General features: G+C 46.9%; 2 protein-coding genes across 2 annotated transcripts; one reads left to right on the top strand and one right to left on the bottom strand.

Annotated features, from left to right (window-relative positions):
• Positions 1 to 18,139: 18,139 nt before the first annotated feature.
• RLIM (ring finger protein, LIM domain interacting) lies at positions 18,140 to 31,571 on the top strand. Its single transcript, XM_048960021.1, has 4 exons — positions 18,140 to 18,334; positions 27,439 to 27,627; positions 28,469 to 28,552; positions 29,390 to 31,571. Exons 2-4 carry the CDS (start codon positions 27,459 to 27,461, stop codon positions 30,916 to 30,918), a joined length of 1,782 nt encoding a protein of 593 aa, XP_048815978.1. The 5' UTR covers positions 18,140 to 18,334; positions 27,439 to 27,458; the 3' UTR covers positions 30,919 to 31,571.
• Positions 31,572 to 39,141: 7,570 nt separating this feature from the next.
• On the bottom strand, positions 39,142 to 63,574 carry SLC16A2 (solute carrier family 16 member 2). The gene is made up of 6 exons (XM_048960023.1): positions 63,247 to 63,574; positions 48,546 to 48,690; positions 45,150 to 45,612; positions 44,666 to 44,809; positions 44,106 to 44,334; positions 39,142 to 43,627 (listed from the first exon to the last, which is right to left on the bottom strand). The coding sequence occupies exons 1-6, from the start codon at positions 63,572 to 63,574 to the stop codon at positions 43,407 to 43,409; spliced, it is 1,530 nt and encodes a 509-aa protein (XP_048815980.1). The 3' UTR covers positions 39,142 to 43,406.
• Positions 63,575 to 66,621: the final 3,047 nt, after the last annotated feature.

The following is a 66,621-nucleotide window of genomic DNA, read 5'->3' as shown; positions in this document are numbered from 1 at the left end:
TGGAAGGGACCTTGAAAAATCATCTAGTCCAGTTCCCCTGCTGGAGCAGGAACACCTAGATCAGGTCACACAGAAACACATCCAAGAGGGTTTTAGATGTCTCCAGATACGGAGACCCCACAATCTCTCTGGACAGCCTGTTCCAGTGTTCTGTCACCCTCAACAAGAGAGCACAACGATCACATTACATTCTATTTAATGAAAAAACAGGTGGTGCAGGCAGGAGTAAGTGTTGATCCTACCCTGCCTCTGGAGTTTGGAAGGTGCTTGGAATCTTGGAGACAAGCACTGTGCAAGGGCTCCAGCCCTGGGTGTTTGGCTTACTTGTGCCGCAGTGCTTTCTCCTGCATCCCCCTGTAGCTGTCTTTTCTATCCATACAGTCATTCTGGATCCAAGCCCTCAACGTGTTCGTCCTGCGCACTGAAGGACCCCTGGCTCCATTCTTTGGTGTATTGCAGCCACTGCTCCCGTGGAGACAGATCAGGCTTGCAGTGAGGCTGTGGCATCTCCCTTCTTTTTGATCCAGAACCATGCTTTGAGAGCACTGGCCACTGGCCCACACTGTGTTCTTCATGATGAACGTTTAAGCTGTGTGATCCATAACAAAGTAAGTTGTACTGGAACAGGCAGCAGTATTTATTGCATTTGAGAAATGTGCAGTAGGGCACGAATATGAATCATAAGACATATCAGGTATTTTATTGTATATCATAGAATAGCTTTGGTTGGAAGGAACCTCAGAGCCCATCGTACAGCCCCCTGCCATGGGCTGGCTGCCCTCCACCAGCTCAGGCTGCCCAGGGCCCCATCCCACCTGGCCTTGAGTACCTCCAGGGATGGGGCACCCACAGCTCTCTTGGTAGCAGTGCCAGGGCCTAACCAAGCTCCAAGTGAAGAATTTCCTTCTCATGTGTAATTTAAATTTCCCCTCTTTTAGTTTAAAACCATTCCCCTTTGTAAAAAGTGTGTAAAAAGTTGGTCTCCTTCCTGATTATAAGCTCTGTTTAAGTACTGGAAGGCCACAATGAGGTCTCTCCAGAGGTTTCTCTTCTCCAAGGTGAACAAGCCCATCTGCCTCAGCATTTATTCTTAAGAGAGGTGCTCCAAAATATGGAAAACCAAGGAATAACACAGCTGCCAGACGTTTCAGGACAGTGTTAGTTACAAATGCCTGCTGCCTTCCTTGCTGCTCTCCCTTCACTCCTTTTTTTCTCTGCCATCTTTGGTTGTACCCCTGTCGACGTGCTCCAAAATTACCAAATCTGGGCAATTGCCACGAGCCAAACATTTGTCCTTCTCCCTTTTGGTTTTGATCTCCACCTGCCTATCACTACCTCAGGATTTTAATCACTCCCACCTTTGCCTCATTCCTTGTCACAGAATTTCAGTTTTTCCCTTTGCCTTTGTCAGGATTGTTCAATTTTCCTTTCTCCATGTGCTGCTTGCAGCCATGGGATATTTGTCCCATCTTTCCTCCACCCTCTTTCCACACACCCCTCAGGCTCATTCACTTTGGCTTTCCCATCCAAAACTTGTTTCTTGGCTGACCCCCATGCACTTCCAGCCATCTTTGGTCAGGCTCCTGGCTGTTCAGGGTGATTAGTTCAAGCTACACAAAGATGTTTATTCTGCATCATCCCTTAGGATGTCTGTTCTACTTGATCTTGTTCGACCCCTGCTTTAGAGGCATCGTGTGAAGGGACCCTGATGTGTAGTGCTTTGCTCTTGAACGGTGCCGTGCTGGACCACGGCAGCTGGGCAAACTGTAGTCAGCAGCAAAATTAGAAAGAAAGTGGCTGCTTACAAAAAATGACTGTAAAAGTGGGTTGAGACCAAGCGGGGCAGTTTAACACGATCCTCAATAGAGCGTGTCTCCCGCAGGGCAGAGAAAGCAGCCATTCTCCTTTGGGGAATACGTAGCAAGGACAATGTCCTTCCACGAGAAACCCTACAGCAAGCTGAGAGCAGCCAGCTCACCCTTGATAGCCACAGTTTTGCTGGAGGTACTTGCATATAGAGGTTTTGTAAATATAAAAATATCAACAATGGGGATTCAAGTAATCATTAAAAAAACAACAACAAAAAACCAACAGGTTTACATCTCGCTTTTTGTTTTTAATTTCGAAGCATAAGAGGTTTTCTTGAAAAACGGAGAGTTGTGAATTACAGACCAGGTTTAGCAAGGTATCTGATGGAGGGAGGTGAGCCATGCCGCACGGTTCTGTCCTGCTGAGCCCAGCCCCGCATGGAGAGCAAAGCCAAGTTCAGTCACTTGTGCAGCAGATGCCGTGCAGCTGGTTTTTTAAAAAAATCAAGATCACTGTTATGTTTTTGGCATTACAGCTCAAATGAGCCAGGAACCAAAATCAAGACATTCTAAGAGTTTTAATCCCATGCCTGTTGGACCACGTTATTCCTTCTGTGAGGTCCCAGTCTAGCAAAGTACTTGGGCGAGAAGCACCTGCAGCGAATGGCCACTGCTCACCTGAGTGCTTTCCTGGGCCGCAGTCTGCTCTGGCGTGAGCCAAGAGAAAACTCCACTGAAGTCAGCGTAAGTGAGAAAAGGATCAGGTGTATGGACTTCAGTCGGTGCAGGATCAGGCCCTTGGTCTTACTTTCTCAACTGAGCGTGTTGGAGTTTGCCTGTGCAGCTCCCACAGTCCGGTGGCAGCTGCATGGTTCAAGGCGCTGACATCTATTTGAGAATGTGCCTCTTTATCTCTTCAGCGTGTAAAATAATGCAAAAAAGAATATATAGAGTAAACAAAGTACAATGTCTGTGGTAGAAGCAAGGCTTTTCAAATCTGTTTCTCAGGTAAACAAGTGACACTAATGACAGTGGAGTAAGAGCCATCTAAGGGAATTCAGATCTAGAAAAGGAGGATGTCCTCCTTCCCACAGGACACTTGGGTTGCCAGACACGTTTACTGAGCCTTTGAACACTGCGTGCAAAAGGAAACAAGAAATAAAATTTGTATTCACCGTTACCCTTCGATAGATAGAAAAAAAAGAAAAAGAAAAAAAAAAAAGTACGTTTCAAAAGCACAAAGGGAAGACTTTAAAATAAAATAGAAAAAGGAAAAAAAAAAAAAAAGGATTCTGGTTAAACTCCTTTTGTCTTTTACTCCCCGTGGGAAGCAGGGTAGGAATTGAAGGAGATGCTCTGTTTCACATCCCACAGCGCCGGCTGCGGCTGTTCTGACTGCTGCCTACAGAGATTTGAATGTACTGCTCCTTGAGTTAACTTCCATAGAACTAGAGGCACCTCGCGAGTAAGTTGCTACTGTTTTATGGTGCTAAAGAAAACTTTTATCCCCCTCGAGCATTTAAGAAATATGAAATGGCCCTTTTTATGAATGTAACATATCCATTTCTGTTTAACATTTTACACTGCAATTTTAACATGTTTGGAAATTATTTGCCTTTTTTCTTTTAGAATAAGCTTTATAAATATTCTGTAGAGTCAATTGAAGTATAATTCTTAAGGATCACTCTAAGACGCCTACAAAATCTTGTATATTTTTAAGTGTGCCAATTTGTAAAATATTTTGTAAGTGTATATTTTTCTTAGAAAAGTGCTGTGAAGTGTTTGTATGTGTGAGGTTTCCCTTTTTTTGCACCTTCGGGTGTTAATAAAAGGATGTATACTTAAAAGTTTCTGGTTTTAAAAACCAAAATACAAAGAAAAAATTAAACTTTTGTTGGAAATTTTGTAATAAAAAGAAATGTTGTGAAAGAGTGTAGTGATATTGTGTAAAGGAAACTGGAAAATTTGTGAGCGCTTTGCTGTTTTATAGATCCTCTTGTAAATTATTCTTGTAATATTTTTGGTTTTGTTGTTCTTGTTGCAAAGGTTTTAAATATTTGTGACTGACTCTGTATGGTGAAAATGTCATATTGTTAACTTGCTGAGTTTTGTTATATTGTTTATGGAATAAATAAAAAAAATTAAAATCTCATTTTAAGATCATGTATGAAGAAGAAATTAAAACTGCCGTTTATTGAATATTAGAAATTGTTTCTTTAAACAAACTGCTGCCCTCAGCAATAAATCAATAACTGCCCTACTGCCGCTCGCACACGCACTCGTGGTTTCGGCCCTTTGGTTTAATTGGGCTCACATTAATTACTGTAAATCAGTTGGAAACAGGGGTGCAACAGAGGACTGGAAGAAATGGGAAAAATTGCTCGGATGGCTTTTGCTTCTCCACCTGAGGCTTTCTGCACTGAAAATGGAACCTTGGGCAGGAGCTGGAAGCAGTAGGGATCTGCCTCCTGGGGCAGCTCTGCCCAGGGCACAGTGGTTCCCTGCAGCACAGGCTGCCTGGGCTTCTTTGTCTCTTGGAAAACACTTTTTTAAATTGCCATTCCTTTCATTAGCCCTTCACATTGATGGGAAAGATGAGGTGAGCTGTCTCTTTCTGCCGGAAGAAAGCTGGGTACAGTGCTGTGGGCAGGGAGCACTCACCGGGTTCTCGGGTCTGTCGACATGGGAATGAGAAGCAACCAGTCAGACCTGGCACCTCCACGAGCAGACAGCTGCCTGCATTCATGGACAGCCGCAGACAAGCACTGCCTCTGAAGCGCAGCCCAAAGTGATGGCACAAGATCTTGATGTTTCCCACGTTGTGTGGTGCCAATGCTGGGATGCCAGATGCAGAGTGGTGAGTCAGAACTGTTGGCTGGTCTCTGCTCTCTGATAAGTGCAAGATGGTGGGGCTACTGGCCTGAGCGGGACAAGCACTACCACTCTGGAGATAGTTCCAGCTCGAGTGCAAGTCCTGCACAGAAAACAGACATTGTGCATGCAGCAATGTGCCTGTCAGTGTTAATGGCATCAAGGTGCAAGAGAGAGAATGCAAATGCTTTCCAAATCCTGAGCAGCATCAGGCCAAGGCGACTGAGAGTTTTAGATTTGCTGTGATTCATGGCCAACAGCGCCAGTGTGGCTGCTGGACTTGGGCTCTCACTGTGGGCATGGAGGGGCCACTCCACAAGGGGAAGTCACAGGATGGGATGTGCTGAGGTGCTGCCAAGCACAACACCCACGAAATGCTGCACAGCCAAATCAAACTGCTCACTGGAATTAAAAGCGTTGCTCTGACTTCCCTACTGCTTCCTCCAGCCCCAGTCCTAAAGTTCTTTCAGTTTCTGACCCCTAAATCCCAATGGAATTGTATTTGTTAGGAAACATCCAATTTCGTGGCCTTTCCTCCAGATGCAGTTCCTCCTGCATACATAAGGCAGCACCTGTGGGAACCTCACTGCCTCCCATCGATGTTTGAAGCTGAACCTGACAATGTTTAGGCTGCTCCTCAAAGTCAGTATGTTGTTTTAGTAGTTCCTTTGCTATGCTTTCATGGACTGTATTATAGAGATTGGAGGGGGGGGTTCTACCAAAGTAGTTGCATGTAAACAGAACGAATGATGTTGTAAGCCCATTGAACAGCTGAGGGGTAAAGCACATTTTTAAAGGCCAGTTTCGCACACAGTTGTACCCAAACAGACTTTTGCAGCTTGTTTCCAGCAGTCCCGCCTCCAAAACCTAATGCTTATACCATGAACACATGATAAAAAAAACCAACCAATTCATGTGTTTACCAGCATGCTGCATTGGTAAAGTGGGAAGTGGGAATATGCTCCTCTTTGCACACACAGCAGCACGGGGATCTGACAGAGAAATCACATATGCTGTAGCAATTACAGGAGATAAGACTTGCTTCATGTCAGCCTCCTGGAGGCAAGGAGGGATGCTGGCAGCCATGCCGAGACAGGTTCCAGCTCTGCAGGGACCACCTGCCAGACCCCAAACTCCTTCCAACCCAGCCACAGCCACATAGGCTTTTCAGGTCCCAAACTGCAGGTGGGAACAGCAGCACAGGCCGTTTGGAGTTGGTGTTGATAAGGGCACGCAGGCTTTCACAGACAGGTTGCAGGTGTTTCAGTGGGGGTTACACCTATAGCAGTATTACTTCACAACCATCTTTGTGTTGCACTGGTTCAGTAAAACACTTAAACATGCACTTTATCTTAAGCATGTTAGAGATTATATCGCTCTTTAGCAGAGCATTTAAGTATGTGCTTAATTTAGGGATTTAATTAAGGATTTTAATTGTAGACTTCAGTATGTGCTTACCTGTTTGGCTGAATATGTGTGAGATTACTCCATGCTGAAGATTTCTACATACAGAAAGTGACTAATTCCTCTGGAATGAAAATGCTACATTATTCTTGCACAATGCAGTTAAAATGTAAATAGGAAAATGCAAGAGACAGTTAACTCGATTCCTCCAGCTGAAAGCATTATCCATGACCAAATCTGAGTTGATTAAAATCTAATATAATTAGTTTTCACCTCTAAAGTGGCATTACAGATCAATAGAACAAGGCACTTTAAAAATGAGTCTCCAGCTCATAAGCTTTAATTACGAGAAAGGAAAGATTCACACATGCTCTCTCACTGGAGATAGAGACCTTGAAATGTAAATGGCCACCAAATAATGGGCTGTGAAGCAGTTTCTCCAGTCATTAGTGTTTTAAGCTGATTTCCTAAGGAAGGAGAGCTTCAGCAATTTGCATCATCAGCCTGCCTTTGGGTCACTTCCATAGCTTTTGAATTCCCTGATAAATTTCTCTTAATTGGGGAAAAAGGAGATTCCAGAGACACAGAGCTCCAACAGGTTTGACACCAGCAAGCAGCTGGTCTTCTGCTTCTGCAGGAGCATTGGTGCCATAGAGCAGTTTGCTCCCACCAGCACTGGGACCACCATGCTGTGGGGCTGAAATTTCACTTCTGCTTTCCTGCACTGCTGATGGTTTGGGATGCTCTAAAGCCCTGAATACACATAGGTCTGAGTTATCTGCTGTGACATTTATTTTATTGCATGCCTGGAAAGTGCGTGTAATTTAAATGCACAACAGTGATACCGGTCTGAACTACAGGAGTCACTGATTTACTGCCAAATGCAGTGAAACGTCTGTGTTGCTTCTTTGCCTTTCTGCTTCTTTGGGTTTTTGTCATTTTACTGTTCCTTGCTGAAGTTACATAGTAAATGATGCGAGGGAAGATGTGGTAACTGTCTACAAGGTTTTGGAAGACATAAACTCTTACAGATGTGAGAGAAATGAGACTCAGAATGTTTGGAAGAAATTGAAAAAAGGGAAAATGTCTAAATCCTCACAATGCAAGGAAAGTATTCTAGCAGTGTTTGGTGGCATTCTGCACCATGTCTCCCGGACCATAAGAGTCATTATGTCCCTGTTGCCTGTGTCCTGGGTGTGAGGAAGTACCTGAGGAGGCCAGCTTATTCCTCTTCTCTTTTGGTTTCATTATCTGCCAAGCTGCAAAATCCATATTTTTTCTCATTTCATTGAATACCCCCTCAATTTTTATCTCTTACCACCTAAAAAACTAGATCTCAAACACTCCCCTCCTTCTGTGCTTCTGTCTCTGCACAGCATCTTTCTGGTTCCTTCCAAAAGAAAGGAACATCTGTGCTCTTCCTCCTCCCCTGCATGCCTTCCCACAGCCTCTGTTCCGCATTATCAAGGCAAACATTTCTTGTCTGCCACCCTCTGCTGTCCTTTCATTTTGCACTCCCTATGCTACTCCTGAACAACCTCAATCCCTTCTTCCCAACTTTCTCCATGAGCGCTGGTCAGGAATCATCATCCCAAGTCCTGGGACAGCAGCTGAAAATTGGGGTCTCCTTGAACCCACTGCTTTCTGCCACACATTGATGTTTTATCCCTCCAGCTCTGCTCAAGAGTGTCTCTATCCCTACATTTAAGGACACAGACAGGTTTCATGCCATTTGGAATCCTCCTATAGCAATTCCTCTGTCGTTTTGCTGGCAGAAGTCAAACAAGTTGAGATGTATGTTACCCACAGCTTCTGCCTGTGGAGGAATGAAAGGGTAGGTCTGCTCTGGGAAGGTAGTCGAGATGGAGATCAAAGGTGCCACAGCATTCAATACAGCCTCACAGAAACAATCTCGGGATGGTCTTGGCTCCGTAGCTGGGTTAGGATAGCAGAGCTGTATGGTCAGCATAGGAACTGTCACTAGCTGCAGAGGTGTTCGGTGTTGAGGCTAACATGGCCCCTGGGAATGGCTCAAGAACAGGAGATTGGACTCTGGATAATAACTTATTTCACACATACTGGCAGGAAAGAGGATCATTTCCTGCTCCTCTGGGCTGTAGGGATGATCTTGAAGGGAAGTGCAGGTTTTCATGAGAAAACTGAATCCAGGTCTTACATTGTCCTTTGCTTTACTGTTGCTTTACTATTGTTACTTGTTTTACTGCAGTGTGCATGAATGCAACTCGGAGGAAGAAATGGTGTGCTAAAATCAAAGTCTTTCTGTCTCTGGTACCATGAGATACCATAAGCTGTGTTGACTGGATTTTCCTTTTCAAGTTCATATATTGAGCTGTCTTAACATGGATAAAGAGAAGCAATTTGACACCTGGAGAGGGAAGGGCCACCAGAGCCAGAAGGGCTCAGGAGCCTTTCCTGGGGTGAGCCATCCCAAGGCTCCCCCAGCAGCCAAAGGACAGCATGGTCTGATCCTGGGCATGGCCTCTGTGCTACAGAGACAAGTGTAGGTGAGTTTCTGCTCCATTATGCATCACGGGGTTTTTCTACTATTTTTTTTTTTCCCCACATGAAGTATAAGAGCTATTTCTAATCCCTTTATATACCTGCACTGTTTTTTCCCTTTACCATTAAAATTCACTTAGAGATCTTCTAGACTGCATGATTATGCAAGATTAGGCTTCTAGCCTTTCAGTGGAAATAACAATTGGAATGGGTGACTATAAATGCAGCTGCAGACAACAGTGAAAATTATCTGAGGAACATGTTCTCTGGAGCACAAGAATTGTTATAGCTAGGTTGTGTGGCAGAATTGGCTTGGGAACGCTGACTGTAGGCTGGCAAAGTGGGGACTGGAATTGAGGAAAAGAGGAAACTGAGCTTGACTGAGCACTGTCTGTCCTGCTGTCTGAAATTGCAGTACAAGTTGTTGCAGCGGCAAACAGCAATTGTCTGTGGGAGTTGGTTTTGTCTATCAAAGCATCCCCACTTCAGAGAGTCACTCAGCATTGCTGAATGCTCCTTCAGATGATGATCTAGAGCAAATAACCTGAGTAATGCCTGGCTTACCAACCTGTCTATCACGTGCCATGTATTTCTTATCTGCTCGCACATTGCACATCTCCTGTCTTCTCTGTGAAGACGGAAAGAGAAGCCCATGGCATTTAGAAAGTTGGAGATAGAAAAGACACCTTCAGATGTTTTACCAAAGATGACCAGGATCTCTCATGCCTTACATCATGCAGTGTAGTGTGATCATAAAGCCTTTACCATGCAGTACGCAGGGCTGTGATTGACATGCTCTTATTTCAGTGCACTGATGGTACAGAGGAAAATATCTGCCAATTTTGAGCAGTGAAAGGTGCAAAACCAACAGATGAGTCAATCTAATTTAAATCTGCAGTGCACCTGTATGATAATAGCATGTTATTATACCCTTTACATTATTATCTCTATGTAATATATTTAGTCTTCATAGCCTTTGGTACATCATGTTATTTGGAGTAACTTGCTAGCAAGATGCAGCCCTATTTATCCTTTTAGGGACAACAATACCAGGAATAAATGTTAAACTAAAGGAAGCAATTGAAAAAATAAAAAACAAAAAAAAAAATTAAAAAAGCAGCTCTATTTCTGCTATGCTGAAATGCATTTCTTGGCAGCCCTAGAGATTCAACAGTCTGGTATTTATCATGATGAAACCCAGAAATGTCTGATGATTACATGAGGACAATAAAGAGAAAGAGCACAAACTGCAGGCTGAGAGATAAGGGGTACGTTTTGATGGTAAGCAACTGCTACAGCAGTGGTATGTTGAGCCGGCTGCCGGGGGCAAGGATCAGCAGTGGTGATCAGCAGCTGTTGGAGGCCACAGTGCAGACACAGCTTCTGGGATTTCTCCCCCCTGAGGAGACAAAAGGTCAGTTGCAGCTGCTAATGGAAAATCTCCCTGTGAGCTGGACCTCCATTTGTCCTAAGGAGCTGCACTATAATTTGTAAGCCCGCAGAGAGAAGCCTCAACCTTGCCCAGATGTGTGTGCTCGTGCATAAAGAATTTGCACATGAAGTTGTGACACTCAGTGCCTGGGCAATAGCTATGAACAGTGTCCTCAGAAGTCCAGGCTGAGATGATGGTGATTCATTACTCTGAACAGAGGGAGAAAACTCCCAATCTTTGAGCAGCCGCATCTTAGTGACAGAAGTCCCTGGACTTCCTTTGCTTTGTGTTATTTTTACGAGCACAAAGTCGAAGAAACACACAATCCTTTTGTTTTGGCTTCAGTTAATCTTTTATACTACAGAATATTTGACACATGATTCAATGGAATGACAAATTGCACTCTAGAGCTGGCATTTCCTAAAGAAAACTCAATAAAAACATGCAGACACGCTGCTCACCATATAGGACTTATAGGCTCTCATAGGCAGTAGCATGAGTTTCTGTCTGGAAAATTTGTTTGGCAGTTGCTTCCCAAATCCTCTCTGGCCCAAATAAAACCACCAGCTTCTAGGATCAATGATCTCGTAACTCACTGAACAACAGACTCTGTCGTTTCACAGGGCCAAGGGCATCAGAAGCAATTAAAGAAAAACGAGAATTGGCTTGAAGAATGTAATAATCATTCAACTAGCTGGGAAAAAAAAAAAAAAGAAAAAGAAAAAAAAAAGGATTATATCATTGATATATTAGAAAGAATAACATATGCTCTCTAATAAGCATTATGGTACCCACACAAGCAAGCCTGAAACTACGAGGACTCACACTGTAAATGATTTGATTCTGAAGAACAAGAAAACAATATGCTGAAAATCAATCCAAGCAGCTAAAAAAATGAGAAAGGGGCAGGGGAGGGGTTTCCGTGTCCAGTCTTGGCACAGGCTAAGAAACCAAGTATCTCCCGGACTTGTGCCTGTCTCTTCATAGCATTAGGTTGCCTCCCAGCATATCGTAGAATCTCGTAATGGCTTGTGTTGCAAGAAACCTTTAAGATCATCAAGATACCATGCCCAGCTAATTTTTCTAGTCACTTCTACAGCTACTTTTGGAAATTCACAGTTGTTCATTCTTCACAGCTCTCACATGCCCTGTCCTTTTGAATAGACATGCTCAATGCTGCCTTCCTGACCAAACAGACGTGTCCTGCTGCAGTGGAGCACCTACATCTCCAGGTTGTTTTTTCCTTCATGTGAGGCTCTTCTGAGATGCCTGAGCTTGCAGCCTCTGGCTTCTCATTGCTCTAACCGGGGATCAGCAGGACAGATAAACTGAAATGTTCAGAACAAGGAACACTTGTCTTTCATGTTCCTGATGTCCCTGCAACAGAACACTTACTTGAAACTCTGTCCACAGCAGAGTAATTAAGCAGCTCTGCTAATGGGGTGTTGGAGGATGGGCCTGGTAACTGCTCATCCAGGACTGTCTTCCCCAATCCCAGGCCCTCCAACATGATTCTCCTGCAATTCTCTGAATTTCTTTCTGCATTAATTTCAGCTGGTCTTGGGATTATTTGTAAAATGGCCTTGGGGAACTTGTTCAAAGGCACTGCCGCCACAGACGACTTTGCATTTTAAACCAAAGCATTTCACTCCTATCTGTCTGGACACATGAGCTGCTCAGCACTGCTTCATTAGGCAAGTTATTTTTAAATTCTCAGAAAGAGCAAAACATTGAGAGAGGAATTATCATTTGCTGTTGAAACAGCTGCAAAAAGGAAGAGGCATCAGCTTTTTGTGGGACCCCCTGCTACTCGTGTGATTAACCAGATGGCAGTGCAGAGAGGCACCCACTTACACTCAGGAGACACATGAGATGTCAGAAATACCATCCAAATATAAGGATTGGTGGGGGATCACCAAAACAGTGGGTTTAATGCAAATAAGAGGGAGCCATCAACACTGAATAGTAAAATGTCTGTGAAAGATTTCTCTTCTCTCCGGCCCTGTCCTGTGTTTCCCCTTTTTTATTCTTCCCATTTTTCTCCTAAGGACAATAAGTAAAATATTGCAAAAAGAAAAAAAAAAAAAAAAACACTTTACAAACCCTCCACTCTAACTTATCAACACAAATGAAAACATAAAACCTGCCCAGAGTCCTTATGCCCTGGACAAACAGCTACAACCCAGCAGGCACCCAGTGCTTTCAAAATGCCAAGGGGCAGCAATAAGCTGGTGTTATTTGGAGGTACCCTTGCATCATAACATGCTTATGTTTCTCTGCAGCTGATACGGTTCTTACAGCACAGAGTTAGAGCAATAAAGCTGTTCTGGTAGCTGTTTGGTTTTTTTTTATATTTGCAAATGCTGATTGCCCCATACCTTGTGTTGCTCAGAGCAGCTATGACTCATGCTGACAAGGTGAGACAAAGTGTTGAAAAGCTGTAGCCAGTGATGACCACTGCCTACATCTACAAGTGGAGGTGAGAGAACTGGGAACGGCCCTTTCATGCACCTGAGAGTGCACACATATTGTTAAATATTACCAATGATGGACACTGCCATAACAGGCAAATTACTGGTGAGCTATTTCAGGGGACAACTCACTCCAATGCTAAAAGTTTTCTAGTGTATACACTGCAATGGAGTGTTGATACCCAGCTACCAAACATCGCTCAGCCAGATAAAGAAGGCTTTATGTTAAATTTCTCATGCACACTCATTGAGGCTGCATGTGAAGTGTCCACTAACCTTTTCTTTCTTAATGAACTGTGCTTCTTGGGTGTTTCTTACACAGGTGTTGCTGCCCAGCCCCTTGGAAGTCTTCCTCTGTTCCTTTCCACAAAGGGGCAGTGGGATCCCAGCAGCACTCACAGCCATGCCTACAACAGAGGTACAAACCTCTGTCATCTTCATTGGTGTCCTTACTTTTGGCTTCTGTGGAAGAGATAGAACCTGTTATCACACCTGATTATTCCTCTTGGGAATCCCTGTTTTCTAGGACTTTCTCTCCTGTCCTGCAGTCCAGCTGCCATTCTATTCTTAGGCGGCTGACTTTACATCTGGTGGCATTTAAAAACATGTTGTGTGCTTAGGCTTAGCTCATTAAGTGATCCAGATGAGGTTTTGTATCAGTGACCTGTCTCAAACTTTGGCTTGCCTGCAAACCACCAGTAATGATTCTGTGCTTTCTTTTAGGTCATTGATCACACATTAAGTGGTGCAGGGTCAAGAACCGATAGCAAGGAAACTGTGCTGTGCTCAGTGATGAGTCTGCTTACAATTGCACTCTGAGACCTGTCGGTTAGTTTTCAGTCCAATTAATACTTGTCATATGACTTACATTGTTCCTCTTTCTCAGTCAAAATATTGTGAAAGACAAGATCAGCTGTCTTACCAACTGAAGGTTTATTGTTTCAGCAGTACTACTTGAAAATCATGATATTTAGTTAAATTGACAAAGCCTGGTTTTCCTAACGTTGCAGTATCTTTTGAAATGGTTTATCAGTGAGGCTTTTTAACAGTCCTGTGTTATTTTGCTTGGAATTGCTATCAGTATGACAGGAATATACCTCATTTGCTCAGATAAAAGTCATATTTTCCCCCACAGGTCCCTGCTTTATTGCAAGAAGTAATACCTCCACCGTGTCTTATGCAGACAGGCTTGTCCTTTTTGCCTGTTACCCAGACAGACAGAGAATTAAGAAGATAGCACGTGGAGGGATGGTGCCCACGTGAATACATAGCCTCTCTTGAGAGAGCAGCATTGTCTAATAAAAAGATCTCCAATCAGAATTCATTTTAGTCTAGCAAATTACTGAAAATGCCTCTTTAAAGTGCAAAATTCTCCTCCTCTGGCACTTTAAATCTCTTTGATGCTGATTAAAAGGTGACCAGCTTGAGATATTGTTTGAATGGGAATATTTTGTTGTGCAAGACATAAGCACAGAACTTTCCTCTGCTTGCCTAACAAAGAAGGCCTGTAACCAGCACCATAAAGAAATGTAGGCAATACTGAGGTGTAAAATAGCAAAGTTAGCCTGATAGGAATTGTTATAATCTTAGATTTCCGTTCAGATTTATTCTGGGCTGTATATTAGTGTAAATTGGATTCATTTGCCTGCTCAGTACTCTGCTAACACTTGGAATATAGAAGGATTTTAGGTCCTTTTTTTTTTTTTTCTTTTTTTCTTTTTTGCTTCAGGTTTAGAAGCTCCCAAGAGATTTTGATTTTTCTCACCTCACTGCATTTGGATTATTACTTATCTATATTGTGAATAAATTATTTTAATACATTTCTAGAGGAAAAAAAAAAAAAAAAAAAAAAGCAAGCATTTTTCCTCATCTATCACTGCATACCAAATAACCAGTTTTTAAGACCCTAGGGGATTTAAAGCAAATTTATTTACCCTCATTGAAGGAAACGACATTAAACTTACCATGGAAAAGTGCTGTAATTCTCCTTTGCTGTACATACATTACCAAACTGAAAACACTTAAGGATGAATTACACCAAGATTTTGCTATAGGTTTGGGATTTTTTCCTTATTGCTGCAAAGTTCTCAATGCAAATATATTTTCCCTTACAATGTGTTTGAAATCCAGTGCTACCCTGATCCTATTTTTTTTTGAAGCTGACAAGGAGATATGCATGCACAGGCCATTAATTGTTATTAATGTCAACTGGGCACTGAAATCCACTAAGTGGTTTTGAAAAATCAGAGCTTATTTTGCATCTGATGGACCCTGTGAGGGTAGCTGTGTATCATCTCCACTCAGTCTTACTGCAGACGGGGTGGAGGTGCTTGTCCCCAGTCATCTGCCCCAGTCCTCTGCTACAAGATTTTACCTCAGAAATGAACCATGGATCAGCAGAACTCAGCTGCCATCTCTGCACATCACTGCACATTCATCTCCCAGCAAACTGCTGTAAGAGTAGGAACTCATGGAAGTAAAGTATAGTATTTTTCATTCCTCTGGTGCTGTCCATTTGATAATGTTCTACACTTTCAGCTAGTTACTCAAAGCACATTACTGAGGGGAAAAGAAAGAGACAAACACAATTTGTTTGTCATAAACAAATGCCATAAAATACCGTTATCAAATACTCTGAGACTGCTCCAGGAGCATTATTTTATCTCTTGTTTCAAATGGAAGAATATGCTCCACTTTGCATTTGACGAATAATTCTAACATTATGCTGCTTAGGTTACCAGTGTATAACAAAGCCACTTTTATCCTGCTCTGATGTTGCCTCGTATTCAGAAGAGTTAGGGAGCAAATACTAGGTTCATGTTCATGCATAAGTCACTGCTGTAGTCCCATCACTGCCTGCTTCAGTTCTTTAAGGTCCATCACTGGAGTACTCTGATGGATGTCCTGCTGATTTACCGATTGCCAGTGCTGACACTCAGTGGCTTATCAATTGACAGCACAAAGCTTTCCGTGATAAAAATGGATCAATTGTGCACTGATCATCTGCTCCCTGAATTACTGATGTTTTACATTGGAATGATTTTTTGCCTAGATGGCTGCCAAATAAAGAAAGCTTACATACCGAACCACGGGGTCTTTCTCTCTTCAGACAATATTTTCTATAAACCCTGGAGTCTATCTACATGAAAAGATCTATTCACCATATGCAGATAGATCAGTGTAGTGTAAAGATTGTAGGGGAAAATATATTTGCATTGAGAACTTTGCAGTACTGGGAAAAAAATCCCAAACCTATAGCAAAATTGTGGTGTAGTTCTCCCAACGACCAACATTTCAGTGCATTAGAAATTGTAGAATTGTTTTTTTACATTGAATTCACTCTTATTCCTCCCCTTTTTTCTACTTTTTTTTTTCTCCAATTTTATTCACATTGATTAATGTGATTAATATTCGACCTAACAGTAAATCCTACGGTATTGCACAATCCACATGGCAGCTATACTGCAAAGTACCAAAGTGATTTAAACTTAGTCTCTCAGCTCCCATTTGCTTTAAATAAAACATAACAAGTTAACCTTCTATAAGCAAGTTTTATGCTGAAGTAGGCATCACCAATCCATCATGTCATCTATATCAGATATGATCCCTCCACTTGCAGCTGGAATAAGCTTCCATGTTTTACGCTCTAATTCAACAAAAAAATGTAGTTGGGGATGCACATCTAATCCGATAGAACTGAGATTGCTCCTTTAGTAATAGTTTAACATCATGGCCTTAGTTCTATCAAGCTTCCAATCAATTTCCTTTCGTGCTCCCATCCTGTAGCAAGTAAAACTGAAAAGAAAAAAAAACTGCAACTGACCACTCCATTCTCTCCTGCTCAAACACTACAGTTGCCTTTGAGTTGTTATATTCCAAGGGAAGACAACAAAGATGTTCAGCAAGGCCAAATGCCAGGTCCTGTACTTCGGCCACAACAACACCAAGCAACGCTACAGGCTTGGGGCAGAGTGGCTGGAAGACTGCGTAGAAGAAATGGACCTGGGAGTGCTGATTGATGCTGAACATGAGCCAGCAGTGTGCCCAGGTGGCCAAGGCGGTCAATGGCATCCTGGCTTGCATCAGAAACAGTGTTGCCAGCAGGAACAGGAAAGTGATTGTCCCCCTGTACTCAGCTCTGGTGAGGCCTCACCTTGAGTACTGTGTCCAGTTTTGGGCCCCTCACTGCAAGAAAAACATTGAGGCCCTGGAGCGGGTTCAAAGAAGGGCAACAAAGCTGGTGAGGGGTCTGGAGCACAAGGCTTATGAGGAGCAGCTGAAGGAGCTGGGATTGTTCAATCTGGAGAAGAGGAGGCTCAGGGGAGCCTCTATAAACACCCAAAGGGAGGTTGTAGTGAGCTGGGGATTGGCCTCTTCTCTCGTGTAACTGGTGATAGAACTAGAAGAAATGGCTTCAAACTGCACCAGGGGAGATTTAGGCTGGACATTAGGAAATACTACTTCTCTGAAAGAGCGGTCAGGCACTGGAATGGGCTGCCCAGGGATGTGGTGGAGTCACTGACCCTGAAGGTGTTTAAGGAATGTTTGGACGTTGTGTTGAGGGACATGATTCAGTGAGAGCTATTGGTGATGGGTGGACGGTTGGACTGGATGATCTTGTAGGTCTTTTCCAACCTTGGTATTTCTGTGATTCTGTGAAGATGACTTCCTAGGAACTTTACTTTTTCTAACATCATTTTCAATAAATACTTCTAAGACAGTAACATGGGATCTTTTCCAGCTTCTGCAGGAATACCTTGCATCCTCTGCAAAGCTTTAACCTTTCCTTTTCCTTAAGCTAGTTCTCAGCCTGGCACCCCAGCCCTCGTGGGTTCAAAATCAAGCATGTGGTTTTCTCTCTCCTACCTCTCTCATCTTTTCAGTCACAGTTTTCCTTCTGCACCTTATTGATTCCTGATCCTGCTCCTCCACAAACCTGCCACAAGGGAGATGCACTGACCCTACAGGTAACACAAGTAGAACACAGTTTTAGCAAAAGCAGAACTACAGTGACATTTAACCTAAAAGCAGGCCTACAGAACTGAGGAATTGTAGTGCTTAATTTAAGCTTACACTGTCAAATAGGAACATCTGGCTTTTCTGCAGTGTGACTCATCTTCAGCACACAACACTGGGGCAGTGTAGCCAGTGTGAGAAGAAAACCCTGCTAGCAAGGCAAGGAGGGTGAATGCCGTTGACAACAGCCTTGCTGACGTTTTTTTTCCTTAAGAGCTAGGAAACGCTGGCCATCTCCAGCCTCGTTGCTGGCACCTTTACCCACTACGGCTCGTACAGGTGGTAAACGTGAGGTAACACGAAATGGCCCCCGTGGCTCTTAGTAGATACGCGGGCCATACCACTCCTTCACGCGAACAGCATCGCTCGGGGGCTATCTTGAGCCCTGGGATAGCAGGAGGCTGCGGGCAGACCGCTGGCCCGACTTCCCCTCACCTTCATACCAACAACCCTATCTCCTCCGCCTTTCCCCCTCTTCAAAATGGCGGCGCCCCTCCCCTCAGCACGGCGCTCGGGCCTCTCTACCCTCCTCGGAGGTGCTCCGCTCTCCTCTCGTTGGTGCGCGTCCCCCGCCCCGCCCCGGAGGCGCCGTCTGCGCGTGCGCAAAGTTCCGTGCCTTTACTTCCGCTGTCGGCGGCCGCTTCCGGGCCCCCGTTCCTTGGTAACAATGGAGCAGAAAATGGCCGCCTGAGAGGGGAGGCAGGGCGACGCTGCGGCTTCTTGGGGACGGACGGAGTGCGGCGAGCCGGCACCGAGCCCGCTGAGGACCGGAGAGAGCAGCGGAGCGAGAGCTGAGGAGACGGCGGCGGGCGGTGAGTGCGGAGGCCCGGACGCGGACGATCAAGATGGCACGGGGAAGGGAGAGGCCCAGGCCCAGGGGAGGCGGTGGCGGCCTCCGCCCGACGCTGGAAGCGGCCGGGGGACGCAGGCTCCTCAGCCCCGCTGTGCGGCCCCGCTGAGTGGGTTGTGGGCGGCCGAGCCGGGCGGGACGGCCCAGGACTCCGCGGGGCTCGGCGGGCCGCAAACGCTTGAAGTGGAGCGGGGCCGTGCTGGAGCCGGGGGCCGTGATGGCGGGGTGCCCGAGGCCGTGCCCTGCTGCTCTGGATGAGCCGGGTCCCGTCGCCGCGGGGATTTCTCCTCCTTCTCCTGGGGCGCGTGATGGGGGAGAGCTATTGGGGCTCCTCGACCGCCAGGCAGTTGAGTGGGCGGGGGGCTGGGGGAGGGGAGGGGTAACACTGGAAATGGTTCTTTTTGGGAGAGGTGGGGTGGGGGAGGATTACAGGCACCGCCCCAGGCTTTGTACTGCTTAGGGCCTGCTTTGGGATTCCCGGCTCATCAGGTCAGTGCTTGCAGGTTCCTCGCGTTAAGGCAGGAGCCCTGTTGGGGGAGGTGAGCGGGAGGAATTCTTCATACCGTTGTGCCTTTTGGAAGGGTCGGGATCATCGCGTGACCCGTTAAAAGCTGTTGTGATTGCTTTTACTGTCTTATTGTTTCTCTTCACTTAGTCGTGTAACATTTATTCTGTTACCTTGTTTCCTGTGCGAGTTTCTCCTTCCTTTTTTAATACTGTCTACTGACATTTGGAGTCTCTGTTTACTGTATTTCAAAACTGTTGTCAAGTGTAACAATACAATATCACTTTGTTTTCAGTTATCAGTCTTAATGGAGGAGTAATATCAAGTTGTATAACATGTTCCTTTTAAGGTTCATTATTTGTTTTGATTTTAGTGCGTAATAGGAGTTTGACAGAAGATTTCACAGCACGAGTAGACTTTTAAAATTGAATGTTCTTGTTTGTGTATCTGTTTTTCAAGGTGATAGTCATGAGAAGCTTGTAAATAAGGATTCAGCTGGGACTGTATACAGTAGGGCACTTGCATGCATGATGTATTTCTCCTGTCCATGTAAATAATATTGGTTGTTTTCCAGTTGTAAGTTGTCATGACAACTTACGAGACGCTCCAGTACTACTGTGTTCCATAATGTTAGTTGCAGTGACTCGATCAAGTGACTTTAGGCAGTTAATCATCTGAACTGAGAGTCTGATGCTTAGTTTTCTTGGCATGACCAACTACCATTTAAAAATGACTGCATTCCCTCTACAAGTTTACCATTTTAGAATGAAATTAATTGAAGTTTGGACTTTTGTCACCTCTGCTGCTAACAAGGGGCAGCACAACACACATCGTAATAAGAGATGTTGGTTATGTTGGACCACTAAGCATAACAGTTACAGTACAGTATTTTGCTCATCAGCAATTCTGACTCCATAAATGTTTTGTCACTGAGAAACCATGAGCATTTTTTCAAGCTTGTAGTTGTTGCCAGCTGTATCAAATTTATTTTCCATATTACTCAGTACATGAACATACCAAGGTGTACTAGAAAGCAGTGCTGTAAGTTTCTGGTCTTCGTTACATGTTTGTTTGTTTTTTTTTTAATCAGTATTTCTAGGGGAATGAGTAATGTGATCCTTAAATGGAAGTGTTTTTAAAAACAGCCATGTATTAATGTACTTGGCTACTTTATTTTTCTGTTCCCTATCCCTATGGAGGTGTTTCAAAATACGTTCCTTAATCTTGGCAGAATGCTTCTCGTTGCAGTGGAAGTGTTGCACTCTTTTTTTTTTTTTCTTTTTTTTTTTTTACAGCTATAATTTAATGACATTTACTTCAGCCCATAGATTGCATTTGAATCCAGTTTAATGGAGTTTAAGAAGTTACTTGGCTATTCTAAGTATTTTTTAGAGATTTCAGTTTCAGTGAAGCTTTTCTGCAGTTGCTGTCTCAGTCTTGGTGAAAATTTATCCACTCTTTAGTTTGAGAAACATAATGTTGAAGGGATGAAGCAGAACTTGAACCTCTGTTATATTTTTTGTGGTGGTCTTGTGCATCTCAAAGCTGATACTTCTGAACGATGCAGTAGTGTAACAACTTCAGAGAGAAGACTTCTGTATGGTGAATTGGGTGTATCCTGAAGCCCTGTACAGACTCAGTTTTGCATTTGCACAGATTCTTAGCTACTGTTAAAATTAGAAGAAATGCACAAGGCCATGTTTCCTTCATGCTGTTGAGATCTGTACTAACGAGGCACTGGTTAGCATCTTTGCTGTTTGGCAGTGTTGAAGCTCAGCTTTTTACTTCCTTCAGTTGTACAGTCTCATGAAACCATCTGATGATAATTGGTTGTGTGAGGAAAGTCAGCATGCACTTTCTCTTAATTTAGTAACTTAGAAGCATTTTACTTTTAGAGCAGTCTTAATTTCAGTATGCCAGGTGCTTGTGCACGTGGTCTTGAGCTTGCCTTAGTTTGTCATCAGAAACTAAATCCATCAGAAATGGAATGCAAGTCTTGCAGGTAGGTTTTTATTGTCAAATCAGTTTTGCTTAATTTTTTTCCCCCATTTTTATGTTCCTTGGATGCTAGACAAGAACAGCAACAACAAATCCATGCACTGGATTTCTGATGTGGGTTGTATTTGTAGTGAAATTATCACTGTTGTATTGGCCTTTTAGTAGAAGCTGTATTAGCAGTTCCATGAGAACGTGAGAGTGAATGTAGAGCTGGGTTTTTCAGTGGATTTTCATTGGCTTTGTGCTTTCAGTAAACAGAAGTTCTCTTTCCTCAGAAATCAAAACACTGTGTGATGGGCATCGGTTCTGTGGGTACAGCTTCCTTAGCTGTCAGTCCTGCTTACACTGCTGTCTTTCAGTGTCAGCACCAGTTACTTTCATGCAGAGTATTACTTCCCTGGAGCTTCAGCCTAGCTCTCCTGCCTGCTGAGCTAGCACGAAGATCGCTGCTGGGGGAGAGAGCGGTTTTGTGAGACTTCTCCAAGTGCAGGAAAGTTGATAACTTGACTTGCTGAGCTTTCTCTGAGGTCATATCACCTCAATTTGAGCAAAGCAGCAGTACCATCTTAATTTTATTTTGAATTTCTATGTGAAAAATGCTGTTTCAATAAGTCTAGGTTGTAAAATGTGATTTTGACAATCCTTGTTGTCTTATATTCAGAGCTCCACCTTCATTCCCATGTGCTCAATGTTCTGAAATTGCAAAGTTCCACCCTTCTGTGTGGAAGGTAACAATAAACCTGTAATGAATTGCTACATGTTCTAGATACATTTGAAGTGGGAACAGTGGGCACTTACACAGTGCGATGGCAAGTGTTTCATTCCTTCATACTGGTCTGTTCTGTCAACATGTTTTTATTATTATTATTTTCAGCAACTGTTCTGTAAAATCGTTAATTTGCTTTCTGTTATTTAAAATGTATGTTCTGAATGACATTTTGCTTTGTGGGCTTTGCTTTGAAACACACTGTAGTGATGAATTATCTGAATCCATGTTTAACACTTCATATTAAGCTGGCATTTAAATTTTATAGTGGTCGTAGAAGACATTTTCTTTCAGCTACCAGAAAGTGATGTGTGCTCCATAGTAATTTTTTGAGGCAAAGAGGGCATAAGGGAGTTCTTGAGTGCTTGGAATTTGTAGTAAGTTCAGTAAGCCATCTAATAATTGCATAGACTGTCAGAGTGTCTGTAGAAGGCAAGAGTAGCAGAAAAAAGTGTATCCAAAATTCCTGATGCAACTTTGCAAACTTGAAAAGTTTGTTACTAATCTACCTGTTAGAAAGGATAACAAGTTAATTGTACTTGTGCTGTCATAGCCTTCAGTCTCTTCACAAAAGACTTGCGTAGCTGTAAAAAAAAAAAAAAAAAAAAAAAAAAAGCAAAAATCTTGATGTAATGAAGCTCCATGTATCATGCAAATAGCTGTTTGATTCTACTGTTTTATGGTTTCTTTTTTCTTTAATAACAGGATTCACTGACAGTTCTTGCTTATATTTTTGAATTTGTAGTCTTGAGTGATGAAATATTTAAGATGAAGATGGACTTCCTGTTATGTTTCTTTCTGCCAGTTTTGAGTATTGAGAAATCAGGTACTGACTAGCATGGAAACTATTTCTTCTTCTAGGAAAGCCTGGTGCTTGGACTGGGGAAGGTAGAAGGGAGTTGATACTGCATGTGAAGCTGGTTCTGTTTTTGCTTGAAGAACCTGGAGTACCAGAAGTGCCCATTATAGCTCAGTTCCTGTGTCATTTGAGAAAGGGAATGGGAGAGACTTATGTCTGAGGCTGGTCCTGCCAAATGTGGTGGTATGTTAGAGCTGCTGGAGTCAGAGTTCACAGAAAGTGTTTTCAGCAGACAGCTGGGTTGCTCTTCTTATGTAGAGCTGAAATGTCCTTGAGGTATCTTCAGTGAAATCAGGGAAAAAATAGTTAACCTGAAACAAGCTAAAATTAAAATGAAAAGTATTTCTGGCTTCCACTACTGAGTTGCTTCTTTGAGTCAAAGGCTTTGATAATTACTGCAGGCTGAATGCAGGTAGGCAAGGTGCTCTACTGGTTGAAGTACCTAATTAAGACGAGGCTATGAATCATAAATGAGAAATTAGCCTTTTGCTGAGCACATCTATGAGATGCTTATTCATATTGCCAATCATCCTCTTTGTGTGCACAAAGGTATTAATCGTGTTGGTGGAACATGAGGTAAGTCAGGAAGCGTGTAACATAAAGGGCACTACAAATGCTCACGTAATGTTGAGGTGCTGGTAATGCCTAGATGGGGAAAGTTTTGGAGGAGATCTTTGCACAGCTAGCTTGTGAGTTTGATTTGCTTCTGCTATTTAACTAATTAATTGCCTTTCTCTTCCCAAAAAAGGTCACAAATCTAACGAAGATTTTAGGCTTAAGGTACTGTGTTTTCTTAGAACCCTGCAATTCAAGGGAATAGATCTAGTGATTTATCACGGACTTTTGGTTTTCTGGGATGTATGGTCCCTGAGTGCTAAGCAATATGGAGACATTGTTACTGCTGAAAGTAAATGGGCAACTCGAGTATTTTAATACTGCCTGCCGTACCACTAGGTCTTTATAAATGGTTGTGAGTTGGATTTTGTTTACACATGACTTGTCATAAGGAAAAGGTAAAAACAAAAAACTTCTTGTACTGTGTTCTGTAAGAATGGTAACTTTGCATTGCTGAAGGAATACCTAAAATCTTAAATCATCCCTGTCCAAAGAGCATAACATTACTTCCTCTTGAACAAAACAATGTAATCAAACACTGGGGGCTTGCTGTGTTGCTCCTGTAGCAGCAGTGGAGCTGTAGCCCATCAGTTGTGCTCTGGTATCTATCTGTGTGACTGCTGGAGTGTAACTGCAGGGAAGGTCTTCTGCTGACTCGTCAAAGGATGGGAACACCAATTAAGAGTTCACTGCTGTCAATGTGTCTGGGTATTCATTCACCTGCAGGAGAATGGTTTTGTTTTTTAAAAAAAAAAAGTTTATTCCAGCTGTGGCTCAGTATACTATCTTGTTTTGGGTAAACTTTAGGTGATTTTTCCTCTTTCCTATAAAGAGATTTTCATTGCTGGATATCTCAGCTACAGTTGGCAATAATCAACAGGTCTGAACTTCCTACTCGCAGATGTGACTTTCCCCACCCTTTGTAAACTTAGTGCTGACAAGGGAGGACACTAAAGGAGGAAATACTGATTCTTTTCACTTGAACAAGAATGAAACCAGTAGAAGAAAGAGAAACAAGAGTTGAAGCACACCTGCTTATTAAATAATCAAATGCTAGTCATTCTTCTGAAAGTTAATAGCATACCTGCAGATTTTCCTTCATCAGGTTTCCCTATGTTGCTGTAGTCAACTTCCTTAAGCCAGTAGTAATTTTCTGCAGTGTGTAAGCTAAGAGCAGAATCCTGAATGAGGAGTGGGTTTTCCATTTGATTCTATGATTGTGTGAGGCTCCAGCATGTCCAAATAGGAGTGGAGCAATATGTGCTCCTGCCATGGAGATCTGCTGGAGGATGTGTGACCTGCAGGGTCGTACTGAGGCAGTAGGAAAAAAAAAACTCAGAATGGCTGAGTATGTTCTATCTGGTAATGTAGAGCTGTGCAGTGGTGTAGGAGATGAGCCTTGGAACGGCCAGAGCGTGCAGTGAAGAGAAATAGTGGTAGAAGCCTCAAAGCAGAGACCCTGTTTTCAGTTTACTGGTTTTGTGTCCAAGCTCTAGTTGGAAGAATGTTGGCCTGTTTGCTATCAGTGATGAGAAAGGGGAGAGTGTTGTTGCATACGTTTCTGCCCCACTTGTCTTCATGGACAAGAACATCCTGTAGGGATTCATAGCATTTAGAGGACATTGAAGGTAAATGATGTGAAACTGGGGTTCAGTGGGCTAGTGTGCTCTGTTTTGCTGGCTCACGTTGGGAAGGTATAGTGAGTTTGGCACTAGTGGAAATGGCCCTACTGTAGATGGAACTGATTATCAAAATCTCAGCTCTAAGGCAGTTTTCTTGGCAGGAATATTTTTTCTATGTCAGCCAATGGCTGATCTTACAGTTTAAGAGGGAAGATGAGAATTGAAGGTGGAAGAAAGGGGAGCAGACCGAACCAAATAAGACTTTGTAGTATTCTCAACATTCCCTTAAGGTTGGCTGTTGAAGTGTACACAGTGGTAAAGAAGAGATGATTTTTTTCTCAGTGTAACTTGTTTTGGCACTTTGTTCCCCTGACCAAGAATAGCTTTCACTTTGTTTTCTGAGAAAGCCTTTGTATCAAGGAGGCATTATATAGCCAAGGCACCTGTAAATATCAAGTAGCAACTGTTTTGAGGGAAATATTTTATAAGTAACTTTTTGCTGCTCCTATCCCTCAGTAGGTTATTGCATTCTCTGCTTTGTTGACTTTGCTTTATCTCCTTTAATAAGTTTTAAAAAAAAAAAAGGGGGGGGGGGGCAATGCTAGTTAGAGTTGTAATCCATATTCCTAAAATTAATGCATCTTTCTGGGTTTTCTTTTGGATTCAAGTCCCTAATTCTAGTCAGTGTTCAGACAATTCTTGTAAAAAGCAGCTTTGACTCTCTGATGTTCTCTTGGAATGAATATGTCTTGAGGTTAGTTAGGGTCATAATTCTGCTACAGAAAGCTTGTAAAAAGCTGTTTGAGTTTCAAGCAAGCTGTGTTCTTGTTAGAAGGATGTGTCTGAGATCTGAAGGGTGTACAGATTTTATAGCTGAGCCCAGTCTGAGCTGAATTTACCTGCTGGATCTGTTGTGCAACTTCCCCTGTGAATGGCTTCATTTATCAGTGTGTTTGACACTGCATCACATGCAAGTCTTCAGGCTGCACCAGAGATGTAGCTGCTAGGCTGCCATTTGAGACACTAGCAAGCAGTGTGATTGCTGCTGCTTTTTGATTAAAAAAAAAAAAAAAAAAAAAAAAAAAAAAAAGGCAGAAATTAACAGAATTAACAGGGCAGAAGGCAGTGACTTTCCACATCTGTAACAGGGGGCTGTCGAAACATTTGTGCCTTACTGTGACTAACCTGAAAGCAAGCTTAACTGTGTTAGAATTCAAGATAGGATTGGAGTAACTGTTTTCTGATCTGGAAGCCTGCAGTAGTGGGTTGGCCTATCCTGTGGTATTTTGTACTGTCCCCTGCTGGGGATACCAGTGCCCTTTAATTTTCACTGTAGCAGCAGAAATAAACTGCTCTTGGAGATTCCACAGTGCTTCTCTCCTGTGGAGAAACACTAGTGTTAGCTGTGGGCAGTTGGGACAGCTGTGCTGGCATGCAGTAAAAAGTTACTTTTTGCTTTAGACAGATGTCTAAGTGCTGAAAATTTTCCAGTAAGAAGGAAAAGCTTTATTCTTCTGGTATTTTCACGTCACATGAAACATGGTTTGAATGAAAGGAGCATTTTTTAATGGGGAATATTATTATAGAGCTTTTTAGCATGCAGAGGATTAGCGTGCTAATCACCTCTCTGAGTAACTAGATTCTACCAGTTGTACAGGGAAATTCTTAATGTTGTGAATAGCAAGCCATAATGATTAAGGAAACTAGTTATTTTAACTTCATTTGATGTATTTGCATGGTGTAACCAGTGCCAGAATGTCTCCTGCATTTGCAGGTATTTTGTTTTAATTTTGATCAAATACAGACATTGTGTTCATGGATTACTTTTTTGTTTTGAGACCTAGTGGCAGATCTTATCGAAATGAAAAACAAAATGAGGAGCAGATGAGAGTGAATGAATAAGTTCTTGGTAGCATAAATTATGATATGTATACACTGGAGTTCTGTCATGCAATTTGTTTTGTCATCAGCGTCAGAAATTCACTAACTACTGAAACTTGCAAGCAAATTCTTCTCTTGACGTGAAACCACAGAGCTGATGTTCCAAACCCCCCCCCCCTTTTTTTTTTTTTTTTGAGGAATCTTTTAGCCCTTGTTGTGGGTTTCCCTTTTTCTTTTTACCTGTACAGTGTTCTGTTGCATCTTCAGACTCACTTATTTAAATCCTAAATAATCCAGTAATTCTGTTTAAAATTGACTTGGATTTTGAAGAAAGTCTCTCGTATTTGTCAGCGAACTAGATTCCTGTTTTCTTTACCATAGAGAAGGCAGGAAGAAGTGATAAATGTTGAATTCAGTCTTAGAGCTGGAGACCATAGTCATGGGTGCCTTGTACCTTGTACTGTGCTGTTGTACGGCAGTGAGGCACTGTTTGTGCTTTGTTAGGTAGTTGTAGCAGCAGTAGCTTAGGGTAAAGAGCAGGCAGCTGTAGGCAGCTAGCAAACTGATAACATTTCTTGTGTTTGTACTTGTTACTTTTTTGAATGTTGGTAGTGATGGATATTGTTTGTGGGCAAATATTTCATTTGTGATCTGTGTTGTGATGCAACTTACCTTAGCTGAAACTTGATTAGCAAAGTCTTTCTCCTTAGAATTTAATGGTGAATAATGTATTACTGATTAGTCACATCTAAATATTGTAATCTGTTTCATTAAGTTAAATGAAGGATTTATTTTCTTTTTTTTTTTTTTTTTTTTTTAGACATTATTCCATTTGTCAAGATGGAAAGCTCAGATTCTAGTGATAAAGGAAATATTGATCAATCAGAAGCACAACGGCAGAGTCAGCTGGATCGCTTAGATCGAGAAGAGGCTTTCTATCAGTTTGTAAACAACCTGAGTGAAGAGGACTACAGGCTTATGAGAGACAACAATTTGCTAGGAACACCAGGTATGTAATGCTTGTGTATGTCCATCATACTACAATTACTTGGAGGTGATTTGTCTTTTTCTGTTCTCCCTACTCTCTTTCACCCATTTAGCTCATGTGCTGCAGTTGCATTCCATGTTAGAGAGTAGCTTCCTGACAGTTTGTATGTCCTCAGAATAGAGGGGTTCACTGACTCGTGGAGAGGGAGTTGGGGTGGTGTGGATTCAGCAGGTGCAAAGGTCTGGTGTTCATACCTCTTGATGGGAACTTCCAGAACTGACCCAGTTATGGCTGCTTAGACTACTTTGATAGAAAAGTAATCACCTTTAAGCATGTGTGAAAATTTCCTGTTGGTGTTAGGAGTTCATAACTAGGCTAATTGATCTGGTACAAGATTCTGCATGGGTGTTCTTATGTCTGTTTTCAATTGACTTATTACTTTAAACTGGCTCTTTATAGAGTGATGCCTAATTCAAGCCAGTTATAATTTAAAACTAATTCAAACTTCTTTTCATGCTTGTGATCTTTTTTTTTTTTTTTTTTTAAACTCTGGGCTGTCATTTAATTGGTATAGGATGAAAAAAAAAATATGCTGATGAGCTGTAGAGGTTGCAGTACAGTACAAGAAAGCCCATCCGTCTTTTAATAGGTTGAAGCTGTTAGATCCTTCAGCAAAGCTTATTTGGGACAGTGGTGCTGAAGAGTTTGAATTCCCCTTATAACTAATTGCTTGGGAGTCTCATTATGGCAGGATTTAATTAAAACAAAGACAGTGGCTTGTACCTTCTTTAGAAACTTCTGATAATGCTTGCCATACATATGATCTGGAAATATTTTTGGAAAATTTTGCTTATTTTCTAAGGTGAAATTACTGAAGAAGAGTTGCTGAGAAGGCTGCACCAAGTTAAAGAAGGTCCGCCACAGCAAAACAGTGATGAGAATAGAGGTATATACAGTATTTGTGAAAACTCTTAACTTTAGCACCCCATACGGACCTTAACTTGAGTGCAGGAGTGGAACAAGTTAAGCCTAGGCAGGTGCAAGGTGAGCTTTGCTTCAAAACTAACTGAACGTTATGTCTGATATCTGCTGCAAAGAGCACTTTGGGACGGATTTCACCCGTAACACGTCTGTTACTTGCAGCAAGCTAAAATTTCATTTAGGTTTCTTTTCCTTATCTGCTTTTTAGATTGTTTTTCCTTCTTGACTTCTGCTCCCTTGTGGGGTACCTTCTGCCAATTTTTGGGGTTTTTTTGTTCTCGTTCTTCCCTTCCAAGGGTACTCTATTGCTTTTATTATCACCTCTCTCAAGAGGTTGGTGGAGGATTCTTGGAGTTTGCTGCCAGGGTTCATTCTTACACGAGATGGGTTGCTATAAATCTGGTCTTCAAATGAAGACTCAGGACAAACTTATCAAACTCTCTGCTTAGCAGTCACTAGATTGCTCAGTTGTTTGGAAAGAAAAACACAGAATATTGATGTGACGCCTGAAATACAGCTCTCCATTTCTTTACAGTGAATAATGTGTTACTTTGATTTGGCTGCCATGTGATGGCTGCAGCCTGTCTGTATGTATTAGAAAAAAGGTCCACTCCTGCTTCCTTACCAGAGCTCTGATAGATAAGAACTATGATGCTATTTCTGAAGTCACAATTACATTGGATAGAGTCAAGTGCTTCTAGACAGTCACATTTTAAACTATAAGCAATTATTTTCTTGGAAAAGATCACTCCAAAATTAGCTCAGTACTCTAATTTTGGTAGTTCCTTGTCTTTTTTTACAGGTGCAGAGTCCACAGAAGATGTTTCAAATGGAGATTCTATAATAGACTGGCTTAATTCAGTCCGACAGACTGGAAATACAACACGAAGTGGGCAGCGAGGAAACCAATCTTGGAGAGCCGTGAGCCGGACTAACCCAAATAGTGGTGACTTCAGATTCAGTTTGGAAATAAATGTCAACCGTAATAATGGGAACACAAATCCTGAAACTGAGAATGAGCCATCTGTAGAGCCTTCCAGTGGGGAGGATTTGGAAAACAGCCAAAGTGACTCTGAAATTCCAAGGTCTGAATCACCATCTGCAAGGCAGCCTGGATCAGAAAGGAGCACTTCAGAAGAGTTAACTGAGGAAGCTTCTCCTAGAGGGCAGAGGAGAGCGAGAAGTAGGAGCCCAGAACAGCGGAGAACACGGGCTAGGACTGATAGAAGTAGGTCACCTATTAATCCAGTGAGTGAGGCTCCTCGCAGGTCTCATCACAATACATCATCTCAAACGTTTGACCATTCAGCAGTGAATGAAGCTGAGGGAAGCTCTAGAACTAGGCAGCATGTGACATTAAGGCAGCATGCAGTGGGGACTGAGATTCCTAGTGAAAATGCAGTTCTGTTTTCAGCCCCTGAAACAAGACCTGTTCCTCAAGCAGCAGGTTCTTCAGAAACTAATGGTGCCAGTGAGTCTGCAGCTCCTGGACAGAGGCCTCCTACCATAGTGCTCGACCTCCAGGTGAGAAGAGTTCGTCCAGGAGAGTATCGGCAAAGGGACAGCATAGCCAACAGAACTCGGTCCCGCTCCCAGACTCCTAACAACACAGTCACTTACGAAAGTGAACGGGGAGGGTTTAGGCGTACGTTTTCACGTTCAGAACGGGCTGGAGTGAGAACTTATGTCAGCACCATTAGGATTCCTATTCGTAGGATCTTAAATACAGGCTTAAGTGAGACTACGTCAGTTGCAATTCAGACTATGCTAAGGCAGATCATGACAGGCTTTGGAGAGCTGAGTTACTTTATGTATAGTGATAGCGATGCAGATCCTAGTGGCCCAACTCCAAATCAGAATGTGGATGCTTCTGAGCCACAGAACGGAGGGGGTGGTAGTTCAAGCAATGAAAGTACAGATGTTAGCTCAGGGGAGGTGTTTGAAGGTAGTAATGAAGGTGGTTCAACATCTGGTGCCAGACGGGAAGGTCGGAATACGAGAGGATCGGTCACGTTTGAAGAAAGTGGTTCTTTACCATTCCTTAGCCTAGCACAATTTTTCCTACTAAATGAAGATGATGACGACCAACCAAGAGGACTCACCAAAGAGCAAATTGACAACCTAGCAATGAGGAATTTCGGTGAGAGTGATGCTCTGAAAACATGTAGCGTGTGTATTACAGAGTACACGGAAGGAAACAAGCTTCGTAAATTGCCTTGTTCTCACGAGTATCACGTCCACTGCATCGACCGCTGGTTATCAGAAAATTCCACTTGTCCCATTTGTCGCAGAGCAGTCTTAGCTTCTGGTAACAGAGAGAGTGTTGTCTAAATGAGATCTGAACTTATGGCTAAGCAGCTAGTGTAATAGTGATGGGCAAAGAAGTCACTTCCTTTATGGCCACTTTTTGAGTGGTAACTCAATGTATAGTAATTACTTGGAGTGAATCTTCCCTCATGAAAGAATTTTCTCTGAATTCAAGCTTTTAAAATTGGAAAAATTGATTGAGGTTTTCAAGATCTAGTCGGTTTGTGTGATGAATTTCATTTGTCCAAAGACATCTACTCACTTAAAAATACTTCTTTATGGAGAGTGCTAAGTTCTATCCCCTTACTCCTCCAGTCCAATAAAAAGTTTGTCCTCAACATTGTGCTTGTGAGTAGTCTTTCTGGGAAGTCATCCCAGCTAAATGCGCAAGAGTCATAGAGGAATTTTTGCAAGAAATCCAACTGACTGGAAAAAAAACCCTGAATTTAATTGCATACTTGAAAATACTTTTGATTTTCATACTGGGTTAATATTGGACATGTCTGTGTAAATAACACTAATGTTAGCCCTTTCCCCATCACTATGGCACGCTGTAGGATGAGCTGTTAGCTTAATTGGGATATTTATCTTGTTGTGGAAATATAAGAATTGCCTATGCTTGTTTAAATAAAAAAAAAAAAAAATCTGTTTTAAAATTGTAAAGCTTTTTTGTAGAAGCTCAGTACTTTTCCAATGCACTGTTGTATTAATGCATTAAGAATTAAAATTGTACCACGCTTAGAAACTGAGAATGCTTTTCATACAAAACCCACCACAGAGAGAGCAAACTAAATACAAGAGAGCTGCTTTTGTGACTGTGTACCTGTCAAGAGCAGTGCATATCTGTGCTATTGATGTGAACAACTACTGTAACGTACAAGCAGTTGAATTGGACACTTAATTGCCTTTAAAAAATTGAAGCAGAATGTTTATGGCTGCAGTGTGTTGGCTCAGTAATGCCACCCAAAAAGATGATGATAATTAGTAACTGTCCTAATGGTTCCTTTGTGTGGTTACTGATATGTAATAACACAAACCAATGTGCACCAGTTCATTTGGTGACATGTATGCCCTATTTTTGTATTTTTACTTGAAATTTGGAGGTAACCCTATGTAATTCTTCAACAGACATATACTGGCAGTTTGGGATTTTTTTTTTCCCCGCTCCAGCTTCAACAATATTAGTAATTGCTGGATCTGTTTAGTGAACATGCTGATGGGTATCCACTGTTCATAGCCTGTGACTCAGGTGCTGCAAAGAAATAAGCATTAACTGGAAAAGAGATTCATTATTAGAGTGCTAGATTAAATATGAAAACTATAACTGATTGCAGGAGTATATTTAATGTTAATCTTAACATTGGCTACGTTTTGAGAAAACATCTTTATACTCCTATTGAAAAGACTGAAATCTTGAATTTAAAAATATGTATGTGGCATATAGAAATAGGGAATTGGAAAATGTATTGCTACCTGGATGTGGTGGCCCTGCAAGAGCAGGAATCGGACCAGCTGGACTCAAAGGTCCTACCCAGTCTGGGATTCTGTACCTCAGCTGTCATTGTATCAGGGGGAAGCATTGCTCCTCTTCAATGAGCCATCTTTGTTTTATTCTCTAGTGACTTTTTTTTTCTTGCCTGTATCTGCAACAAAGAAAAGAGTGTATTTTTAATCTTCAGAGTAGTAGTTCAAAAGGGATATGAACTGCTCTTGGTGGCTATATGGGAAATACTGCTTGCTCCTCAGATGACGAAACCAAAGCTGGCCTACCTTTTTTCCCTGATTAAAACACATTTTTGGTGTGTTATAGTGGTGGATGCATAAAATATAGTCTCTGCTCTAAGCCATTTTAATGTCTCATCAGCTAGTTAAGGATTTCACAGCATCCCAGGATTCCAAATTTTTTTTGTATGTGCATTTTGTGGTATTTGGCTTAGTGGGAAACCCTGACAGGCTATTGAGCTTGCTTTCCTCCTGTTGGGACATCATCTTGGCAGAGGGAATACACATGTGGTGTCTTTTTTTCCTTTTTTTTTTAACAGAATAAATAAGCTCATTCTCTTACTGTTTTTCCCTCTGATATGCATCTCTGTAAAATTGGAAGTTAAATATTAATTTCAGGTGCTGACTCTTATGAATGTGGGTAATACATTTGATGCCAAATCTTCCTCAACAAAATAACACTTCTGATTTTCTTCCGGTAGCATTCACATAGCAAAAATGTGCTATCAGTTGTGGTTGCCAGTAGCTTTATTGTCTTACTGGAGTCTAGAATTAGATGGGGGAAAAATGCTTCTACGCATGAATGCCATTTTGATTTTTCCGAATCTGGCATTTATTTGAGGTTAAGGATGGTGACCAGAAAGAAAGGAGCCCACTAGAGCTAATTAACGTGAAGCACAGCTGTGATGCGTGTCATTCAACGTAGCTTTCTTTTTAATGTTCTGAGTTTCCAGTAATGTATACTTTGGAAGACTCAACTCTACAGTTTTGTTATAGCTTAATAGTGGCATGCCTTAACATTTTATCTTTCTGTAACAATAGCAACTAATAAAACATTGGAGGTTTCCCAAATGGTACCAGGAACAAATAATTTATCGTAGGATGGCTTGGATTGGAAGGGACCATAGAGATCATCCAGTCCCAACTCCCCTGCCATGGGCTGGTTGCCCCTCACCAGCTCAGGCTGCTGGAGCTCCATCCAGCCTTGCCAGGCATGGTGCACCTGTAGCTCTGGGCAGTTTGTGCCAGCATCTCGCCGTTTTCTTAGTAAAGAATTTCCTCCAACATCTGATTTAAATCATCCCCTCTGGTCCTGAGAATTCAACCTCAATTAAGAAGCCCTTGAACTTTAATGTTTTATTTGCCTTTTCTGATACCGAGCGCACTAGCAGTGCTGGGGACTACTTGCCCAACACCTGGAAGAGTCAGCAAGAGGGAAATTGCTGATACAGCAAATAGCTCAATGTTACTGACTTACCTGTCAGAGTCTGCAGCAGTTCTGGGGAAGAGTAGCATCCCCACTACTCAGAGCTGTATCTGGAAGCTTGGTGTTCACAAATGCCTTTATGCTGTACTGGAAACACCGTGTGTTCTGCATCACAGTCGTAGAGCTGAGGTCTGGCAAGAGAAGTTCCAGAGTGCTGCTTTTTACCCTAATGCCTTGAGGTAATTTAATTTCTCTACTTCTAAAGTTGTATTGCAGATAGGAAAAGTCAATATTTACATTTCAGTCACTAATAAAGCATCAATTGCTATAATTTAAAAGGTTCATAATTAGCCTATTTTACAGCTTCAAAGTTATTTTAGCATTGGGCGTTTGTACCCATTGCTTCCCTCTTTCTTGGCTTTGCAGATGGAATGCAGCAACTTGCCTCATAGTTACAGCCGTATGAAGGGCTGAAATGGCCAATTTGATGACTTTCAGATGTCTGAAAGAAACAGGAGCAGAGGCAGCCCCGCTGCATCAGCTGCCTGCTTCCTAGTGCCACCTTGTGGGAGCCTCTCAGCCTTCTGCGGGGCCGTGATAAAGCCAGCTCGTCGCTTGGAGCAGCATGGTTGCTTTTGTGTTGAAGGCTTTTGCTTAATTTTGGAAGGGGATTCGCTTTTATCGCCTGCCTCGGTAGTTACGGTGGTGTTTCCAAGCAGTGAACCGCCCGTGCTGCAGTTGTGAGTACCTGGCTGGTGGGTGAGCTAAGTTCCTTTCTTTGGAGACAGCTCTGTGTCTGTAGGACCTCTACACGCAGCTGTGAAAGCAGTCACAAAGCCAAAACCTACAAGAACGCATGGCACTGTTCAATTTCAGGGTGATTCGATAGTTTAGCTTAAATTGCAAACCGATAAGGAGTTGTGGGTGCTTTCGTTTTCCCTTTAAATCAGGTCGTTATCCATTCAAAAACTAAGGACTCGTTCCTGGTGTTTGTTAGATTTCCCTTTTACGTGTCTGCTTTTTTATTACCTGCAAGAGGTTTGGGGTTTTTTTGTTGCAAAGAACTTGTAGGCAGTTAATTGACTTGTTTTAAACATGGTTTCATTACTGTAGCAACAGCATGTGTAGAAATTACTCATTAAATGTTTAAAGACTTTTAGTAGGAAGTATTAATGTGCGTGCACAGCAGCTGCACTAACGTGATACTCTACCAGTTTTGAAGGAGCCATAATTGTCCATTGTGTCAACTTGCAAACTAATGTATTTCCCACTAATGTTGACACAATGGACCGTAATGACTGTCATTCCAGTTTCCTGTCAGTTAGCTGGATTATGCAAATATGTCGGGCCGGAGGACTGTTTCCCTGTCTAATTGCAGTGGATGTTTATCTTGTGATGGTTGTCCACACAATGGGGAGGGTTCCGCATGGTGTCTAATCAGAGAATCTAGCTGGAAGATGAGAGAAGGGCTGGCAGGGCTGACCATGTCTGTGACGAGTAGCAGCTCGATGTTTTCTGAGTCTCCCAGCATCGCCTTCACTGTCACACCACAACGCAGAGGTCCGTCCAGTTGGTTTGAGATCCTTTCTGTTACCATAGTGTGTATGTTCATGCTGCCCGATGTCTCATTTTTCTCACCGTCCTCCTGCGGGGCCTTGGGTTGCACGATGAGGAGATGTAATGATGTTTGGATCTGATGAGGTGCGCAGTTGTTACGGGCATCTGCCCGCTCGCTTTGGGTGAGAGTTGGCTCGGAGCCACGATAAGTGAATTTATAACAAATTCAGAAGTGTTTCCAATCACTGCATGCACCAGGCTGTTTGTTTGTTCTTGACTAGAGAGGGAAGAAAGAGGGTGAAGATTAATGATAGCTTACCCAAAGTACATTAAAGTTGTGTTGTGTTAAAAAAGAAAATAAATTTGCATCTGTTAAACCAGGGCTTCCCAACTTCTTTTTGAGGTATCCTTTTTTTTTTTTTTCCTCTTCTTTTTTTTTTCCTCTTACAGGGAAGCATAATTTTGGATTTCTTTTGGTTATTTTATGTGGTTTTGATCCTTTAGCTGAAATACCTGCGCTCCCTTCCTGAATCTCACTCTGCTGTAAAGCTGTTGGCTGGGAAGCCCTGAATTCAACTGAGAATGTAAGAGATTTTTTTTTTCTTTTTTTCCTTTTTTTCTTTTTTTTTTTTTTTTTGGTTTTGTTTTTGTTTTGTACAGTGCTTTACATCTGCTTATACTGGACTTGTTTAGTACAAAATGGTACTCCGAGGTCATCGGACAACAGTTCGATCAGGTTTGATAGCTAATATTTAGGAGGAGTTTGTTCCCTATGTAAGATGTCATAATGCAAATTTAAATAGACTCAATAAAATGCATGAAGTGATAATTTTGTGCTTGATCATCACTCCTTGGGTTTATTCTTACACTGGGAATGTGCTGGAGTAAATACTGATGGATGTGGTAAAAAATGTATGTGCTTTTCCCTTGAAGCTGAAAAGACCTGGAATGGTACAGAGTTAAGTTCTCAGAAGAGTTTATTGCTCCTCAGTACATAAACCAGAAGCAATAAATCTATGTACCAGACTTGTGTAAATCTGTCAGTGGATAGCATGGGGCACCAGGGCTGTCAGTTATCTTTCAGGCGGTAGCCGTGACTTTTATGGGTGCCCATCAGGGACCAGCGCTTAGTGCTGAGTCCCACTGGAAATGCACCGAACACCTCACGGTGTTTGTGGCTTTCATAAGCTCTCACATATGGCTAAAAGCTTCGCCCTAAATTTAGTAGCTGATGTATGTGCAAATGCTTACTTGAGTGGGAAGGAAATTTTGTAGGGTGTGGGAAGCTTGGAAGCTTGCTTTATTGCCGGTGCTTCCCTCACCTCAGTCTGGTCCTTGAGAAGGAAGCCAGAGCCGTTTCTGGGCTGAGGCCTGATGGCATCGCAGCAGAAGGCGGGGAAAGATGGCAGTGTTTGGATGCAGACACGCGGTGCCCTGTCTGTTGGGTGCCATCCAAGCTGGCAGCAGTTTCACGATGCTTGGCAGCGCTGTGTGGGATGGTCTGGCTGTGGAGAGGAGGAAGGTTGGTGGGCTTCCCAAGAGATGTGCAGAGCAGAGATTCTGCTCAGGATTCTTCAGTATGAGCTGTTCCCAGCTGCCAGGGGCTGCATCTGGAGCTCTGTGGTCTGTCCGCTCTGACTGATTCAAACTGAAATTGGAGAGGGCCCTGCAGCCTGTTCCCTGACAGGAATTCTGTTTGGCAGTGCAGAGGCGGGGAGGAAAGCGGAGCTCTTTGCTGCAAGCTCGTCCTTCCCAACTGCTGTGTGTCAGGACCTGTTTGGGGGCTTTTAACATAATGAATCTAAACTCAGCTGCGTTGTGGCTTCCTAAACCCTAACAATAAAATTATATGGGGAAAACTAAGCCCTCTTTTTAGTCTTAAATGAGATGATATTGTCTTTGACACTAATGAGATGCTGATGCTGCATGCTCCAACTGTTCTCCTGAATAAATCCCCTGCTGAGCCAAGCATGTGAAAAAGCAGGCATCGAGCCTCTGTGACAATGACCGCTTCATGGAACAGAGTCAGGCTGCACTGTTTGCGTAGGGTTTCTGTGTTTTCACACATTGTCATGCGCTGCTGTCAGGTCCGGAGCTCCCAAGAAAAACAGCTTGTGCAGTGCACCGTCTGTGTGGTAGCATCGAGGTGTTGCTTGGCGTGCTGCAGTGTGACAGCAGTGAGTGGAGCTGTGACTGCAGTGAGTGTCCCTGCTGTGATGGGGCCACACTGCCATCCAGGTGGACATTGAAAGGCTGCTGACGGGCTAATGGTGTGCTGGGATGCGTTAGTACTGCCAGGAGGTCAAGGGAGGTGGTCCTGCCTGTCTGCTCAGCACCGGTGAGGCCAACACCTGGAGTGCTAAGTCCAGTTCTGGGCTACTCAGTGCAAGAGATACCTGGACGTACTGGAAAGAGTCCAACAGAGGGCCACCAATGTGATGAAGGGCCTGGAGCACCTCTCTGGTGAGAAGAGGCTGAGGAAGATTGGTCTGCTCAGCCTGGAGGATGCTTGGATATCCCATTCATGGCCATGATAGCTGAAGGGAGGTGCAAAGAGGTGGAGCCAGGCTCCTGTCAGTGGTGCCCATTACCAGTACGAGAGGCAATGGGTACAAACTGGAGTGCAGAAGATTGCATCTAAAATTTGATAAGCACTTCTGTGCTGTGTAGGTGATGGAGCCCTGGCACAGGATGCCCAGAGAGGTTGTGGTGTTTCCTTCAAAACATCTGGACATAGTTCTGGGTACCCTGCTCTGTATGGCACCAGATGGACCCAGAGGTCCCTTCCAGTGTCAGCCAGTCATAGGTTAACCAACATATGCTATTGTCTGAGTGGGTGAAATGAAAGCAGATGTGCAGTGGAAAACTTATATAAGTTAATCTCTGTAGGCATTGCTGACTTCTATATAAACCAGATTCACTTGGAAACAATGCTGGTGGTGCCTTGGGGATGAGTTTGCTTCAGTTTGTAATGATGAGAGCTAGCGGGGATGGAGGACAGAGGAAGAGATGGGAAAGAAGGATGAGCACAAAGCAGAGAGGCTAAGGAAGGGAATAACAGGATGTGAACAGGCAGGAGGAGGGCTGGCATGAAGGCTGGCAGCCCAGAAGGTAATGGGACACCATCTGAGGCAGTGTGTGGTGCGGGGACAGGAATAACCGAGTGATTTATTTCCAGTGTGCTTCAGCAGGAGGGCTGGGAAAAGACTTCCAAGCTGCACTGAGCACGGCTGGTGAAAGCATCAATGTGGGCGGGAGAAGGCAGCGGGGCCAAGCATGCTGGGGGGACGAGGTGCCGGCCACGTACGCCGGGGCTGAACAATGCTGCAGATGGGCCGATAACGGATTTACAGCCCAACAGCACAGCGCCTCGGAGGAAGAGGTGACAGTCACAATAGCTGGAGCCCTGCTCACCCAGCACACACCAGCACACCAAAACAGCCCATATACCACTCATATATGTATGCATACCTACTTTTTTCATCCCTTGTTCTGCCTTGCTGCCAGCACAAAATGATTTCTAACATTGCCTTCTGCTGCTCTGCATTAAAGCCCCTAAAACCCAAGCAGGCACTGCTGCTCCTGCTGTCCCACCACAGGGCGATGCCCCATTGACCAGTGGCAGGCACTCAGCAACCCCGAACAGCACAGTCCACACTGTGTGTGCACCTCTAAACGTGACCAGAGAGAGATAACGCGCCGTTCACAGAGGCAGCTAAAGCACATGTGCAATTCATAGCTACTAGCAAACTAACACAAGACAAAGTGCTTAGTATTTAATATATAAAATACACATACAAATATTCCGTTTCATAAGAATAAATGGTTCCCAGCAGGCAGGCGCACAGACACACCTAGGATATGTGTGTATACATATATATATGTATGTATATACATATTATCTATTTGTGTATTTGTATGGGGCTTGTGGAGGTGGGCAATGACAGGCTTGTGCTCCTGGGGTGCTCAGCAAGCAGCCTGTGTGCAGGTGACTTTTATCACGTAGCCCAGCACCTCTCAGCTTCCAGCCATCCCCAGAAGATCACTCCAGGATAGAGTAGGGTGTTTTTGCACCAAGGCTCCTTGCATGGCATGCTGGCTCATAGAGGAGCTCGTTGCCGCTGCCTCGCAGCCTTTGAATCCCTTTTTACTGCCTCTTATCTCCTGCTGGGGATTTTTTGAATATTATTTGCAGTAAATATCCCTGACTTGAAAAAGAGTTGAGATGCACATTAAAAGAGAAGAAAAAAAGCCTGTGCCATACCAAATTAATGCCTATGTCAGCTTTCATCTAATGTCAATTAAAGCAGCTAGTATAAACAAATCATTACGGTAAAATACCCTTGCTAAAAGCCCTGTTTCCAGTTCCACAAGCTATGGCGACCTCGCTGATGCACAGTCACCCTTTTCTGGCCTGTTGCTCTGACACAGCTTTGGGTACCCAGCTGGGATTTCTTTAGGAAACCACGACCCCCCTTCCTTTTTAAACTGGTTTTATTCTATGCTTTAAAAAAAAACAACAACAAAAAAAAAACATTCATAAAACATTCATTACAAAAGAAGTGCTAATATGGGATGGTTTTGTGTTTTTGTTTTCTTTTTTTACTTTTTTTTTATATATCAACAATCAGAAATTCACATTTTGAAAGGACGGGTCATACTTTTCAGACACACATTCAAATACTTTACTTTAAGATACAAAATTTTAAGGGAATATAAATCACTTACAAAGAACAGATGTCAAAAAAAAAAAAAAAAGAAAAAATAAAAAGGAAAATTGTAAGAGTTCAGTTTTACCAATTTCTTCACCTACATCTTACAAGCTCCTATGAGGCCAGTTCTGCAAGGTGCAGCTCTTCCACCCTTCCCAGCTGTGCCTTAAATACTCATTTAAAGCCAAAGCATGACCCAAAGCATTGCTATGGGCCTGACTTCTGCAGTGAATTAAGCACCTGCTCTCAGCCACAGCCCCTAATGTCTTGTTAATTACCCCAAAATTCAAGCCTCCGCCTTGGTGCTCGTATGTGGCATCAGCTCAGACATCTTCCCCTTTGAACACAAATGTTTGGCTACTTGAAAACTTCCTCTGGGAAACAGACCATCTTACATGCCATGCCTTACTACATACACAAAAAACAACAACAAAAGCTTAATTCCTTAGCAAAACAGACACTAACTTCTCACAGTGTGCCTCGCAACCAAACTGCTCTTGGCAACCAGAGCTGGAAGGTCAGCGAGGAAGAGGTTTGAGGACAGATGTCACGGAAGGAGATTTTGGGACGGAAGAGGCACTCAGGAGTTGCACTGACTCTCTTGAGGTGGCCTGTGCCCTGCAGGGGTGATGAAGGTGGGACAGAGCAGCTCACTGTCTCCGCTCAGAGAGGCCTAATGGGAGCCGCCTGCTGCCCACACTCAGAGGTGATTTGTTTTGCAGGCCCTGATTTGGATGCTGTAAACAAAGTCAGGAGCCACATTGCTTTCAGTCCAGACATCAAGCCCACATCCTGCAGGTCACCAAAATGTTCACCGGGGCAAGTGGACACAGCACTGGGGTTGGGCTTTGCTCTTGTGGGGTGGGTGAGAATGGGGGCACCCAGAGCAAGGCAAGTCCTCGATGTAGTGCTAAGGGCATTGCAATGTTTGCAAACAAAACAAAATTAAACAAAACAAATCAAAAAAAAGTTGTGTAGGGGGAGCCAGCAAAAGCGCGGCGATAACCCTAGAGCAAAGTCCATTGTGCATCCCTGCAAACACATAGGCGATGCCTCTGCATGAGGGAGCACGCCAGGCACTAGCAGCCCTTGCTGAGTACATGGTGCTAAAGGGCAGCTGGCTTTGGGAAGAAAGCATCCAAAAGAATTGGCAAGTGTTTTGGGGCTTTCCAGTGCAGCCCCATTTTCTCCAGCCAGCTGGACAAGAAGAAGCGAACTCTGTCTGCGTGAAAGCTCTGGAAGCTGAAATATCCAAGGTAACCCCCAAACAAACCTCTGCTGGGTACAGATGCACAAGAAAGCCATGGAAGTAGTGAGAAGCAAAGGCTGGAGAGATCCTGGCTCCACTGTGACCAATCAGAGCCCAGACAGGGGTTGCCTGAAGTCTCATGAGATGCCACAGGAGCATCATTCTCTGCCAGAGCAAGAGGGGTTAAATCTGGCATTTCACCCAGCCATGAAAATAAGGAAAAAAAAAAAAGACAAAAAAAAAACAAAGACAACAACTCACTTTGGAACACCCTGAAGCTAAAGATTTAGGAAGGCAGTCCCAGCCAGTGCTGCCGGGGCACGTCCTGCACTAGATGCACGCTTGCATAAGGCCGTGTGGCTGCCTGAAGCAATGAGTGCACCTCACTGGGGGAAGCTGGGGCTTTTCATTACAGAGGAGCACAAGGCAGGTTTTTCTCCCTAGTCCTGCCTCACCTGCCCAGAGGAGGCTGGGGTGTACTGGGCCAGGACACTCAAGAGAAAAGCTAGATGCACAACAGCTGGCAGCCAACATCAAAACTGTCCCCATTGTGCACATCTTCCTACCATCATGGCAGATTTTGCTCTTCCAATTATGCATGCAGACTGTACCTTTCATTGCCTTTCCTGCCTTGACCGATGGCTTGTTTTGACTTCATGTTCATCAAAGTCATGACCCTAACTGGACAAAGATGCTCACAGCAGGTTGGGGAGGCTGTTGACAGTTTTTGAGCTAGGATGGTATGAGATGTACCGCTTCCACTGAAGTTGGGCAGAGTGAGGAGACACGGGGCTAAGCACCTTCAATATTAAGAGGCTCCAATAATAAGGAGATAAGAAGTCCAACCTTTCAGGGATGCTGAGTCAGGCAGGACTTCCATCTGATCAAGCGCTGCTCCCATGCCAGTGCAGCATTGAGCTCCCATGGAAAGGCCTTTATGAGCAGGCAAAGCACTTAAGGCATGTGGAAATCTGCAAAGATTTCAGAGTTTGAGGCAGCACCCCTTCTCCTATTGCTGGGCAAAAGGAGACGCTTCTACCATTTAAATCCATCATGAGCCTGCCTCATGGGGCACTATGGTCAGAATGAGGATTTTGTGGCAGATGACACCCTGCAGAAAGGCAGAAGCAGACTTAGAAAAGCCAAAGGAAGGGAAGCAGAACAGACGCCTTGCTTACAGGAACAGACACATCATAACACACCAGTATATTCTTCAGCTTGTACAGGGACAAAAGGAACAGAAGCACAGACCACGAGACCTTACAATGCACTAGCCAATGTGAATTAAAAAACAAAAGGGCCAGAGGGACATGCAGGATGCGGAGCTATTTACAAGGCTCCTGTTTCTAACAGCAGGGAGGAAAATCCAATGGATGACAGTTCCACAGGCAGGATGGAAGCCACCTTCAGTCCTTGCCCTCTCCTGAGCTATTCCTAATTGCCATGCCTCCTGTATCCATCCTACCTGTGGGTTTCACTGCTCAGGGCTTCACAGTCTTCAGGCACCAAACATGGAGGTGAGAGGTGCCCAGAAATTTGCCTGTCTCCCCCTATGTTTTCAAGGTAGATTTTGCAGGATACTTTCATCAACCCCATGAGTAAATGCAGTGGAAAAGGAGAGAAACAGCTCAAAGCAGGTCCCGCTGCCCATTCCTCCTCCAAAGCTGCTTCCCCTGTGGAAGGGACTGTGCTGCCCGGACATGGCACACCGGAGGGGACAGGGCATCTAGAAGGGACAACAAGCTCCGCCTATGACCTCCTTTAAAAGCACATTTATTATCTGTAAACCTGTGTTGTGACATATAGAAAACTGGGGAGATAATCAAGTTTGAATCCTGATGAGAATTCTCCTTAGAAAAATGGTTAGAGGAAAAAAAAGGCGGCTTGAAAATTGAAACTGTCCCAAGAAGTGTTTCTGCTAGTTAAAAAGCCTTCAACTAGAAGAACTATTTCTTGTCCTTTACAAATGTAGTGCATCTGAAATCATTGAGAATTACAGTCTGGCTAGAAAAGGGCCTGTGCTTGGGCTGTGGAGGATGCTGGTGGCAACTGTGCACTTGGCACATCACATATGTGCTTCGGAGGCAGGGCAGCCCGGCAGCAGCTCTCCATTCACCACTGCCTCAGGGGTCAGCATCTTGTCCTTGCCAGAATCCAGGCGCTGCTTCTGCAGCATCCTCTGGTGCACCAGCGGGACAACGGAGAGCACCAAGCTACCGATGATGGGAGGCACTCCGGCGAAGTAAAAACCCGCATGGTAATTCTGAAAATAATCGTTGAAGTATCCTGGAAGAGAAGAGCAATGGTGGTTATCCTGCTTATTTAACCAGGACGGGAGAAAAATCAGACACATGCCAGACAGTCTCCAGTGCAAGTTGAGTAAGCACCCTCCAAAAATAACACATTGCCATTTATCGGCTCTGGAAAATCCTTCTGATGCAGGATGCTCTGTACAGCCCACATTAGACTTCCCTAATTCTAGGAATTCCCTTCTGGCAATGAATCATTCCCAGGCAATTTTTAGCTCAGATTCCAACTGCAATCAGTTCATGTGGTCACTTTGTTCTTGTGTCCCTTTCTCTGTCCCCTGCTTTCCTTGGCATGGAGAAAAGCACAGAGATACTGCACGCAAACCCCACAAAACACAATGAGCCAGAAAGTCCAAAAGCTCCTATGCCAAAACGCCACCCTCAGTGACAGCAGCCATAAGCATCTGCTCCTTCCCAAGAGCAGGATCCAGGTGCAGCACCACAGTGTCACCAACCTGCAATTGGCGTGCCTGCAGTCATGGGCACAGCCATCAGCCCCATCAGGTACCCTATGGCCTGGGATGCTTGCATGGGCCCCACCAGCTCAAAGGCAATGGGAGCCATAATGGTGGTGAAGCAGCCATCGCAAAGGCCGAGGAAGAGGCAGATGACGATGACGCCCTCAAACCCTCGGCACTGTGGGATCATCATGCACATGATGCCAAACAGAACAAAGGACGCAACCTGGGGAGACAAAAGCAGGCATGTCGTTGGCGAGAGGCAGCAGGAAGCCATTCTGCTCCATCCCTCTGGTCACTTGAGAGTACCTCTGCTGGGCAGGAATGGGGAGGTCTCCAAGCATGGAGCACCAAGAGAAGCAAGTCACGGGCTCCATGTTTTCTTAGCTTTGCAGACATGATGAGGACCAGCAAAGCCAGAGTCATCTGATCATGCAAGCAAAGCTACAAGGCCCAGGGACAGAATATCCAAGTGTCCCACTGGAAGGAGCGACAAGCTGTTGGCAAGGAATATGGGCCAACCAAGAGCAGCCAAGTAGAGCAGGCATCATGATTACCTGCAGGTAAATCTTCTTCAGCCCAGGTATGCAGTCCCCAATGCGACCCGAAATCAAGCGTCCCAGCCCAGACATGCCTCCAAGACAGACTGGGAGAATCCAGTCTTTTTTGGTTTCTTTAAATTCCTTCTCCACATATTTCACCTAGGATGGAGGGAAGGACATAAGGACATGAATCCACAATTAATTCACTTCAGCAGCGAGCTCACAGATTTGGGGGTGGTTGTGTGATACCCATGTTTACACTACATTGTCACACCACCTCCACCCACCCCACACCCTGCAGCCCCCTCCTTGCCCACCACTGATGCTCATCCCCAAAGCAGAGAACATGTGGGAACATTACTGACTGCTTTTCCCCACCTCTGGTGCCATTCACAGGGCAGTTTCTTAGTTTCGAAGCTTTTGATGGCTCAGTCCCTGCCGTTTCCCTCCTCCTGCCCACTTTTGCCTTTTCATCTCCACCCCTAGTCAAGGCTCTTACCAGGTGCATGTATGGTACAAAATACCCCAGGACAGCTGTAGCAATCCCAAAGGCCCAAATTCGATAGGTCTTTCTCCGGAAAACCCTCAAGTTGAAATACTTGCGCATCTGGGCCCAGCACTGCTGCCGCATACTCCGGCTGCCCAGTTTGTCCTGCCCATCGTGCTGAGAGTCACAGGAGGGTGGCAGGAGGGGCCGATAAGTCAGCGACAAGAAGATCTGGATGAGCATTAAGGCACTGAGCACTTGGAATGTGTGTGCCAGCCCGATGGCCTTTCCCACCATCTTCAGGAAGAAGGGCAGCGGCACAGAGATGAGGCAGCTGCTGCCGGCCACGATGCCATTGGCCAGGCCAAGGCGACGCTTGAAGTAGTGACCAAGGATGACCAGCGAGGGCTGAAAGGCAAAGGAGCTGCCACAGCCAAAGAGGATGCCATATGTGAAATAGCGAACTTCCAGAGACCTGGTGAGAAGAAGACATTGAGATGGTCACAATATGTCTGGTCTAGCATTAAATGGGGAGGTTGGGGGCCCTGCATGTGGCAGGGGGGTTGGAGATTCATGATCCTTGAGGTCCCTTCTAACCCTGGCCATTCCGTGATTCTGTGATTCTGTGATTCTGTGATGTGGAGGCAAGGAAGCTGTCTCACCTGCTGCCCTGCAAACCCTTGTGTTGAGCCTAAGGGCAAGCATACCCTGCATAGTAAGCCTGGCCTCGAGGAGCTTATTCCCCAGCCAAGGAAGGGATTATCCTCAATCCACAGCTGGCATGTTAAACCTCCAGGAAAATGAAGACTGGAGAGTACTTTCTGCAAGGAGGAGGAGGCGGCACCAACCTGCGTGCCTTGGGAAGCAGGCTTGAGTGAGTGGTTTTTAAATACTGTGAGCAGTTTTCTAAGGTAGGCAAAGGGTGTTATTTTTAGTTACAAGTCTTTTTTTTTTTTTTCCCTTTTTTCTTTCCACTGAAACAACTAATTGAAAACACTCTGCACCCAGTGTTTCAAAGCAGAAGGCACCAACCCCAGTTATTAGGCACTTAGGGAGAGAACATCACATTTCTGCCCAGGCTCCAGGCTCCTTAATTATGTTCTCCTTCTTTAAGCTCCTCTGGGAGCTTATATTAGATGGTTAATAGATCTCATTTGTACCTCACAGAGGTGTCTGTGCTCAAGCAGGGAGCGATGTGGCTGCCCTACAGAACAGCAGGAAGTCTAAGAGCCTTTGGAAGGAGTTTCTTCCCAAGGTCAGCCCGGTTTTCCCAATGAAACCCAGCTCCTTCCTTAGCTGAAGTAAAAGAGTGCATAACACCCTTCTGTTCACTCCAGATGGATTATTATTTCATCCCTGTGTAACACATTCACTTGCAAAAGTCTGCCACAAAATGCTGCATTGGAAGAGACTGCAATAGAAAGTTCTGGGCAAGCAATGCTGCACCAAAGGGGTCTTCTCTCCAACACTCAGAACTGCTCATGTGAAATACTGAGTACTGCTCACAGAGCAAACAAAAAGCAGACCAGATCTAACAGAGCAGTTCAAAACTGAGCAAATGTTTACAAGCACATCATTTCTTCCATGACAAGCTCTTCTCTTTAGCAAGCCAAGTGGGACAGGGAACATGAAAGCTGTGCCCAGGGGCTACAAGACAAACTGCTGTCTTGAAAGGCAATTTTCAGCTACCTCAGGGCAACTCCACATCAGAAACACATCCTGGAGTCAGTAGGCAGCAGGACAGTTCTGACCGCACGCTCACCAACCCTGGCCACCTCAGCTGGGTTACACCAGCCTTGGTGCCACAGCTAAGCTGATATGTGGGGATAAAGGGAGACAAATGTCTCTGTTCCCATCTGCTCACCATCAATGCTAAGACATCCTTGTGGGACAGCACCAAAGCTAGGGCTCCTTCCAGCCTCACTGCTTAGCCAGGATTTGCCACCCTGCTGGCTGGGAAGCAACCGGCTGCTCCCCTATAGGAACAGCAGTATAATCTCCCTGGTACAAGGGGTTCTCCCATGAAGAATGAGGATCTCCCACAAATAATGAGTCTCCTTGGAAGAGGAGGTATTCCAGAAGTCCACATCCTCCTGGAACACGGAGCTCTCCCACAGATAACAAAGTCCCTGTGGGTAAGATCTCCTGTGGGTCAGGACAAGGAAGCCTCCAAAGAATAACAAGGTCCCAGTGGGTAACAAGGTGCCCATAGGTAACAAGCTCTACTGGGAGGAGGAAGTGCCTCTCCAGTGGCTGCCCTTCACTGATGCTCCCCAGGGGAAGAGCCCTGGCTCAGCCCTGCTGACAGAGCTTCAGAGGTAGAAAATGCAGAGGGGAGGGAGAAGCAGAAGGGATGGAATTCAAAGCTCAGCTCTATAACACAACAGAAAATGCAGCAGTAATAGCAAGGTCCTAGGTGTAGCAAGTGGAGGTTTGCTCAAATACAACAGCCAAGGGCACAGAAAGAAATGAAAGATACTTGCCTTCAGAAGGCCTCAAGTATGCAGGAAGCTCCAACAAGATACCTTTGCCTCCACTGCTAACCCTTAAATGAGGTTTGGGAAGTGGTGGATCCTGACTCCTCCCCTTTTGGTCATTCAGGTACATTGCATGCCTCTGAGCTCGCCTGGGTTGGCCCTGCTTTCCCACCAGGTTCTCCACCATCGTTTCAAGATGTGACTTAGCAATTCCAATACAACCACAAAATACCTCACACAGCAAGATTTCTCTCTTCCTAAGGTATGGTGGTTGATATGAACCCAGCCCTTTGTGCCAAATCCAATGACAGAGGCATCCCCAGCCCCATGACCCTGAGAGTCCCCAATTTCTAGGGAGATGTCCCTGTTGCCCTACCCCTCTGCATGGTGACAGGGACTCCAGGCAACCACAGATGCAGGGGGCCACGGTTTCCAACAAGGCACCCCAGGGTGGGAGCACAGAGCCAGGCACGCCCTCTATGAAACCAGCAAGTTTTTGCTTGAAAAACCACTTCTTGCAGCATTCTAATTAAAACAATATTGATTGGAACTGAAACCCAACCCACAGCAAAATTTTTATTCAGACAAACTGAGGCAAATGACACTCTGGAGGATGTCTCTGCAGCGCCTTTGAGACAACATGCAAAGAGCTGTGAGTAAAGGACACTGGTGGCGACCTCTTTTTGCTCTCACTGAGACGGAAATGCATTGGGTTGGAAAGCCTATCATATCACATTGGGTAGAGCTGCCATCAAAACACACATTAAAGAGCACCTGCCTGGGGAAACGTGCAGCAAGCCCCACGCTTGAGTAAAGCTCATGCTTGTTAAGGACGAAACTGCAGCTTGGAGAGGGATATGGGCTGTAGTGATGCCAGGAGAGCACTCATCCAGGCTGAACACCCCCATCTGCCCCAGACTTTTATCCTTACTTGGTGAAGGAGCTGGAGAGGAGCCCGATGAAGGCGATGGCAGCTCCCAAGGCTGCTGTGGTCCTGCAGCCGATGCGGTCAGTGAAGATGCTCACAATGGGAGAGCAGAAGAAAATCATGCCCATGGCCAAGGAGCCAACCCACGCTAAGGAGAGAGAATGAAGAAAGGTCAGGGCTATGATTGAATGGGGTTAGGACACTGAACTAAACAAGAACAAACCCCAGTGCTGAAGGCAGTCTGGGCAGAAGCAGTCCCATCACACGACTTGTTAACCCCACATGTGCAGTCAGTGTACCACAAGATGGGTTGATGGGTTGATGGATAGACTAGATGATCTTAGTAGTCTTCTCCAACCTTAATGATTCTATGATTCTGCTACCATCATTAGGGCCAAAAGATCCCATATCTCAACTCGAGGTATGGGATATCCAGATCCAGTGTCATGAACACAGCATTTCTTCACTCCCCACAAAGCCAGGGTTTCCCAACCTCCAGGAGGCTCCAGTCTCCGTCAGCATGGTTTTACCATCCCTCCTAGCCCCACTAGCAAGAAGACAGATCCAAACACAGCAAACAAGGAACATGAATTGAACAGCAATTAAGTAAACAGCACAAACAGGCAACTCATGATGTTGGTATGATGGGAACTGGATGTCAACACGAAATGAAAACCAGAGATGCGGCAGAGGCTGGGAGGAGGCAGCTGAAAGGAGGAGTGCATGGGGATACATCTCTGCCTTCTGAGAGCTGTTGGCTGTGCCAGCTGACATCACAGCTCCTGGTCAGGACCAGGAGCTCTTATCTCCTCTCAACTCACCTCTGGAAAAACCACTGTCTGTCTGTCTGTCTGCTTTAGGAAGCTTTTATTATTTGCAGATTATTTCAGCTCCACCCTCAACCTTCTCTCCTTTTAATGGTTTTGGTGTGTGCTTTTGGGAGGAAAGGCAGGCTTTCAAGAAAAAGCAATGTGGAAAGGAAAAAATCTCTGTCTACCCACAGTGAGGAGGAGCAAGGTGGGCAGGCTGCACAAGTCAGACAAACAGTCAGACAAAGGGGGCAGAAGGGGCTGGAGCACCCAGCCTGGTACATTCTGCAGCCCTGTGCCATGTTCCCTGCTGCTTTCTGACTTCTATCTCCCTTGTACCTACAGCAGGAGCTCTGCAAGGCCTCTCAGCACCCAACAGGAGCCGGTCCTCCAGCAGCATGAGACCATCAGAAAATAGCCAGGTCCCCATTAAGAGAAAATTCCTGCTGCACAACAACCTCCCCAGCTTGGCCTCTCAGGGACCACACAGGGAAGCTCTGGAAGAGCCGGCCCTTCAGAATTAATTGCAGCTCTCAAGGAGCCAATTTAATCAGAAGTATTCCTTAATAAATTCAGAGAGGAGCAAACACAAGAAAAGAAAAGCCAAGGCCAGACTGCAGCAGAGGAGAGGGGCGGGAGGGCGGCCAAGATGGGCAGGGCTCGGTAAAGTGGATAATGTGCTTCCAGAACTGTTCCTTCTACTGCAGCCAAGGCAGTAAAATGTGAGATGGCCCCGTCATGTTTGAAGTTTGTTATTTTTGGAAATTGCTTTAAGAAACACGGAAATAAAAGCATAAAGCGTGTATTAAATTTAAAGGGCCAGATTCGGATCTTAACTGCTCCAAGATTTACACGCAAATAAGCAGGATCAATCTCTCACCCAAAATGTACACTCACCTGCTGAGATCAAAGTGAGCCCCAGCCAGCACTCAGCACCGAGTGCTCAGCATCCCCAGCTCTGGGTTTGGGAGAAGAGATAGCTCCCAATTAAAGCTGCTAAACAAAACAGACTCCCATGGCAAATTGCTCTACCTCAGAGAAAAGGCTTACCACAAGCAATGAATAAAAAGAGGTTTTGGTAACAACAGTGAATTAAAATTACTGGGAACAACAACCTGGCTTGCAGAGGATGTTGGGACTGGAGGAGGCTCTGAGTCTGGAGGACTCCTCTGTGTACAGCAGGGCTCCCACTCCTTAGGGATGTGCAACCTGTGCCTTGTTTTGAGCTGAAGGAGTTCTGTGGATGCTTGGGGTGCAGGAAGAGACAACCATGGGGCTGGTGCCATGAGCAGCCCTCTCCCCTGCCTCTGCTGTAGCAGAGGCTGACCAAGGAGAGCATCCCATCAAGCAGAGTGGTCATACAAATAGTAGAGCTCAGCTACAGCTCCCCACATGGCTCCTTCCCACTTTGACTTAATAAAGTCAACTTGCTGACTTGGGGCGGGTCCAAAGGCCTTCATGGTAGAGAAGGCAATGGTTGAAGGTACTCAAGAGGAATGACGATGCAGTGGTCAGCAATGTGACTGAGACAATCCCTGCTCCCAGCACTGCTCGCTCAGGGCTCTAGATGGAGCAGAAACCAGAGAGCATCCCCATTTGCTCATCAGCCCCACATCATCAGGCCATGACTGCAGTGCACTGGGAACACTGCTGGAAACCTTATGGCAGAGGAGGGCCAACAGGAGGTTGGGACCTGCCAAGGGGCTTTGAGAGCCAGGTCTGTGTGTTCATAGAATCAGGGACACTGGGTTAGTCCATGCTTGCATGGTTTTCTTCCAAGTAAGACCACCCCAGCCTCCTTCCCTGTCCTTACTTTGGAAATTTTATAGCAGGGCAAGGTAGGCACAGCAAGGGGAGAAACAAATGGCAAAACATAATGCTTCGAGATGCAGGTCCCAATTCCCCCTGGTGCTGAGTGCATTGTTCCAGCTTTCACAAAAACACCACTAAAACTCTGCTCTGCACAGTACTTTGGGCCAAGCCTATTTGTTCCTTTAAAAACGCCTCTCCAGGGAGACAAGAGGAAGGGACGTCGCTGGCGGTCGTGCTTCCCCGCTGACCCACATACCGCAGGCGGGAGGGATCAAGGGCCAGGAGGTGAGCTCAGATCCGGCGCTGGAGGAAGTGTCTTCCCTCGCTTCCCGCGGCTTCTCCCACTCAGACGGGGCGGCCGCTGGAGGGACGGGGACAGGGGATGGGGATAGGAACAGAGAATGGGGATGGGCACATGAATGGGGATGAGGATGTGCTGCAGAGGGTGTCCTTTCCCAGATGCTTGAAATTTCTTGGAGGATCATCAAAGACCTTCCCAGCCTCCTTGGCTCCTTTTTGGGAGCCCAAACAAGCCGGTGGCCCTGCTGACACAGGCAGCTAAGTGCAGCCCCGAGCATCTGCAGCCAACACACAGCAGCTGTTCTACCCCGCAGAGCTTCTGCGTCATCCCCCTGCTTGCTCAAAGATGAGCCTGAGACACAGCCCCGTGCTAACACCCCGTGCTGAGAGGACTGGAATAAGGCAAGCACACCGTGAGGGCTGAGGAGGCCAGCACAGGGTGTGGGAGGAAGGGACGACAGGACGAGGAGCAGCATAGGAAAGTTGGAGAGTGGCGAAGCTGGAGAGCAGCAAAGCAACACCAAAGGCTCCTCTGGCTACAAGGGGACGCAGCCAGCCCTGTGCATCACGTGCAGCCCAAAGCCAGATCAGCTCATTAAGGGTCTAGCAAGCCCTGCTTGGTACCGTACCCAAAGCTTCTGAACAAAGTCCTCCTTCATCAGCTTGTCCCCACTCCCTCCTTTCATGCACGGCTCACAAACAGTCCAAAGCTGGGAATAAAGGGGATTGCTCAGCCCCAAGGCAATGTCTCATGAATGCTGTGTCCTTGTCATGGTGGTCCTTCGATGTCTTGTGACCACTAAGTGACAGACAGCAGCCTGTGGTCACTGTCTCACGGCCGTGCTAAGTGGGGAAGGAGGCAGAGCGTGGTTTGGCTCAACAAGAAGCGATGCAGAGGATTTGCATGAGGTCTGTGCCTTGGATGTGCACAAGATGCAGCCTGACACTCACTCTACACCATTCTCACCCCGAGACATGATGCTGGAGAGACTCTCACCCCCACAGCAGCAACACGCGCCTGTCCCTGTGAAGATGCTCGGAAGCTGTAGGCAGCACATGCAGTGCAGATGGGCAGCGCTATTTGCCCAGGCAGGCCGGGAAGGATTTTCTCCTCTGCATTTCCTCCTGGCTTACAATTTCTGTGAGATGATTCACCCACTGCTGCCATCAGACATCACCCCACGCCTCCCCAGCCCCGGCCCCTTCTGCCTGGTGCTGCTGTGGAACCCAGAGCGGTTCCATTTTAACACACACATGCCCTCCTCCCGTATGCGGAGCCAATCTGTGATTCGCCTTTCATGTGTGCGATGTTGATTCCTGGCAGCGTTTATCTTGGCGCAAACACCCGCTCTGAAATGCGCACGCATTTTGAGACTCAAACCCTGCCTTTGGTTCTCTATCTGCTCATTAATCCTTATTGTTCCTAAGCCCCTTTTCAAAACACACCCGAAGGGAGAAGGTTCCTTTTTATTGCTGAAAAAAGCTTTCCAGCACCAGAAACACCAGCAGCAAGTGCAGCTGTACTCACACACATGCACTGTGCCAGGGCCAATACAACCCCACTAGGTGCCCAGTGCCAGGACCCCTTCCTCCAGCTTTTCTCATCTTTGTTTTCTTACAAAATTTTTTTCCTGGCTCTGACACCACTCAGATGTCCCCCCAAATCAACACACTGCAGCAAACTGAGTCCTTAGGTTTATTTTGCATCTAGCAAGTAGGGAAAGCATGGTCTAGAGGCAGAATGAGATTTAAAGTTAGGATCAGGCTTAGGGTTAGGGTCAGGGTTAGGGTCGGGTTTAGGGTTACAGTCTGGGTTAGGGTCAGAATTCAGGTCAGAGTCAGGGTTGGGATTAGGGTTAGGATAAGGGACAGGGTTCAAGTTCAGGTCGGGATTCTCAGCTCTCCCCAGCTGACTGCACTCTCTGGCAGCTTGAGGCTCCCTCCAGGCCCATGCCACCTCACCATGTGTTTTTGGGGAAAAGGTCCATGTTTCTGAGTTCAGGCAGATCCCAGAGCCAAGGGCAATGATTAACTTTGGCCGGATGGCACAGGTCAGCCGTGGCCCCGGACACTGGCTGCTGCACGTTCGAAATAGTGAGTCTTTGGAAAAACCGTGACCTGACCAAACTTCATGGGGCTTTGGCTGTGATTAACCTCCTCCCACCCATGTCTGTCCCCGACAGCTGGGAGACTGCAGCCTTCCATCATCCTCTGACCCGAAGATGTGTCCTCATTCCAGAACCCACCTTGGCCACTAGGAGCCTGTGACTAGTGCCTACCTCTTGCAGAAGGACAGGTGGTGGAGCTCCTGGAATGTGCTGCATGGCTCTTCCTGCAGCCCAGCACTGCCAGGAGGCATGGGATGGCAAACCAAGGCAGGGGTGATAAACCAAGGCAGGGATTGGCAAGGACACGAGCAGCATGGGGATACTCAAGGCATTATGAGCCCTCAGCGCCCTTGGGGAGAGGATGGTCACCAGTGGGACCTCTCACAAATTGCAGGCAGGGTGGTCTCTGCCTGCTTCATCCCCTGGAAATCTGTATGCCCTCCCTGTCCCTCCCACAAGCCCTGCTTGTGCCGCGCTTGGCAATCCTTTGCTTTCTGCCGGGAGGCCGGGCTGAGGCCGGGTGCTTTTTTCCAGACTGGAAGAGACAGCAAAGCTCCCCTCTCTGCCAGATTTCTCTCAAGCGATCTTCTGTTTCCCATTAATGTTGAGAAGAAACCATCAGCCTCGACTCCGCGCCCCTCCCAGCACAGCTCCCAGGGGCGCCTGTCAACATCCAAGCAAAGGGGCAAACTCAAACCAGCCACGCTCAGAAAAACACTCTGTTTTCAAAGGGAATACAAAGAGGCCGAGGAGAATAAATGGAGGCAAAACACTGGGCTTGGAACAGGCTTACAGAGGTCTTTTTACCCCCTGGTCAGGCATTTGACAGCCTTCAAGCCCTGGGAGATCTGAGGGTAGGGAAGGGCCAGGGATGGGGTACAGATGGGAAAGGAGCAGCTCCTGCATAGCATCAACCTCACGTTCCCCCAGTTGATAATTAGATGTCCTTTGGCTGATCAATAATTAAACGTCCCTTGCCCCTCTCCTCCAGTGCAACACATGGCTCTTGCCAAGTTGCATCCTATCATCAACAAAGTCCACTCAACAAAAGCTATAGCCATGGCTATACAAAAGTCTATGCAGTGTGAGTAGCTGCTGTGGGGGCTTTCCAAGGGGAGGCCCCTTGCATGTTGGCTTTTAGCTTGTTTCGCACACAGGCTTTGTTCCCAATGAGATAAGGCATGGATGGCCAAAGGCTTGGATGGCACTGTTGCACCTCTCTGCATCGCCACACCGGTCCCCAGCTCCAGTGTGGGGTGGCACGAGGTGATGCTGGCTGTCTGGGGATCCCACAGGGCTAATTAAAAGCAATAGATAAAAAAAATAGAGGAATCTCAGGATGAACTGTCTGGGAGCTGAGCCAGAGCTGCTGGGTCAGATCTGGCTCTGCTGGTGGCCACCGGGACACAGTTTCCTCCTCCTGTGTCAGGAGTTCCTGCCTGGTCCCCAACAAGTGCCTCTGTGTAGTGCTCTCTTAGCCCATTGATAGAGAAAAATCCCCAAGTCTGTATGTTGTTGTTAAACCACACACCCAGAGGCCAGGAGAGGGGTAAAACTTCCCTGCGATCTTAATCTCTTCATTGGAGTTCCCTTACATTAAAGCACACGTTTGAGAACACCTGGATATCTCAAGAAAAATAGAGCATGCCATAACTAAGCAAATCTGATAGCTGAAGGAAACTGAAGAACAGTAATATAGAAATGTATTTATTTTTATTTCAGAGAGGAATGGGCCAGACCCCTTTGCCAATGGGGTGTTACTTTTGGCTGACCTGCTCTCATCTGAGAGTTCTCCAGTGGGAACACGTGTGTGCATAGGGCTGTGTGCATCCGCGTGTGCACGCACGTATACACAGGTATGAAGGAGTGCTGCAGTGCAGAGTGGGGCCCAGGGGACACAGGGACACTGGATAAGTCCAAGTGCCTGGGCAGCAGTGTGCCTCCAGCCGCGCGGAACGCCAGAATTTTGCTGCATCAAGGGCTTTTTGATCTGAATAAATAACAGAGCAGTTTCAGGAAGGGCTCTGTGGGCACTGGGGGCTTGATCCTCCTCCAGCTCAGGTTTAAAAGCTGCACATCCTACTTCTGTGCTCAGAGAACCTCCTCCCCAGGGAAATGTTGTATTCTGGGGTCGGTGCAAGGATCAAAGGGCAAATTCCCCTTTTCTAGTAGGAGTCAGACATGGGAATGATAGTGGTAACCAGTCACTGAGCAGCCAGTTGGCTCATTTTCCTGCTACTTGTTTTCAGTTTCTGACATGAAGACCACTCATGCCCTGCTCCTTGGAAAAGGAAGTGCATCTGTGTGCACGAAGCTGATGCCCTTAGGACCTGGGGACTAGGAGGGAAGCCATGGGACATGAATGAGTGCGTGGGCACAGCACAAGATGCGGCTCCCCATCCGCAAGGCATCCAGCACTTGCTCTGAGCTGACCACAATGTTGTAGCATTTCAAGGAGGTGGGATGGTCAGGAGGTGTCACAGGATAGGCAATGGAAAAGCCCAAGCATGCCCCAATCGATGCTCGGGATCCCCCCAAGCCACTGCTGGTCCCACCAGGACATGGAATCGGACCGGTCGGAGCGGCTGGGCGCTTTGCAGAGCCTGGAGAGCCTCCCTTCTGCCTACATTGACAATGATAGACCCATACCAGCTGCTTCTTGCTCAACCTGTTCGACCATTGGGGCTGAGCCAAAACTTACTCATTCATAAGAAAGCACATGGAGAGATTGACTCGTCACCAGCCCTGAGTAATGGGGAAAATGCCAGCAACCCACAGCTCACACACGGGAGCAGGAGGCTGCTTTTCAAGCCTCTATCACATTCCTGAACTCAAATGCTCTGACAAAGCAGGAGAGGGAGAAATGCATTACTGATGGATGTGGCCCTGGGAGATGCCATGTCATGGCCACCATGGCATGGTCACAGTGGTATGGCCACTAGGAGGGAGAGCTCTGAAATCCAGCCTGAGGCTCAGCCCCAGAGGGTTAATGGCCAACCACAGGGTTCAGATCAGGCCCTGAAGTACCCACACTCCAGACTGTTTGCTCTATGGTTTGCTTGATGAACTGGAGCAGGGCAGAGTTTAATAACCTTTAAAAAATCCACCGCGATTTGTTAGCCTTTGGCAATACACTAATTTCATGTGATTCTCCCTTAATTAAGTCCCTCTCCCAAAAACATTATTTAGCCCAGATGCAAGTAGAGAGAGGCATCAGGGAGGTTCACAGGGATGGGCTGTGACTGCTGAACTTGTGTCACCACATCACTGGGGATGCAAAAACGTGGAAAAATGTGCCTTGTACTCTGGCAGATTTGTCTGAAAATGGAAAATCTGTGGGCTGGGGAACATGGCAGGTGATGCCCATCTTGGCCCAAGGGCAACAAGAATGGAGCAGGGACCCCAGAAAACCCCAACACCTCCAGAAGCATTGGGCTCTGCTGAGTTTATTTTGCAGAAATAACAATCAACCCACCCAGTGTGTCTGATATTTATCCTTTGGCAGCGCCATATCTCAGTAACACTGCTATTATTACATGCCACAGTTAAGCGATAGAGTTGTAATTACCTTATCTGATGGCAGTGCTGGCCAGTACTGCTGAGTGGCCAACTTGGTTGTTGCTTTACCACATTGGGCATTTCAAAGCCAAATGAAGGGTTCTGGGGTCCCCAATACAAGAAAGGCATTGAACTGTTGGAACAGGACCAGAGGAGGGCCATGAAGATTATCAGAGGGCTGGAGCACCTCCCCTGTGAGGACAGGCTGAGAGAGCTGGGGCTCTGCAGCTGGGAGAAGACCTTTTAGCAACCTGCCAGTACCTGAAGGGGGCCTTCAGGAAAGCTGGGGAGGGACTTTTTATAAGGGCAGGCAGTGACAGGATGAGGGGGGAAAAGGCTTTAAACTGAAAGAGGATAGATTTAGATGAGGTATTAGGAAGAAATTCCTTACTGTGAGGGGCGTGACACTGAAACAGGTAGTCCAGTGAGGTTGTGGGTACTCTCACCCTGAAGGCCAGGCTGGATGGAGCTTTCAACAACCTGGTCTAGAGGGAGGTGTCCCTGTCTATAGCAGGGGGTTGGAACTGGATGATCTTAAAGGTCCCTTCCAACCCTAACCATTCTATGAGTCTATGATTCTATGATAATAAGGCCAGGAGGGCCCGTGAGCAGGCAAGGCATGGTGCCAGGGCTGCAGGCTTAGTGAGGGACTCAGCACATCCAGCTGCATCAGCACAATCGTGGTGTTTATTGCAGAGGAGCCAAGCCCCGGCATCTTGGCATACCAGGAAAAGCAAAGCTGGGGATTTTCATCCTCACATTCATCACCTCCCAAAGAGCCTTTTTTGACCTTCCAAAAAGGTCAAATGCCAGTGAACTGGTTGGACCACTGGACAAAAGTTGGACTTGATGATCTCACCAGCTGGACTTGATGATCTCAACAACTGGACTTTACAGTCTGAGTGGTCTTTTTCAACTTAACAATTCAACGATTGATTCCAATTCAGACTTTAGGTTTGGAGCAACTCGTATCCTAAGTCTCACTGTTTTTTCTCTTTTTCTGTTTTCATTTGCCCCAGCTGGGCTGAGTGCCCCTGCCGCAGGCAGGTCGCAGACCTCCTGGCCGGGCAGCCGGGTGCCGCCGGGGCGCAGCCACAAAAAAGGCTGATGCAAATCGCATCGTTAGCATTCTTTCCGTTTTAATAACCCAAGGTGTTACCAGCAACAGTGTTACTGATTTTTATCTCCGCAGCGCCTTTTAAAAGAGCTCCAATTTGTTTTTCTTGGAGATCTCATTTTGTTTTATTAAAGCTAACACTGAGAGGGAAAGGAGACATTCTGGGCCCAGAACAAAAATATCCCATTTAAATACCCTGTATTATTTTCTTGGAAACACTTCTCCTTCAACTTTAATTAAGCTCTCCCTGGGCCGGGAGCTTGGCGTGCCCGGCTTACAGCGAGCTAATCCCCTGCAGCCCCCGCCCCAGCACTCCCTGCTTCCATTGTGCGCACAAACCTCAAGAAATAAATGTGTTTTTGCTAAAATACGCAGATTAATAGCTGGCTCATGACCAAGAACGCCTTGACATTGCCTCTTTGCCACGGAGCACTGCCCTGGTACTCCCTGCTGCTTCAAGCAGGAGGCCAGAAAGAAGCTTTTGGGTTTGGAATTTTCTAAGTAGGGAATCATAGAATGGCTTGGGTTGGAAGGGGCCTCAAAATTCATTTAGTTCCAAACCGTGCCATAAGCAGGGTTGCTGATTGGTAGATCAGGTTGGGAAGAGAGTGCTCTGCCCAGTGTCTGTGGTGCCACGGAACCATCAGCCACCAAATGCCACTGTCACCACTGCAGGGCCAATGGCCAGCTGGGTGCAGCACTCCCCAGCCGGGAAATCCTGAGGGGAGTGTGTTTGGGTGTCGGCATGTGTGTGCCCATTATATAATTAGTACCGATCCTTAATCATGGGCAATTTGCTCCTCTGGACTTGGTGCTGAGGGTGCACTGGAGCTGCTGTTGTGTACAGGTTGCTCCTCGACATGTTCCAGCCCAATTGCACCCTGAGACGGCTGGCAAGTACAAACACACACACACTCACGCAACATCCCCCGAGAGGCAGGATTTCACCTCCCATCTGTGCGCAGGAGCTGCAGGAGTGGAGATTAAGGCCAAGAGCCTGAAACAAAAGCTTTGTTTCGGTGCCTGATGCAAGGTGGCCAAAGAAGGGGAATTTGAGGGATGCCACTTGCTGGACTCCACGTGCCTTGTCTCCCCTGGATCCAGGAACTGGTGGGGGCTCATGCCAGAGTCCCCACACAGCACTGCACCAGGTAAACCCCAGCAAGTCCCAAGCACCAGGATCAGTCACAGGCAGTGCAGTCTGCAGCAATCTGCTGGTCCCATGTGTGCCCAGGAGACTGCTGCCCTAAATGAGCTGCACTGGGGTAAACACCCAGCATATGGACATGACCTGTGGGTGTCCGGGCACACCCTGCAAAGGGATGAAGGACAGAAGGGCTTCACCCAGTTTCTCACCCTAAATCATGTATCAGGTGATAAATAAACCCCAAATCCCAAAACGAGTGGGGAGGCTGGAGTGGGGCAGCCCTCTGCCCGCAGCCCATGCCCAGCAGCCGGCAGGACCTGTTGTGCGAGGTGCTGGGGGAGAGATTTTCATCGCTCACAGATGCAAAGCGTGTTGCAGCAATGCTGAGTGCGCGTCATGGGGCTTTTGCAACCGCCCCAACTATCTTGGGGTGGATGCAAGGAAGTAGCCTGGAGTGAACCGAGCTCCCACGGTGCCGGCAGTGAGCAGTGCGGCACACGCTGCCAAAGGAGCATTGCCTTCCCTGGGGACAGGGAATGGGAACAATCCTTCTAGGAAGAGAAGGAGAAAAGAGCAGGGAGCAGAAATGTTGCACAGTTTGAGTGCAGGTGCTGTGGAGCAGGTGGGGAGCACCCGAGGGCAGTGAGCCCACAACAGTGGGTTCAAAGAGGTGCCGCTTTGGGAACAATGTTGTCCAGAGAAGCTGTGCAGCCTCTATTCTTGAAAGCATCCAAAGCATCCCCTTGGCTGGCTGCTGGAGGATGCAGGTAAGGTCTGGAGACCCAGTTTGATTTGGAAACATGGGCAGCAACACAGAAGCTCACGACACGTTGGCTGTGCAGAGTGAGTAGTGGAGTCAGCAGTGAATGAAAGTGCCGAATCCTGCAGGTTTGGGTAGGAAGGTGGGAGCTCAAAGCGGGTACCACGGGAGGATGCTGGAGGCTGAGCACAGTGCAGCTCTGTGGCTGCCGCTCCCTTCCAACCTCTGGGCGCTGTTGAAATGGATTGGGATTGTTTCCAAGAATTACCTCCTGTGATTTGCTCTCCCTGGGGTTTCCCTCATGAGGGGGCCCACGCGCCAGCCCCAGGGGGAGCCATGCTGACTGCTCCCCTCAGGCTCTCCTCGTGTTGGTTGTACCGAAATGCTTTATTTTGTCAAGAATCAGTCACTCCTTCAGCAATCCTCCCCGCCCCGTTATGGTGTTGAGTTACAAACAGCCCTTTCCAGCTAAGCTCACCCATCCTAATGGGTGTTCCAGGAGAAATTTCTCCCCTCAGATTAAACAGAAAGCCAGTTATGGAGATGCCATCACCCTGGCACAGTGAGACCCATGTACGGAGGGCTGCACAGCTAACTCACTGGGGCTGGGCAAGAAGGGAAGGCTGCTCCTCCCGCTCCCACGCACGGACGGGAGGAGGAGGCTGATGGACAGACAGGGGGGAGGAGGACGGAAGGGAGGAGGAAGACAGACACATGGACATGCCTGAAGGGCTGTGGCCAAGCAGAGCAGCTCCTGGGGTCATTCTTCTGGGTGCACTCAGCTCCCATTTTAAGCAATGGAAACATTAAATATTAAGCAAAGAGAGTTAATCTGTACCTAGTGTATTGACAAAGAGCAGAAGAGGGGGGAAGAAGATAAATAAAAATATCGTGGGGAAAAATCAATGCGGTCCAGCAGCCGCGCTCGGCTGTCACTCAGCACCTCGGCAGAGCAGGACAAGTTGCTTCTGGCTGAGTGCTCACATGCCTTTTTTAATATATTTATCCCAGTGTCAGTGACCCCCCGCCAATCTCTGCCTCCCCCCCAAAAGCAAACAAACCCAAAAGCACAGAGTGTGCCGTGCTGAAGTCCCGGCGGGGCCCCACGCTGCGAGGGGATGGCGGTGGTCCCGGCAGCGAGCGCAGCGCTGCTTGTTGACGGCCGCCTCGCAGTATATTTCTCCAAACAAAGCAGCGTATGCATTCAATGCATTGTTGGGAGAGGGTTTGTTTTCAAAGCCTGACCCGAAATTTGAACTCCGTGGATCCTGCGTTTCTCAAGATCAAACGCGAGAAAATGTGACCAGTGCAAACAAGAAATAAACCTTGATAATTATAGCTGTGCGCTGGGGCGGCTATTGTTTGGCTCAGACCAGTACCCGCTTCAGCATAAACAGAACCCTATTTTTAAAGGGATGCCTGAACGGCCGTGGCTGTGCTCAGCACTGGGCTGAGAACCCCTCTAACATGAGTCCACCTCCCTGGGCATGGGGATGGGAGCCAGGGTGCGGAGCCCTAGGGCTGTGCAGGATGGACTGTGTGTTCCCATCACATCTGCACAAGACAAGGGGATCCCAGCGTTTGGCTGCCGCCGCCAGCCATGAAAAGCAGAAGGACACTGGGGCATGGACAGATGGATCCAGGAAGGCAGTATCAATTCACACTCACAAAGGAACTCCGATATTTTCCCGATTACGTTTGCACACAAATGACGGCCGCAGGGAAATTATGCAACCCCGAGCAGGAGCAGTGAGGAAACCAGGGGAGAAAGGGTTGAGGGCCCCACACCACATCCCACAGCCCCCAGCATTCACCCCAAAACCCACAGCCCGCTGATACCGGACCCATCCCCACGTTGTGGTTCTCAATAGCCCCTCTGCTGGGTGCCCAGGCTGGAACGCAGATCCGTCACCCAGGCAGTGTAATTCTCCAGCCCGGCTCACCTCACACGCCCACACACCTTTCTTTTTCGAGGCCTCTGTGCGGTCACAGCCACAGATAAATACATCTTGGGAGTGAGAGACAGATGCTGTCTCCTCCAAACTCCGTCTTGGGCATGTAGACTTGAAACCACCAGGGCTTGTGTTATTCAATTTCTTTTGTTACTGCTTCTACGTTCCCAGCTCTGCCTTAGGCTCTGCAGATAGGATCATGGCAAGCAGGAAGCAGCCAGCTCAGCGATGAGCTGCCCGGGATCTCACACATGCACAGCCCATCAATCACTGTAATTACCCCAGCCACACGCGCCCTGCACACCGCCGTGACACCGTCACCTCTGTTTCTCCGGTGACAGCATCGCAGGGGTAATTCTCCATTCTCAGGTGGTGCCTTTGGGCTGGGATCACCCCCATCTTCTCATAAGGATTGGGGACAGCTCGGCCACCAGCAGTCCCCAGACTGGGCTTTGAGCTCCCTACCAGCCCCAGTCCTGTGTCCCATGCAGAGGGACAACAAAATCACTGGGTTTTGCCCTACGCCAAGAGCTTGACCCTACAGTTACAAGTGAGCTGGGCCATGGGTGTCCATCATAGGATGGAAATGACCTCATGGAGGTTGGGCCTCTGGCACATCAGGGACCCCTGACTGCCACCCCAGTGCTGGGGTCCCCATTTCACTGGGGACAGTGAAATGTCCCTTCTCCTGTCAATGCAACACAGCCCCGATGCTGGCTCCCCGGTTCCTGCTCATATGTGCAGGTGGACACTGTCTGTGGCCCTATGCCTGCCCAGGAAAGCTGCTTCAAGGCAACGTGGCTGCAGGGCAGATGTTCACCCTGCCTGTGGATCCCAGAGCCAGGACAGACGGACAGTCAGTCAGACACCCACGGCGGGAAGCAAGAATCACATAAGAACGACATGAACTCCACGGGCTGATCCAGCATCGCTCCCCCTCCACCACGAGGCAGCGGGCAGGACAAGCTCCGGGCATGCTTTTCGGATGAATTACTTTTAATTGAGTACATCGCAGCTTAGGAACAACACATGATACTGCGGCGGATAAATATAGGGACGAGCGCGGGGCCGAGGGGGCAGGGAGCGGTCCGGCTCCACGCGGGGCCGGGAGGGGCCGGGGAGGGCCGAAAGGGACCCGTACCTGTTTTAAATTCCAGCGTGGGGTCCTTCTTGCCCTCGCCCAGGTCGCTCTGCAGCATGGTGTAGATGATCCCGAAGGAGTTGTGGATGCCGAAGATGGAGCCATTGCACCAGGCGGCGGCGAAGACCACGACCCAGCCGAAGCCGCCCTCGGGAGGCTGGAAGGGCGCGGCGGCCCCACTCGGCCCCCGCTCGGCCCCGGCCCGGGGCTCTCCCTCCCCGCCCTCCTCCGCCGGCCCCCGCTCGCCGCCCTCCGCCCCGCGCTGCGCCATCGCGGCCGCGCTCCGGCCGCCGCCAGCCGCCCGACTGCCCCGCAGCCGGTCCCACATGCCCGCCACCCCCCCCCCGCCCGCCCCCTCCTGCCGCAGCCTCACTCCCCGCCTCCCCTCCGCCGCCTCCATCCTCCTCCTCCTCCATCGCGCGGCCCCGGCCCCTACCTGCCGCCCGGACCTCCCCCCACCCTCCCCGGGCCCCTCTCCTCCCGGACCACCCCCTTCCCCTTCGGAGCGGGCGGCGCTTTCCCGGCCGCCCCCCTCCTCGATCCGCCGGGGCTCAGCGCCGGCCCCCGCCGCCCCGCATCGCCCTCCGCCGCCGCATCCTGCAGCGGGAGCAGCCCCGGGGCGGGCCCCCACCGGCACCGCCTCCGCAGGGCCCTACCCCGAGCCCCGCGGAGCTCCGGCCCGGGAAGGGAGGACTGCAGGGGGCCGGGGGGGTACCCAGGTGAGGGCGGAGCTGGGAGCGTGGCCCGACTGGACTCGGGGCTCGGTGGGTGGGGGCTGCAGCGCCGGGAGCTTTTATTTCCACGCCCGTTTGTGGCCCCCGGCTGCAAAAAGCGGGGGGGGGGGGGGCGGGGGGAGATGCGGAGCTGCGGGGACTGCGTCTGGAACGCCCTCGGCTCTCCTTCAATTAAAAACTCCAAATTCATATATTAAAGGCTCTTTCCCCACGCCGGGGCTATTTACACCGCCCGCATACCAGGCGCGGGCTGCCGTCTTCCCGTGCCCTAACGGCCGAGCGATGTCAGATCGCTATCAGCCCGGCCCCGCCGCCCGAGGAGCGCGGCTCCGCTCGGCCCTTCCTCCGCTGCAGTCTCCTCCCCGGATCCCTGCTCCCGGCTCTCGGCTTCGCTGCGCTCGGAGCATCTTCCACTGCCCTCTGCCGACACCCGGGGCTTGGAGCAGCGCGCTCCGTGCTCCTTTTTTCCTTCATACCCGCTGCGGAGCTGCAAAGCGAGCGATGACCACACAGCGAAGTGGGGTTTAAAAAGGGGCAGACGGAAGGAAGGCGGCCGGCAGCGTCATCTGCGGGATGCCGGGCGCGGAGCATCCTCCGGTTCTGATGGGAGGGGAGGGAAACCGCAGCGGGAGGCCGAGCAAAACACGGGTGAAAGGCAGCTCCGAATAAATGTTTGTTTGCTGGATGGAAATATCTCGTGCGAGCACCCTGGGAAGCGCAGCTGTAGAAACGGTTTGCAGCATCGTGGCTGCAGTGCCAGTGGGACCCAGCCCAGTGCAGGGCTGCCCTGAGCCACGGGACAACAACGGCGCTGGGAAGGCAGCCCCGGCAGTGCCATCCCCACACCTAGAATGGCCACTGCCCCACTTGCCCACCATTAGCAATGCTTTTCTTCTTCACTTCCACCCACGGCCATGACAGCTAGTACACGTGGCTGCACAAGGCACAGTGCATTACCCGGTAGAAAGAACCTTCTCAGGGCAGGGAGCTGCAACACAGGGAGCCAGACCAAGGAAGGAGGCAGCGAGTGGCCATGGAGACAGGCTGTTTCCAGTACCCAGCAGTGACAAACCGCATGCCACAGTATCCCTTTCCTCCTGTCCTTTCCTATGGCCTATAATCACATTTGGGGTCAAAACATTAGGAAAGGCATTTTATACACCATTAGAAACATGGAAGCTGACCCCATTTGGGTTGGCCGAAACAATAGGGCACCAGCCAGGGCTGAGCCCCAGAGGTCTTCTGGGCACCTCATGCTGCCAAGCCTGATGCGTGCCTTCATTTTGTTGGTGAGCATTGCAGCATTGCATTCACTCCCCATCACCAACCACGTGAAGAGATAGAAAGGGCGGGTTCTGAGATTGCTTTTATTGCACCTTTGCCTTCAGCAGGAGCTGCAAGAGCCTCTGGGCAGGGCCCTGCACCCTGAGCAGAGCTGCCAGAGTTGCGCTGCTGGCGGGGAGATGTGGGGCTGTGCACAAAGGAGGCGAGGATCCAGCTGGAAATTAATGTTTTATAGAACACCAAGAAAAATCAGAGAGGCTAATTACAGTGATAATCATCACGGCCTCCAGGCATTTCCATGGAAGTCAGGAATTACCCAGGATTACCTCACCCTCACAGCCTGTGCAGGAGGGGAGCGTGCAGCACCGCACTGCCTCTGGCCCCAAAGCTCCTGGTGCGCAGCTCTGGTGCATGGTGCTTTGCTGCCCTTTGGGGCTATCAGAGGGCCAGAGAGTGGGCACTGCCTGAGTGCTCCGAGGCTGCATCTGTGGTTCATTGGTGGCAGGGGTTGGTGGTCATTCCATGCATCTGGTGGCAGCAAGGTGCTCGTAGCTCCAGCTATGGAGAGTGAGGAGCTCAACTGCGCTGCCTCTGTGGGGCTGTATGCAGGGCCTCCCTTCCAAACCTGCCTTGATGAAGCCCTGGGGCACTCATGGAGATAACCAAGGAGTGAGTCACTGAAAACCTCACCCCGTGCCACAGATCATCCTTCTGCCAAAGTTCTCTCTCTCCCCCACATGCCCGTTTGCAAGGCAAAAAGCAAAGCCTAAAAACTCCAGCTGGACTTTAGTGGTGACGAAGCCCAGAGCCACCAGCAGCCCTACAGCCATGTTCCTGCCACACAGAATCACAGAACCCTCCTATTTATAAGCTCCCCTGAAGTACTAAAAGGCTACAATGAGGTCTCCCTGGAGCCCTTTCCAAACAGAACACCCCCAGCTCCCTCAGACTTTCTTCATTGGAAAGGTGCTCCAGCCTTCTGAGCATCTTCAATGCCCTTCTCTGGACATGCTCCTACAGCTTCATATCTTTTCCGTGCTGGGGGTCTCAGACCAGGAGGCAGTACTGCAGATGGGGCCTCACAAAGGCAGAGCAGAAGGGGACAATCCCCTCCTTCTTCCTGCTGCCACCCCTCTGTTGTTGCAGCCCAGGGTACTGTTGGCCTTCTGGGCTGTGAGTGCACACAGATGGCTCATGTCCAGCTTTTCTCCCCCAGGGATCTGTCTTGGGACTGGTGCTCTTTAACATCTTTATCAATGACATTTATGACAGAATCGCATGCACCTTCAGCAGCTTTGCTGATGACACCAAGCTAAGTGGTAAGAGGGAGGGATGCCATTCAGAGGGATCTCAACAG

The sequence above is a fragment of the Lagopus muta genome, chromosome 13 (assembly GCF_023343835.1).
Source record: "Lagopus muta isolate bLagMut1 chromosome 13, bLagMut1 primary, whole genome shotgun sequence".
Lineage (NCBI taxonomy): Eukaryota > Metazoa > Chordata > Aves > Galliformes > Phasianidae > Lagopus > Lagopus muta.
Note: the sequence above shows the minus strand (reverse complement) of the source record. Positions and strands in the feature narration are given on the sequence as shown.

What these genes read in the sequence shown, in the direction of transcription:
- RLIM (XM_048960021.1), top strand. Translation starts at nt 27,459, where the DNA reads ATGGAAAGCTCAGATTCTAGTGATAAAGGAAATATTGATCAATCAGAA. An exon ending in CAATTTGCTAGGAACACCAG is followed by an intron (nt 27,628 to 28,468) that starts GTATGTAATGCT and finishes TTATTTTCTAAG; the next exon opens with GTGAAATTACTGAAGAAGAG. An exon ending in AAACAGTGATGAGAATAGAG is followed by an intron (nt 28,553 to 29,389) that starts GTATATACAGTA and finishes CTTTTTTTACAG; the next exon opens with GTGCAGAGTCCACAGAAGAT.
- SLC16A2 (XM_048960023.1), bottom strand. Translation starts at nt 63,574, where the DNA reads ATGTGGGACCGGCTGCGGGGCAGTCGGGCGGCTGGCGGCGGCCGGAGC. An exon ending in CACGCTGGAATTTAAAACAG is followed by an intron (nt 48,691 to 63,246) that starts GTACGGGTCCCT and finishes CTCTCTCCTTAG; the next exon opens with CGTGGGTTGGCTCCTTGGCC. An exon ending in CTCTCCAGCTCCTTCACCAA is followed by an intron (nt 45,613 to 48,545) that starts GTAAGGATAAAA and finishes TCTTCTCACCAG; the next exon opens with GTCTCTGGAAGTTCGCTATT.